General features: G+C 43.2%; 3 protein-coding genes across 6 annotated transcripts in view; 2 read left to right on the top strand and 1 right to left on the bottom strand.

Moving 5' to 3' along the window:
• Positions 1 to 11,926: 11,926 nt before the first annotated feature.
• On the top strand, positions 11,927 to 45,133 carry ppp2r3b (protein phosphatase 2, regulatory subunit B'', beta). 4 transcript variants are annotated; one of them, XM_083638859.1, is made up of 15 exons: positions 11,973 to 12,100; positions 13,252 to 13,640; positions 30,696 to 30,881; positions 31,958 to 32,061; positions 32,701 to 32,803; positions 35,658 to 35,732; positions 35,950 to 36,036; positions 36,436 to 36,592; positions 37,468 to 37,516; positions 37,665 to 37,754; positions 37,871 to 38,046; positions 41,597 to 41,706; positions 42,146 to 42,243; positions 43,333 to 43,371; positions 43,908 to 44,045. In XM_083638859.1, exons 2-14 carry the CDS (start codon positions 13,287 to 13,289, stop codon positions 43,346 to 43,348), a joined length of 1,605 nt encoding a protein of 534 aa, XP_083494985.1. In that variant the 5' UTR covers positions 11,973 to 12,100; positions 13,252 to 13,286; the 3' UTR covers positions 43,349 to 43,371; positions 43,908 to 44,045. The 4 variants fall into 4 exon arrangements, with proteins under 4 accessions (XP_083494984.1, XP_083494985.1, XP_083494983.1 ...); XM_083638858.1 differs by lacking the exon at positions 43,333 to 43,371 and having other exon boundaries at positions 11,927 to 12,008; positions 43,908 to 45,133; XM_083638857.1 differs by lacking the exon at positions 43,333 to 43,371 and having other exon boundaries at positions 43,908 to 45,133.
• A 374-nt stretch (positions 45,134 to 45,507) lies between these two features.
• LOC310778907 (cohesin subunit SA-2) lies at positions 45,508 to 64,847 on the bottom strand. The gene is made up of 32 exons (XM_083639377.1): positions 64,778 to 64,847; positions 63,687 to 63,813; positions 63,478 to 63,565; positions 63,182 to 63,346; positions 61,764 to 61,860; positions 61,560 to 61,636; positions 61,373 to 61,444; positions 59,833 to 60,037; positions 59,581 to 59,732; positions 59,337 to 59,410; positions 58,962 to 59,085; positions 58,678 to 58,776; positions 58,512 to 58,591; positions 58,314 to 58,421; positions 58,110 to 58,227; positions 57,778 to 57,895; positions 56,784 to 56,887; positions 55,288 to 55,380; positions 55,087 to 55,173; positions 54,527 to 54,727; positions 54,013 to 54,089; positions 53,821 to 53,908; positions 52,106 to 52,186; positions 51,466 to 51,558; positions 51,173 to 51,347; positions 49,552 to 49,688; positions 49,355 to 49,456; positions 49,088 to 49,239; positions 48,204 to 48,332; positions 47,493 to 47,689; positions 47,347 to 47,404; positions 45,508 to 46,783 (listed from the first exon to the last, which is right to left on the bottom strand). Exons 2-32 carry the CDS (start codon positions 63,734 to 63,736, stop codon positions 46,642 to 46,644), a joined length of 3,543 nt encoding a protein of 1,180 aa, XP_083495503.1. The 5' UTR covers positions 63,737 to 63,813; positions 64,778 to 64,847; the 3' UTR covers positions 45,508 to 46,641.
• Positions 64,848 to 67,098: 2,251 nt separating this feature from the next.
• LOC310777849 (gasdermin-A-like) overlaps positions 67,099 to 72,089 on the top strand; it is a gene marked incomplete at both ends in the record, with an annotated part of 14,966 nt that continues 9,975 nt past the window's right edge. Inside the window, 6 exons of the mRNA XM_083638200.1 lie at positions 67,099 to 67,297; positions 67,439 to 67,640; positions 69,900 to 70,077; positions 71,096 to 71,204; positions 71,467 to 71,493; positions 71,985 to 72,029. Of these exons, the coding sequence (XP_083494326.1) occupies positions 67,099 to 67,297; positions 67,439 to 67,640; positions 69,900 to 70,077; positions 71,096 to 71,204; positions 71,467 to 71,493; positions 71,985 to 72,029 (760 nt within the window). The remainder of the gene's footprint in view (positions 67,298 to 67,438; positions 67,641 to 69,899; positions 70,078 to 71,095; positions 71,205 to 71,466; positions 71,494 to 71,984; positions 72,030 to 72,089) is intronic.

The raw sequence follows: 72,089 nt of genomic DNA, 5'->3' as shown, positions 1-72,089 counted from the left end.
AAAGTATTATTAACAAAAACATTTTTTGCTCAGGCTTGCATTTCCAGGGCCAATAAGACATCTTGAAGAGGCTGCATTGTTGCCAGTGTGCAGAGCACACACAGGATAGACAGCCATCTAGTGTTGGAAATAGGCAGATGCACCGAACCACTGAAGGGACTGGCACGTCTTTACTGCAGCCTGTACAGTACACTGTTTTCACATTCATTTATTTTTAAGGGACACAAAAGAGGGATGTTTCGAGTCAAGCGGATAACATGATATTAAACTAACAAAGTATTGAATAGCAACAAAGTTATGTGTTGTGTGCCATCATTACACCCACAAGTTGGGGAGAAAAAAACATGTTCTGTGAGACCGGGCATAGGACGAATGCTAATGGTCAGCGTTCAGAACTTGTCCTTTCAGCCCACACGGCACACAGCCCACCCTGGTTTAGCCTAATAGCCAGCCTGCTGTGAGAGCTTAACCTCTCCCAGGGACACTACTGAAATAACAAGACATCGGCTGCTGGAGACTGTGTCCACCTCCTTTGCGCTAAACCTTTCTTCGCTATTCCCTTGTACCCCGTTTAGAGTACAACCCCGCAAAATTGGGCTCCCGTTAATGTATGCAACCCAAATAAACATGGATGATAAACAAATGCGTGCCATTGTGTGCATATTGGGAGCATGAATATGGATTTACAGAGCGTTCAAACAAAGACACAAAGGGAGGCCCAACCTGTTGTCGGCTCAGCCCCCTATTTCCCCTGCTGTGAAAACCCTGCTCCCCTAATAATCACACATCATTATGACAATAGATGTTAGGCAAAACACATAAGCCACATGCAAATCACACAGACACAGAGCACGAGCACACACACACACACACACACACACACACACACACGTACACATGTGCACAAACACACCATGCATATCATCACAGCGTCATAGAGCATTTCGCCTGTTGTATGCAAATGTCCAAATGTCCTGGCGCTCTACCTTTTACTTTTGTCATTTCAGAGTTTAGTAGAAAGACACTAATCTATGAGATGCCAAACTTAAAAACCCCCAAATAATCAGCCCCATACAACCATTTTCATATGGACCCCTAATTTAGTCCACATTCGAGCGACGGACCCCTTATTTGATGAGATGCTGTCTCTCTTTCTTTTTCTTCAATATTTTATTTTTCAGAACACACACACACACACAAACTCAGGAAAAGAAAAGAAAGAAAAAGCATATATTATCGACATTCCAATATCCCAATAATACGAGATATCGTCCAAGATCCCACGCAAGGGGTTCATGAGAAGTCAGCTGGGCGAGTCACTTGTCGCTTTTAACCTCGTCAAAATAGGCCAGAACCGGGTCCCAGATAGTTGAGAATCTTTTAAGTGAGTTGGTCCTTAGGAACCTGAGTCTCTCCATCCGTATAACCGAGACCATGGCCGTCAACCACAGCTGAAAAGGTGGAGAGGGAGACTTCCATTCCTTCAGAATGAGTTTCTTGGCGACAGTCGTTCCCTGTGTCAGAGACTGTTGCACAGCCGTAGGGAAGAACAGACAAGATTCCGAGTAAGATGTCGAGTTCCGCCTCCGGCTGAAGGGTTATTTTGTAGTACCAGTCAAATATTTTGGCCCAGAATCCAGATAGAGGTCAGAACCAAAAAGCATGGAACAGGAGATTTTGTCTCTCTGACCCAAATCTGGGAATATTTTGGTCAGATATGATTTTGTCCAGAATTTCATGACTATCTGTATTGTAGTATGTTGAAATAACAGAGAAGCAGTCATTCTTCTACATTCCCTACTTCTAGTAACTGAATTAATGGTGAAGTTTAACAATTCATCAATTTGCCGGGGACCCCCTGGAACACTCTCAAGTATCCCGGGTGGTCCCCAGACCCCACGCTGAGAACCACTGGTTTACGCCATCATCCTCCATGCAGCACTTGCCTTCCCCTCAGTGCCTTCTCCCCTCAGCCCTGCAGCCATGGCCTGCGCCCACAGCCTTAGAACCTAATTGCTTTTCATTGATCCTGTCCGATCAGGTGGCTAATGTCCATCCTTTTCCAGCGCCGTCTGCCGAGGCCCCCCCGCCCATCCCAGCATAAGAAGTGTGTGTCCTTTTCAGTGCATATAAAACAGACAGTGATTCATCAGACGAACATATAATATATATATATAATATATATATATATATATATATATACATAAATATATATATAATATATATATACATATAAAACAGACAGTGATTCATCAGACGAACATATAAAATATATATATATAATATATATACATAAATATATATATAATATATATACATATAAAACAGTGATTCATCAGACGAACATATAAAATATATGTATATATACAATTGTATATATATATATATATATATATATATATATATATATATATATATATATATATATATATATATATATAACAGACAGTTATTCATCAGACGAATGGGCAGCGGGACAGAGGAGGCTTCCTTTTAACTCCATGCCATGAAAAACTTTATAATGGAAGCATTTGTGTGTGTGTGTGTGTGTGTGTGTGTGTGTGTGTGTGTGTGTGTGTGTGTGTGTGTGTGTGTGTGTGTGTGTGTGTGTGTGTCCATGCAGGCTGGACTGTGAGGCATGTTTAGTGTTTTGTTTGTTCCGTCGTTTTAAAAATGTTTTGTCCATTGTGGACGGGCTGCCAGACAGAGAGGCTTCATTACACACCAACAAAGACAAGAGAGTCTGTCTTCTGTGTCTTGGACAGGAGACAGTACGGTAATGAGTCTTTGTTTGTTTTGGAGGACAGACAGTGAGGCTCATCCTGTAAGGTGAACCAGACCAAGGATTTGGGACATGAATCCAAAGCTCCTCCTAAAGATCAGATGATGTCAGTATCAGAAGTGAAGGCAAGGCCACACGGTGTTGGCAGGCACTGTGCTGGACGACTTCTAAAGGAAAGTCCAGTTTGTGTGTCTCGCACTGCAGAGCGCATACCCAAGCAATACATTTTCTCCTGCTTTTTCAAAATTCCCTGAACCCTACTGGACTACAGCCATGAGCACGTAGTGCAGCGCACATACGCAATACGCACACACACACGCACATCTCTTCCATGGCCGTGGAGCTGTAACGTAGCGTCGGTTTAATATGCACTCCAGTTCTTGGCGGTATCAGATCAATGGAGACACGGCCGTCGAGACAGACAGAAGAGACGATCTCTGGTGCACATTAAGAGGACACTTCCCTGTCTTGTGATGCTCATTAAAAATATGAACTTTAAATGTGGAGAGGGCTTCTCTTTTCTTTTCGCTCTGATTTGTGGGATCAGGTTGCTTTGAAAGTAATGGCCTAATTACAGTAACTTCATGCATTATTATACTCACCCATCTCTGGAAAGAACCAAAATGGTAACCTTGACTACTGCTACTTTGTTTCCAATCCCCGCGCAGATCTTTTACAAAAGCCAAAAATGGGAATCTGCTGTTAATATTTTCCATTCTTTCAAGAGCACTCTCACAATCTGATGTTATGGTACAAATACGGCCAGACACTTATTCATCAATCACTTACCTCACATGTTGTTATCTGCTTGATCTAGGAAATGTTTTGTAGCGGATGTAAGGAGGCCGAGTATGAATGTAGCAACTAACAACTGTTATGACTCGAATGATTCATCTCAGTGCATTACTTCATGTAAAATTAAAACGTGAAAATTGAAAGAGATTACAAAAATCTCAATTCAGCAACTATCCTATGGTGTGGCCAAACGCAGTTCTAGTCCAACTATGCAAACATCCAAGAAGACCTATTCATCCCACTTGATTTATATATTGTAAGGAGGCGATCGACTGCATTGCAGCTGACTCCTTTCAAGCATTCTCATGCTTTTCTCTTGAATTATGCAGTCCATTCCTGAAGTAACAAGCTTCCTCCACACGCAGACATGCCGACCACGAACACGCCTAGCTACGCTAATGTGATGTAGAAGCGAATGATGAAATTCAAGGAGGCCAAATGAAAGAGAATCCGGTGTGTGTGTGTGTGTAGGGGGGGCGTGCGTGCGTGCGTGCATGCGTGCATGTTTGCATGCGTGCCTGCACATGAGCTTGTGCATGGGATGTGTGCCCCTCATGTGTGTGTGCGTGTGTGTGTGTGCGTGTGTGTGTGTGTGTGTGTGTGTGTGTGTACGAGCCAATGCAGATCCTAGTGTAAGCTAGTGTATGTTCAAAGGTGAGGCCTTGGGTGATAGAAGTGACTTCCCTTACCTCCTATAAGTACAGACGAGGATAAAAGCCAACTGTAATGACCTTGGTATAATGAAGGCCTGCTGATTTCCATGATTTTCCTGCTTTCATGCCATGAATCTGCTCTTCCATAAAGGGACTTCATGCCATGAATCTGCTCTTCCATAGGAGGGTCTTCATGCCATGAATCTGCTCTTCCATAGGAGGGTCTTCATGCCATGAATCTGCTCTTCCATAGGAGGGTCTTCATGCAATGAATCTGCTCTTCCATAGGAGGGTCTTCATGCCATGAATCTGCTCTTCCATAGGAGGGTCTTCATGCCATGAATCTGCTCTTCCATAGGAGGGTCTTCATGCAATGAATCTGCTCTTCCATAGGAGGGTCTTCATGCCATGAATCTGCTCTTCCATAAAGGGACTTCATGCCATGAATCTGCTCTTCCATAGGAGGGACTTCATGCCATGAATCTGCTCTTCCATAGGAGGGTCTTCATGCCATGAATCTGCTCTTCCATAGGAGGGTCTTCATGCCATGAATCTGCTCTTCCATAGGAGGGTCTTCATGCCATGAATCTGCTCTTCCATAGGAGGGTCTTCATGCCATGAATCTGCTCTTCCATAGGAGGGTCTTCATGCTATGAATCTGCTCTTCCATAGGAGGGTCTTCATGCCATGAATCTGCTCTTCCATAGGAGGGTCTTCATGCCATGAATCTGCTCTTCCATAGGAGGGTCTTCATGCCATGAATCTGCTCTTCCATAGGAGGGACTTCATGCCATGAATCTGCTCTTCCATAGGAGGGTCTTCATGCTATGAATCTGCTCTTCCATAGGAGGGTCTTCATGCCATGAATCTGCTCTTCCATAGGAGGGTCTTCATGCCATGAATCTGCTCTTCCATAATAGGGGCGAGAAGGAAAAAGAGGGAGCTTTGTCTGGCCAAACATTAGAAGCCGACAACATTAGTCCAAAATCGAACACAAACTCTGGTTCCCATGTTCAAGCCATTATGGAAAAGATGATTATCTCCAGACAAATTAATAGATGAAACACATTTTTCTAAATGGGTTGCTGGCTTTTTTTAGGTGACCAATTTAAGTGCAATTTCCTTAATTCATGAAGTTATTTAGAAAAGTGATGTAATGCTTGTTCCTTTTTATCTTGAAAGCAAAGGCAGCATGTCGTCTGGGGCTTCTCAGTGCAGCTAATATGGCACAACCAAATGAAAGGCTTCAAACAAGCTTTTCCACTTGGAGCCAATGTAGTGCTGTGGCCCACCTCCAAATACGATTAGACTGCCGCAAACACAACAATAGAAAACAATAAACAATTGGTAATTGGTGTGATCATCCTTTCCAACAAGATCGCTCTTGATTTGCTATGAATTATGTGCATCAATGTTTCGGCACGCCATGCCCTTCTGAGGATATCAAAAAGCCCCAGCTCCTTCTTGATGGGCCTGTCTCATTAAAGGAGGAAGCCAGGCCGATGTGGGAAACTGATGTACATTCAGCTGACTATTAAACTGGCATGAACTCAATTCTAATTCATGCTTGCTGTGTGCTTGATGTAAGGTGAACATACTTTAATAGACTTATGTGAGGGTTGTTTGTATGCATGTGTGTGCACATGATCTGTATGTGTGTGTGTGTGTGTGTGTGTGTGTGTGTGTGTGTGTGTGTGTGTGTGTGTGTGTGTGTGTGTGTGTGTGTGTGTGTGTTAGGATATATGGAAGTGTGTGAGAGGGAGAGGGAATGGGAAGAGGTGTAGTCCTGATGCATCCCAGGTGAAGTGTGCCCTCTACAGGCAGCAGTTCTGCATTCCATAGATTTGTATTATATCAATATGAGATTGAGGGAAATCTGTGAAACTAATTATCACAAGTCACAAATAAATAGGGCACAAGTCCCTAATGTATCTGAGAAGATCACTGTGAAGAGAAAAGCAGCTCACGTCCAGGTTTTCCTGCTCAGCTCTCCATCTCCACTTCATGCTATACCTCCTTTCATTAATATGTGATGAGAAGAGAAGATCTCCAAAGAGCTCAATAGGCAGAGGCATTGTTCCTCTTTTAAAGTCATCTCAGATGGAAGGAGCAAACTTCACAGAGCCAGTGATGTGTCTAATGATAGAAGTCTCCTCCGCTGCGGCTCCATTTCGCACGGCGTATTAGGATTCTAAATGTTGACTGAAGACAGTTTGATTCTGGGTCTGTGATTTTCTTAAGGAAAAAACACAGTGTAGCGTGTTTACAGTGCAGCCATGAAAGAGCTATGAGAAGGCTCGTCACAAACCCATGCCCGTTTTGGGAGGCGGAAAAGTGAGGTTCACTGTATGGTTCACCATAACAAGCAGAAAATGTTTATTAAGACCAAGTTCAAAGCAATTCATGGTCAAAGATATCACTACACCGGCTACATTCTTGTAATTGTTGTTACTTTTTGCTAACAGTTATTTCAACATGGCTATTATTGGAAATCAGAGACGGAGAAGAAAATATCATTGGAAATATCCTTCCTCTTAATATGAGCGGTGGCATGCACAGGCTCTGAGAAGGGCAGCGGCATAAAACTCAAACTGAAAAATGTGCTTCTATGCCAGATAAGAAAGCAGTTAATGAGTATTATGTCACTCTCGTCTTATTCAAAATGTCTAGTCTTGGTATTCAGTCAATTTGCACTTTATCCACAAGTTGCCCTGTTTTATCAATAAGAGTCAATGCTCAACTCTTTTCTGCGGGCTCTTAGGAAGGACATGTGAAACTGTAGCAGATTGCTGAAAGTGAAGAGGCATTTTAAGAATCTCTTTAGTGACAGTTTGATGTGTTATTTTAAACATATGGCGGATATTCAGCCCGAAAGTAGTCAAACCATTAAGGGTGTGAAAATGAGACAAGTGAAATGGATGTAGGCCTAGCCCTAGTGGGTTAAAACTGTGTTTGTAGGCGAGCCTTAATAGTTGCAGTGCATTTTGACATCTCGCACAATTTTGGCAGTTTTTTTCACCTGAAGGACTTCTGACGACATTTTATCTGAACACACTGATAAGAGAAGAGAAGGAGGCAAGTGTCTTATGATTTGATGGAGGATGAAACTGCTGAGTAATGGAAGATGGTGAAAAGAGGTAGCCTATGTGCTCCTGTATATGTCAACATTACTTGTCCGTACACACATTCCCAATTTGCTGTGCTGCCCCTTTTAAAGTATAAGGCCGGTATTGTTTTAATGCATTGCCCACCGTCAACAGATCCTATGAAAATAACAAAATCAGCAATGATTTTGTTTCGCCAGCAAATCTTGTCCATAGGCAATGCCCAATGAAGCCATGTGCCAGCAGCCATAGAACTCTATCGTATTAAAAAAAGAATTAAAAACATGTCAGAGAGCCATGCTGTTGTTCTGGGCAGCATATTTCATCGTCACGATGCACCGGGCCAGCCAACGTTCTCCTCAAACAACTTAAGCCGGCTGTAGACACTTTGCGATCTCAGGAAAGTACAGTAGTTCCGTGGCACTGAAAATATAGCCTGGTAAACCAGCCGGTCACGTGAACTCACATTTCATTTCGTTCTACTGTTTTGCCAGCGGCGTTCCTGATTGGATGGTTACGATGTCAGGTACAAGGCGGGTCACTGATTGGTTAGAGCACATTGTAATTTCTGAAAACACCCTCCCAGGGCTGGAGGCCAGACGGTCTGGTAGAACAAAATGACGCGAGAGTTCACGTGACCGGCTGGTTTACCAGGCTACTGAAAATAGTCCCTGGCGTAATGAAGAATTTGTTCGCATTTGAATTTGATTTGGTAATAACTACAACAGTCTGACTTTTCATGGTAACAGTTAGCAAATCTTAAAGTCGAGCTGAACCCAAAAATTACTTTTATTTTCTTTTAGTTCAAATACCTGGGTATGCAGTGCACCTATTTAATAATGTATGCAAAGAAAATCACAACAATCTAATTTCTTTAGTTTTTCACACTTTTTCACATCAAAAGTTCATTTTTCAAGATTTCATTCATAACAGTAATGTACAGTTTGCTGACGTCCCCTAGTACTATCAAATTTCTACCCCATTTCAACCAATCATATCACGACATGCAGCTGTCAATCAAATCTTCATTTCAGGATAATTTTCTCTTCCAAATGAAGTAGAAATGGCGCCTAGTGCCTGTCATCTGGCAGAATTCCTATCCCATAAAATATCTACTAACTTGGCCAATTGTTAGAAACATGAACAAAAAACAAAAACTATAATCTCTAAGAATGCAAAGAAATGTAACTGGCTCGTTAAAACGTGCATTCCAGGGATATCGTATTTACAGCAGCGATAAAGGCACGCACATCCGAGAGCTTGGTTGTCGGGGGTCGCACTTCGGAGATTCCAGGCCGACGTGCTGCACTCTCCGCTCTGCAACACGAAGGCAGCTGGCTGCCTGCGGCTCGCTGAGCTCCACTCAGCCACTAACCTCGCGTCAAAAAGGGGGGGGAGCGCCACAACACACTGAATCCCACTCGATTTGGAGGCGGAAAACGCCAGGATTGGCCAAAGCCCAATCCAGTCCCCAGAATTGTCAAATAAAATCATCGACATGATACTATGACCCGCCTCTCAACCTGTCATCTTAGACAAACTATGTTTTCAGTCTGAAACGGACTCATATGCACGTGACGAACGGGTTCAGTTCGACTTTAAAATCAAAACTATATCTTTGTGAGCTGTATTTCAAGATTTTTAGCTTACAATTGGAGCCAATTCCTTCAGTGTTAGCGGCTAAGTAATGGGATTAGAGCAAATGCATTGTTGAGTTTGAGTTGAGTTTGCATCGTGGAAATGTTGGGTAGAAATAACCTTCAGCTGTTTAGATGCCCTATAGCTCCTCAGGTGAGCACTGTTGGCAATGGATCTTTACAAACCCTATGTCAGCATCCTCCTCTGTATATACCAAAACACTCATCCCTTTTATACTTTTCACTTACAGACTGTATAAGAAACAATATATGTGATGACTATATTTCCTTTCACAATCCTAAAACACTGCTAATCACTAATCTTCCTAACTCACTATCTATTTGGGTTTTCCATACTTTCCATCCTTTCACACACCAATCAATCAAGTTCATACTCACTCGCTGCCCTACTCACTATATATTCACTAGACAGTCAGATAGGAAGCCAAAGTCATGAGAAAAACTAAGTGGGAATATCAAATAACCGTCAAATGGTCATGTTTATTTCCAAGCTCTATTCTGTATATTGAATTCTATGTGCATGACATTATCAGCCAACCTCACCCTTTTTTCTTTTCTTTTTTTGTGAAATTTGGGGAGAAATTTGACTTAACCTATTTTTTATTATTATTCAGAGCAGATAGGGAATACTTTTGTTTGTATTTTTCAAGAACCTAAGAGACGTAACTTACATCGACACTTACAGAACCTGGCACAACCTTAAAATCAACCATATAAGCTATTGCCTATTCTACTGTGCATAGCCTACGATGCAGTCCAAATAACTCTCTCTGCTGCATAGTATCAACACAACACTTTCAACTTTACTCACTCTCCTTATTAGAACAGATTGCTTATGGCCTACTTCACAGAGAGCCCATATAGCAATAGCTGACAGCAGTAAGGGAGAGCTTCACACATGAACTCCTCGCTAACGCTTCCCTACACTAGCCAGCTGTCCCCCTGTGGTTTCAGCCTCGGCCAAACCTTTGAAATGTCCTTCAAGGCGTGAAAAAACAACATGCAAACAGCTTTGGGGAAAATCCTATTTGTACATTGTAATTACACTTTGGAAAGTTGCAAAGTTTAAAGTTTCAAGACCTTCACTCTTTTCTCTTCTCATTTCTGATATTGATTAGGGTCTAAAATACATGTAAGGCTCACTGTTCCAAAGAACAAAGAGGTTTCTGATTGCGTTCTGCGCCTCAGAAAACTTTTAATGTTTCAGATCTTACTTACTGCTGTTATCAAGGGAAGCAATCAAGAGAATCTAGTCAATAATTTCCACAACCGTGCAGCCAGCGTTAATTTGCTCGTAACAAAAAAGCTAGAGGCGCTTTGCCCATGCATGTCAACATCTAAGTTAAATAATCTTTAACAAGAATCAACATTTTCATTCTTTGCTTCAAACTCATCTGTTAAATGTGCATCCCTCATGTTAAGCATCGGTTATTATGCTCAGATCAAATTAAAAACAAACATTAGGAACCAATAATTATACAATAAACTACACATTTAAATTTGTTCATAAAAAGCTCTGCTGTATATAATAGGAGTGCTGGGGAGCTGTCTGGAAAATATGAAAACTTATGTTCTAGGCCCCTAGAGCATGTTCAAAGGTGAGGCCTGGGGTGATAGAAGTGGCTTGCTTTACCTCCTATAAGTACAGAGGATGATAAAGATACAACTTTTTTTCCCTAGAGTCTAGGGGGAAAAAGTGAATTTGTTTATTGCTTGCTCAATGTCAATACGCACAGTTTAGTCTACATCAAATTGTTATGATGGCTGTGTAAACAATGTAATTACCATGCAAAATTGTATTCAGAGACTTGGTTGAATTACTTGAATGAATAAAATAATAAGTGAAACTGTTATTGTACAATTAGATTATGTGATCCAGTTGTTACATCTTAACCACTGCAGTTTTATTAACACAAACAAAATGTCTTCCTTCAGCTTTTAAAATGCATACAATTATAGCATTGATGGTGCAGACTTGGTTTTAATGCACTAGACCTAGTGTGATGTGCAGAGAGCGGAAGTGCCTTCCTGCAGAAAACAAGCTACTGCTTTTTTGCTCCTAGTGTCAAATATGGTGCCGATTATTTGAACTGACCTTTCATGGTGATGCTGTCTATGCTGGGGATGCAGTAAGGGAGCCACGATGTCTGGGCCCACTCCTCCCTACAGTAATCAATAAGACTGTCCAGCTCCATACTCGCTCGCCCAGTCCAGCTGCCTTGACATGGGGGAGAGGAGAGAAAAGAGAAGCTGGAATCAGGCACAGATGTATCATTGTTATTCATGCAAAGAGAAGCAGAGGATCAAGTTTATAAGGGGCTAAATTGAAGACACAGGGCTAGTTTCCTCGAAATGAGTACTTCACTGAAGAGCAACTCAAATATGGATTGTGCGTGGGCAGCGTGGCATAAAATGTGAGTCAGGCAGGCACAGTGAGTGTAGTAAAACAGGTGTGTGTGTGTGTGTGTGTGTGTGTGTGTGTGCGTGCGTGCGTGCGTGCGTGCGTGCGTGTGTGTGTGTGTGTGTGTGTGTGTGTGTGTGTGTGTGTGTGTGTTGCAAAAATTAACTGCCATGCTTTGCTGAGCCTTCTGGACGGCGGTTCTCTGTCAAACAAAATGTAAACAAAATGTAGCAGACAGGGGACTTGACCTGCTTATAGTTAGCCTACTGACAGGTAGATCTGGAGTGGAGACAGATATGGAGAAAACTAAAGTTACAACACATCTCACCTGTCTGCATGGATCTGTTATGATAGAGTGGAGGAATATTTTCTGGACGACAAGACTGAAGCGCCATTAAATCGAGAGGAGAAGAAGAAGATGATGAGAGTGATGATCACTCAGGAGGACCATGTGCACGCACACCCTGTTCCCCAGGAGGAAAGGAGCTATCCTACACGTCTCGCGATAGTAACTGTGACGCTTCCTGGTTGCGCCTCTCTGCTTCCTTGCGTACTCGCTTCGGTTTTTTCCCGGTGAAATGGACACAGGCGATACATAACAGCCTTATTTGACAGGTGACTGAGCAGCATGCTTGCATCTGTCCTTGATTGCGGGAATGTATTCAGCGTCACCGTGCATTCATTCACCCATGAGTTGGTACCGCTTGGTACGTTATTTAGCCTGCTAATATTAGCTTTAGCAAGCTAGCGAGCAGTGCATGCTGTGTTGTTGTTGTTCCTTCTGTTTTTTGTATGCCGACGATACAATTAAGCTCTTTCGACCATTGGGCAACTGTTGGTTACATTTTCGCCAAATTTAAGTTAACTGCCTCTTAATTAGCGTAACTAACTTGGGGTAGTTAACCAACAGTTAGCGCGAAAATTCAATAACTTGTTGTGACTACCCAGTGAGCAATAGACGCGATTTCAACGGGGCGTCTATGATTTAGCTTTCATATAGCCAGCAATGTATGTAGTACCTATTTTAGACCAAGCAGTAAATACATTATTAAAATGAATAATTAGCAGTAAATACAAAAAATATACACTAGAGAAGTCCTCCACGCTAGTATAAAAGGTAATTGAGCACAAGACGATTTTAATGTTGTCTATGATTAGCTCTCATTTAGCCCAGGATAATGTTGTCTATGCATAGACATGTTTTAGACTACACACAAAATGCATATTTTTTTTAATGAATAACCATCTACAGAGACACGCATAGGCTACAAAATAAAAATACAACCCCTGACTGTGTTTACATTACATTAGCCCAGGATAATTTTGTCTATGCATATATAGGCCAGTGGTTCTCAATGTTTTTCCCATGAGGGACCCCTTAACTGACAAAGATTAGACCACGGACCCCCATTTGATAGGATTTTGTCCCATGGTCCCACATATGATAATAAGATTGATGCTTTTACATGTTTTATTACAGAAAGTGTATAAAACCCATGACCAAAATAGTCATTGTGTTACTTATGAATGGAATTATAGCGGAAATAAATTACACCGCTTTTGGCTGGGGACCCCCTGGAACCCCCTCAAGGACCCCTGGGGGTCCCCGGATCCTCATTTGAGAACCACTGCTGTAGGCTACAAAATAATGCTTCAGTTCATAATGCCAAAATCTGTCTTGAATACACCCAGCAAGCACGGATGGACCCGTGCCTGGACCAATCAAGAGAGCCCGATAGAGATCAAGTCATCATCTGGCCCAGAATATCACCCTATTTCAAGATATATACAGATATATCATATAGAATTCCAGTGAAATGGTCTTAACATCACACTGTATTCTTCTTTGTCTACACAGGTGCATTGGTAGAGTAGCCAGTGATATTCTTCAAAATGCCGTCACCACAAGTCCTCGAGCCAGTTCTTAAAATGAAGGTGGATGAGCTTTTCTTCAACTGGTTGAGTGACCCCGCCACCCAGTCTGCCCTCAATGTTTACCTCAACCTGGGCAAGAGTGGACAAAACATTGATTTTGGGGGTGTGGATGGCAAAGACAAGAGGCCATTGACCTTGAATGAGAACAACAATGTGGCATCCCAGAGGAACCTGGCAGAGAGGAAGCCTGCTCCCCTCGGTACCCCCGCCAATCCCCTGTCCACCCACACGCTGCCCTCTGGGAGTAACAGTAATGCCAGGCTGACTGGACCCAGTGGCCGAGTTCAAAGGAGGTCTGTCAGCACCAAGAAGGTAAAAGTACCTAAATCATCTGTTGAAGAAGTGCCGTTGAATTATGTAACATTTAAACTGTAGTCATCAGAGTCCTGCAGGCAAACATTATTCCTCCTGAGCTTGTTATCTTATCCAAATGTTATGAAACAGCTTCACAATCACATGTTTAAACAAGATTCCAGAGAGATTATGCCACAGGGCTTTCACCTAAGCTTACGGTCAATAGCAACAGCAACAGGGTGTGTCTATCTGTTAGTTTATGTATGTTGGGAGTCACCTGCGTGTGTAGCAAAAGTTTCAGCATGCTCTGTCTCTGCCTGGCGGAAACTATATCAGCACAATCTGTGCTACAGTTGTGCACCTTTAGCACAGAGATAGAATCAACACATTGTCACCTTGAGATGGGCTATCTGGCATTTGTTTACCATTGTTGCTGAAATGGAATTGGATTTGAAAAAGTAAATTCCAAATCTGACAACTTGGATGCCATACTTGGGTATTATGAGCCGTTCCATTAAAACTGGGAAACGGGAATGTGACGGTTCAAAGGTCATGAGTTCCGACGGTGACGTCACCAGTGCTCGGATTTTCTCTGCCAAACTCAGAGGAGCCTCAGCAGCCCCGGCCTCTAAAATCCAAGATGGCTGCTCCGCGCATCAACAGTAGTTAAAATTGTAGTAAATACTGTTTATTAGCACTTCTGTCTTTTTTGTGTCTCATTAAATCAGCTGTACACACAGCACTGTCTAACTTCTATCTGTGTGGACATGTTGCTGCAGTGTATGTAGGCACAAAATACCGCAAAATGTGTTGTTATCAACTGTTATTGCTAACAATGGCTAGCCTGGCTAGAGCTAACCCTGGCTGGTTTCCCGACTGTTTAAATGGAACGTCAACAACTCGGGTGTGATGCGATTCAACCGTCACATTCTCCTGTTTCCTAGTTTTAATGGAACGGGCCATTAGGGCCTGCCCACCCACTCCTATATCCAATCAGGCATTCCAAGCAAAGTGGTGTAAGTTACTGATTTGTTTTAATAGATTGTGGTTTCTAGATAAACACACTTGGACCTAATTCCAGCCCAGCTATAGATGTGTCATCTTGGATCTTTATTTTCCCAGTCTTGCCACAAGAGGTTGCTGAGTAGCCTACAGCAGCAAAGGCAGTGAAGGGATGTCCACTCCTCTGCACCATAATGGCCTAGATGTAGCCCCCATATCTGTAAGCATTACGTAGTGACACTGACTATTAGGCAATACTTTCCAAATGTTCAGGCCTCACCCATGAATTAGTGTGGTATGAGAGGTGGGAGCATCTCAATCCAGACTCTCCCTGGTACTCTAATCACTCCCCCTAGTCTGTGTTGTCGTGTGTGTCTGACTCTGGCCTTGCAGGGCCAAGCATGCTCTGATTTGGCTCTCCAGAGCTCAATAGGATTTTGCTAGGAACTGCTTCATTTATAGACTAGCCTAAATCAGGTAATAGAAAACAATTAACATGCTCAATATATTTTGTGTGTGTGCATGTTTGATGACTCCCACTTGCTCCAAGGTGAGAAGTGCATGGACAAGTCTGTCCTGGTGGTAGACTGTGGACATTAGTGTATATGTGATGACAGTGAGACAGCCAGACAGCTGGTGGCATGTGCTCTCAGACACTCCACCTTCTACATGTTGTTGACATGTTGAGATCAGGCCAGAGTAGGGCTGTCAAAGAATATTCTATATTCAAATATAAAAATTAAAAGAACATTCAAATATGAAGATGTATATTTGAATGTTTTATTATTATTATTATTATTATTATTATTATTATTATTATTATTATTATTATTATTATTATTATTATTATTATTATTATTATTATTATTTACATTTAACCAGGTAAAAAACCTGGCCAAGAGGACAACTTAAAAACATACATTGTTTGCCTGGTTATTTAAAAACATTACAAAAGTGTAGGCTACTACTGTATTTGTACTGACTGAATAAATATGGAAAAAAAAAACAATGTTATGTTGGGGGGAGAATTATGTTCAAATAAATATACCAAGTAGTTATATAAGCTCTCTGACAATTGGTTTGCTTTGCCACGCACGCTAAACATTATTTATTTATTTTTTGTATTAGAATATATTCGAATGAATATGTTTTGTTTAGAGGGAATATTCGAATATGATTTTGGGCTAATTTTGACAGCCCTAGGTCACCCATCATCACTGATGAGTCCTCCGTTTTCTCTCAGATCAAAACACCGGGGCTGGAGTACTGAAGTCAGACTTTGTCCAATATATTTGTCTGTTTAGATGTGCCTGTCTCCAACTGTACTGCACTACCAGGGGCGTAGTAGAGGGTAAACGCAATTAAACACCCAAACCCCATCCGGCTATGGGCGGAAGACACCCACGACATCCACCGGGAACCAAAGTGCAGCTGTGCTCCCGCTCAAAACTTGCATTCTGTTCAGAAAACTTGGGCGACGCGAGTATCTAGCTACCCAAAGAGCTAAAAAACAAACAACTAAAACCAAATAATGGCATCGCCACCTAACACACCGGTCAAAACGGTAAAATGGGGGAATGAAAACACTGTGGCACACAAAGCGGAAGACGGGGAAATAATGCGGTCCCGGAGTTGCGGACCAGGCTCTCTCTCCTTTGAGAGAGCCTGGTGACGCGAGGTTACACACACGCATACATAGCCTAGTAGCCAGTATCTTTTGTGACATTCACATTTCAAATAAATAGTCCCCATTATTAGGTTGTCAAAGTGAGAATGCAATGAAAAATGCAAACCCACTTCTATGGAATGGTTCAAAGCTAATGTACTGTAGGCTGACTACAGGGGTGAAGGAACAGAATAGAAGACCAGCATGGCAACAGCAGCATTCAGGCTCCATTGAGGAGAGAAATATGTTGGCAATGCTCCTCTGCCATAAGCTCTGTCCCTGTCCCTTTGTGTCTATCTGTTTAATATGGGACCTCATAGTAAAATAGCAAGAGATTTGACAGATGTGCGCAAACGTTTTGATTTTCACATCCATGTCTCTTTACTCTAAAGCTTCCCACTGACCTTCGGCCCCAATTACAGCCCCCCTCCACACAGCCCCACCTATGGAGCAACTGCTGCGGCACAGTTTGTGTATTGTGCTGTGACGTCTGATGGCATGTGCCTGATCTGGTATAAAGAAATAGTTCTATTTAAAGACAGCCGAATCCCTGCACACAAATACATTCTTCAAAGGCTTAGTTAAAAATTCAATTAACGTCATGCTGATGCTATCCGGAACAGCTGGTCCAACTTTGACATCAGACACTGATATAGATAGCCTTGGTTCCCTTGTGTTGGCCTTAGATACCCAGAACTGAGCCAGTGAGATGAGGTGTGGCCAGCACATTCATCCTCTCTGTAATTCACTGTAGAACTACTCCTATCAGATGCTGGTCATTGTCAGAATAGGCGATGGTTGATCATTCACTCACGCCATGTCTGGCTTTTAGTTGTGCTATGTAGATCAACATGCTGCTGTTATTATGAGTGGTATAGGTCACACATACAGACACAGTAGTTTTAGGGGTACAGGTCACTGAGGCCAGTAGTGAATAGTTTTGTAAGAAGGTTGACTTTTCCTTGTCCTTTTATCCTCTGTGGATTTGGAATTCCAGGCTATTTCTCGAGCTGTCTTTTTATAACGTGCTTGGTTGAGCTCAGCAACCTTCAATCTATTTGAGGCAGGGGCCAAGGGTCATATTATCTGTTGCCTGACCGATCAGAGAGACCAAAGTGCTAAACTGTTTGCCGTAACTGCCTTTTATTAGCATTAGCAAGCCGTGGTCACTTGGGAGTGTAAAGTGAACAATTGGAAAGCCCTGGCTTTGAGCGAGGGCCCAACCCTTTGTCTTACCCAATTATTGGGATCAGCATACATGTTTCTTTTAGCATCAAATCTCAATGGCTTCATTGCATTGTACACTTACATAATAACATCTACAGTGTATTTTCCAGCCTGCCCAGGATATGGATTTATATTCTTTCTTATAGCTACATTATCCTGTATCTGTAGCTCATTTGCTTAGTGCTCTGACCCGTTTCTCCGCTTATGGTGTCATGTAGGGCCATATGAAATCTGTTTTATTTATGCCTCCGCCGGCGATAGCCAGGCCGGAGGCCATCGATTTGGACTCAAGGATGAACTGATTAGATTTTGGTGATCAAAGGTCACTGTGACCTCTCGAACACCATTTTCCAGCTCGTTAACGCGATATCTCAGCAACGCCTTTGATGGAATTTCTTCGAATTTGCCTAAAACGTCCACTTGGACTCAAAGATGAACTGATTAGATTTTGGTGGCCAAAGGTCAAAGTTCAAGGTCACTGTGACCTCATGACCACTCGTTAACGCGATATCTCAGGAACACCTTGACAGAATTTAATCAAATTTGCCTCAAACGACGTCCACTTGTCTTGGACTCAAGGATGAACTGATTAGATTTTGGTGGTCAAAGTTCAAGGTTACTTTGACATCACGACCGCCATTTTCAAGCTCGGTAACACCATGGCTCAAATGTCAAAGTCTGGACAGACATGGATGTCGACTGCTCACTTGTTGGCGGAGACATATATCCATGGTGCGGTCGTTCTAGTTTATTAATTTTTTCAAATTAAGTTTTTCCCCTCCCCAATTATTTTATTTTTTCCATTTTAATTTGAATGTAGGCGTTAGGATTGATATTCTTTTGTTTTGTTGATGACTTGTCTCTCTCAGACAGCCTCTTTGACATGTTTCTCAAAGTGAAAACCAAGTTGTGAGGTGATGTAAGGGTCCCATGCAAGACCAGCCCCCCTCTCAAAACACCCCAATCCAAAACAGAATTATTTCTCTAGGCCTATTTTACAATTATGAAATCCTTTAGGTTACTACAATAATTAGATCTAACTTTGATTTTGATAATTAGGCCTACGTTTATCAATTTCAGTCAAATTGCGGAATGCATTGTGGAAATCATATGTCCCTACAGTAGGGGTGTCAAAATTAATTGTTTAATTGATGCATTGCGACGCGGACGTGTTGCGATGCATCGAATCATTGACAGATAATCGCTGAATCGTTTGTTTAAATTTATGTTGACATTCAGATTTTAAAGCACTTTCTAAGTAAAAAAAGAAGTTGATATTTATCTGACTGCTTGTATTAATTGATGAAAAAGTAGCGATGTTGTGCAGGAATAATATAGAAAATTGAGGATGTGTGATACTTAGAGCTGTAATGCTGTATCGAGATGCATTGTGATGCATCCTGGAATCGAATCGTTGACAGATGAGTCATAATCGAATTGTGAGGCCAGTGAAGATTCACAGGCCTAACATACAGTATAGGCTGTATAGATTTTTCTACAAACCTCCATAAGAACTGTGTCTGCTATTATCATTCTTATGCACCCAGCTGATCTGTTCACATCATGTTCTGCTTGCTGGCCCATCCCTAAGCCCGCCGTGTTGCCAGTGAAGTGGGCCCTATTTTTGGCTCTGCTTCACATGTATCGCAAATCCCTGTCTCAGACAGCAGATTTGGGAGGATGGAGCTGGTGCTTTCTGGATCTCACTGTTGCTGCACCAGTGCAATGCCCATTCCTGTTAGCATAGCATATCTCATCTCACTGGCTCCATCATGTTAGTAATGCTGATACTGTGTAGCCACTAGCCAGCAGAGCTCAATAGTGGAAGGAATGCCACGTATGATTGTATTGACAGGTTGGGGAAAGCCCTGAGGCTACACTTTTGATTAGGTTTGCCCACCCCTGTGTCATATATTTCTTTCTACTGTAGCTGCCCTGCATGTTCTCTCTCTAATATCCCCCCTTTTTTGGAGCAGCAACATTGACTTCAGAGTTGGTAGCAGCTGGAGGGAAATACTACCTCAGTTCCTTGTGCTCTGTGACCCTTTGCTTTCAGTGAATAATAGGCAATTGACTGCTGGAAATTATGACATAGACCCATCGCCGGTCACTAAAACCAGACAGTCCATTTCATAATCTCATCTGTCATGTAATGAACTGAACATAATTGCTGGGCACATGTCTACTCTGGGCGTGGGCACAAATCAGATTTTGACGTTTTCATATATATATTGTTGGGTCATACTCGAATATGTTGCATTCTGTCTGTTACATGGTGTGGTCAGTCTGTCTTAACAGCCCGTCTATGGGCTCTGATTGATAGTTGTCTGTTACATCTATGGTGTGGTCAGTCTGTTTTAACAGCCCATCTATGGGTTCTGATTGATAGTTGCCTCTGAGGGGTCTGTTGTTTGGACAGCCTGCCAACACAATGCCCCTAGGCTGAATTGGTGATGAATTGGCTGATGCTTGCTGGAGCTTGTCCATTCCACATGCTTCATCATACCATCCTGTAGTAAGCTTCCATTCAGAACGTGTGTGTGTGACTGTGTGTGCGTGCGGCGCACAAGTCGCTGTTGGCTACCCTCTTGGAGACTAAGCTCTGATTCTCTTTCCATTTCGCAGTTCATACCATGTGTGTGCCTGTATGTGGTCACATATGTAAACCAACAGATCATTATCCTCCTTACTGTGTTATAATACTGTCTTTATGGAACAAACTTCAGATTTAGTTGCTGTAACGACAGTCATGTGATCTAGCAGGTTTTTGGCCTTGCTGCTGTCCTCTTCATATTTGTTTTGAATTAATTGACGAGCATCAACAAAAGGCAGCCGGTGTGAAAAAAGGCCATCATACAAATGTCTTATCAAGCATGTGCACTGTGTCCTGTGTGGGGGATAGCAGGAAGTAGCCTAACAGGAAGTGGCTTTGAGCTGGAACCAGTGGAACAGTGTGGACTCTGTCAACCTGTCATCTAAAAATACTGATCATTTGAGTCCGGGCGGGTGTGCTTTCAACTTATCCGTACAACACCGCACTCATACACACCAATATAGGTTTATTTACATATAGCCTGTGTTGTGTACCCTTTTTTTTTATACATAACACTAAAGCACACATCTCTATAGCTTTTCTTCTTAATTAGATGTGTTTGTAGAACAACAATAGGTATTCAGGCACAGGGCTCTCCCAATGCGTCAGCCTGGCCCGCCTCCCAGCGAAGGCAACCCCAGTGCCGTTAGATCAGTGCATTTATGGAGAATTGATGTAATTGCTGTCAGTCCAGGACAGGAGCGATGGGAATCGGATGTTTGTGTGAGGACTAAAGATACACCCTTGTTTCTCCAGATCTGGTTTCGTGGGTTGCCCAAACAGCACTTGCTGGTGCTTTTAATAGGCGCAGACTGGTTCGGCCATCATTCTTTGAATTTGACACTCCCCCCCCACCCCACCCCCATTATGGCAACTTGGGCCCATCGACTATAATAAGATGTGGGATGGCTGGCAGGCAGCTGAAGCCTGCGAAGGGAAGGGAAAACAAAGAAAGACGCACCACCAGAATGGAGAAGAGTTGATGTATACCTTTTTACTTTGTGTGTACTGTTAGTGTGCTGTGCACTCATCCTGTGGTGATTTGGCCTACACCCTTGTCAGCTCCTTTTCAGGAAAACTAAGTAGTCTACACAGGTTCATTTCTTTAATTGCCAATGCCTTGGCGTATACTGTACATTTGATTTGGTATTTTCGTCCAAATCATTTATACTCTGTCAGGCAGATTCAGTCAAGTTAATTAGTTCAGTCCATCTCCATCAATTATATTTGCTGAAATTACATAGGAAGGATGAGTTTGAATTTTCCCCACTAACAGCTGGATGTACTGGCAAGTGAAGGGGGATCCAGCTTGCAGGGCTCAGGGCAGAAACAAAGTTTTCTCTGAAGCATTGTATGTGGTCTGTGGGAACTGTTCAGGGGGGATGACAGTCAACATGAGCAACGCGTCATCTTGGCATTGAGCTGCATCCCCTACAGGCTACAGTGGGATCTGCAAGCCACAACAACAGGTCTGTCTCTTTACATAACCTTCTATGAGCACTGAGGAATGCAAACTGGAAAAGCCAGATCCACCCCACACACACACACACACACACACACACACACACACACACACCCCTCCCATCCCATGTGTACACTCACTGACTCCCGCACACATACACACAGTCTCACACACACACACACACACACACACACACACACACACACACACACACACACACACACACACACACACACACACACACACACACATACACACACACACACACACACACACAAACACTGGCACTCCTTATCTCTCCAGTAGCTTTGAGGCTAGGGCTCCCTGACCCCACGCAGTGTGTGTGCATGTTGTGTAGAGACTGGGACACGGCAGCAGTGTGTGTACATGTTGTGTAGAGACTGGGACGCGGCAGCAGTGTGTGTGCATGTTGTGTAGAGACTGGGACGCGGCAGCAGTGTGTGTACATGTTGTGTAGAGACTGGGACGCGGCAGCAGTGTGTGTACATGTTGTGTAGAGACTGGGACGCGGCAGCAGTGTGTGTACATGTTGTGTAGAGACTGGGACGCGGCAGCAGTGTGTGTACATGTTGTGTAGAGACTGGGATGCGGCAGCAGTGTGTGTGCATGTTGTGTAGAGACTGGGACACAGCAGCAGTGTGTGTACATGTTGTGTAGAGACTGGGACACAGCAGCAGTGTGTACATGTTGTGTAGAGACTGGGACACAGCAGCAGTGTGTGTGCATGTTGTGTAGAGACTGGGACACAGCAGCAGTGTGTGTGCATGTTGTGTAGAGACTGGGACACAGCAGCAGTGTGTGTGCATGTTGTGTAGAGACTGGGACACAGCAGCAGTGTGTGTGCATGTTGTGTAGAGACTGGGACACAGCAGCAGTGTGTGTGCATGTTGTGTAGAGACTGGGACACAGCAGCAGTGTGTGTGCATGTTGTGTAGAGACTGGGACACAGCAGCAGTGTGTGTACATGTTGTGTAGAGACTGGGACACAGCAGCAGTGTGTGTGCATGTTGTGTAGAGACTGGGACACAGCAGCAGTGTGTGTGCATGTTGTGTAGAGACTGGGACACAGCAGCAGTGTGTGTGCATGTTGTGTAGAGACTGGGACACAGCAGCAGTGTGTGTGCATGTTGTGGAGAGACTGGGACACAGCAGCAGACAGAGCTGGATCTGGAATGAGAGAGGGTCAGCGTAGCAGCTGCTCCCCTGCATTAAGAGGCTCTCTGACACAGGACGACCCCCGGACACAGAGGACTCGTGCTGCCGCCACTGCCTTCTGCCTACAGACCTGACACAAACTACATCTGTGTCATTTGTCCAGCCCAGAGGAGAATATTGGATTGAGTTTTGTGCGTTTGCGTGCCGTGCGTGTTGCCCCATCCTGTCTGGCGCGAGGATGAGGATGAAGGAGCTGTCTCTGCGTCAGGACCCTGACCTGAGGAAGGAGTTGGCTCTGCTGGCACGCGGCTGTGACTTTGTCCTGCCCTCCCGATTCAAGAAGAGGCTCAAAGCCTTCCAACAAGGACAGGCAGGTGTTTGTGTCTGAGTCAGTCTACCAGCACACAGGTGTTTCTGCTCTGTCTACCACCACACAGGTGTTTCTGCTCTGTCTGCCAATGGGCAAGACACAATATTTGTGGGTTTCTTTTCTAATCCTTAATCACTCTTGGTTAACAAGTCTTCCATTCAAGGTAGGGTGGTGGTCATGAATGTAGCTTGGTGCATTGCAGTACAGATCTGTTACAGACCACAGACCAAACTAGTACGGTTGTAGTTATTCCTTTCTGTTGCCGATGACTGGTTATGAAGTGGAACTGTAGTAGCCGAAGCTAGCTGTAGTCATACCTGCACCACACAGAACAGTAGCTAGTTGTATCACTTTTTCTTCTGTTGCCAACATTGAAAAGTTTCATCACTGAGCTACCACATAGTCTACTGTATACAATGGTTGTAAAAAGCATGTGTCACTCACCACCATCAACTCCTGTTGGAGGATTATGGCTGTGGCGGTGTTTTTTGTTTGTTTGTATGTTTTGGGTACCGTTCATTTTATTCAGACAACCGATGAAGTGAGCTGCAGTTCTGGGATGAAGTTTGTCCTTGGGAAGGGAACTATGTTGTTGCTCAACTGCTTTACTGTCCCTGGGCGCACTGCACTGTTGTGAATGTGCAGAATATCATGGGGATTAGCAGTTGTGCTTAGGAGCTCTGTTAGCGGTTAGCATGAAGGGAGAGAGAGGGAGACTGTGCATGCAAGGCAGCAGGAGATGTTTATGTCCTTTTATAGCCATGGCTGACACCCGCACACATAGGACAGAGGAGAGCAGAGGATCAGCACCATTGATCTCTCAGCATGTTACACTGAGCAGAATCAAACTGACAGGATATGACAAAACATTTCCAAACAGTCACCGCTAAACACACACTATACAAGGGCCCCTGCAGATGGAAGAGATGGACATGGGTAGATGATTTAGGATGATATTGTTCTGAAAGAAGGAGTAAGATGCTGTTGCAGACTTGATGATGTGTATATATTTATCAGATCTAAACCTTAGGCACTAGTAGTTGTGGAAGAAGGCCTTAACAAACGCATTGTATTTTGATCTCTCAGCAGTGGGACGGTGTGGGTTTGTTGATGTGCTTTTTAAAGGCCATGGAGAATGATCCAGTGGGCAAATTCTTGAGTCATGTAAATAGTCTTTGGGAATGAGGTAATGATTAAGAGCAATGCCTCCAGTGCTACCAAAGCTGTTTTTAGTAACTGGCTTATATGTGCAGCATCACAACGAACACACATTTGGATTGGCTGTGTGTCTGTCTATTAGTGTTTATGTCCTTTGAATACTTGTATTCATGTGGACACAAATAAATGTGTGTGTGTGTGCATGCGCAAACACTTTTTCACTGATGCAAAACTAGCAGCTTTGCATGTCGGTGTAGTCATGGTCCTTCTTTCTTGGCTGACAGTGTGGAGATTGGCCCATTGAATATGATATTCTAACTATCAGTATGTTGGCTATGCTCAGTGGGTCTTTGTAAATCATACTAGTATGGAATCAAATTGATCCTGACAGGTAGGCCTGGGCCTAATGTTATTGCATGATGTCATTGTTGTTAGACTTTAAAGGAGAGATTGTTTCCACTGTCATGGTTATAGAACTTAATAGCTCATGGTGCAAATACCCAGAGCGCTCAGAGACAGAGCTGTCATTTGAGGTCCAAGGTGGAAGCAGTTTTACGGACACACACACACACACACACACACACACACACACACACACACACACACACACACACACACACACACACACACACACACACACACACACACACACTCACAGCTGTGTACAAGCTCTGACACACTGTTGGGGGTTTAAGTTACTGAGGACTGCGGCACTTTGGAACAACATTCATATAGGAGTTAGTTGGAATTGAGCCGGACAGTCAGATGCAGGGAGCAGAGAGAAATTGAGCTCGGGCTTGTCTCCATTAATGGTTCATAGACAACAGACCTCTAAGCCCTACTGTACCTCCTGTCTCTCCAGTACAAACTGAACCCACACAGAGAGAGCACACGCCTGCCTCGCTTCTATCTCCAGAGCTGTGATTAGCAACTGCTGTTTGCCTGCAATCAGGCCTGCTGTTGAAATCCAGCCACGGTGGCTCCACTCGTTTGATCTGTCTCTGTCGCTCGCTCACTGTCCTCTGAGGCATACGTGTTCTCTCTTGTCATACGGAGATACAATGTGGTTAGTTATGTCCTCATTCATGTTTCATCTTCCAGGGCTCCAGAATGCGCCCATTTTCACACCCTAAAATCTGCCAGTGCACCTAAATATTTTCACTGGCCGCACCGGTGCACCTGACCACCGCCCTGCTCTGTCTCTGATTCATTCAGATCCTCATCCTAATATTTTCATTGGTCGCATTTTAGTAGGTCTGTCTCTGTGTGTGTGTGTGTGTGTGTGTGTGTGTGTGTGTGTGTGTGTGTGTGTGTGTGTGTGTGTGTGTGTGTGTGTGTGTGTGTGTCTCTGTGTGAGTGTGCCACAGTGCGCTTTGTCAAAATCTCCCCCCTCATCATGCACACACAGAAAGACAGGGAAATACCAAAAGAAAATGTGTTCAATGGCTTCTGTGTGTCTGTCCAAATGTCATTCTGGCCAATACTCCACTTCTGTATTATAACATTTCAGTCTGGAATATGGAATAGGCTATCTTTCAATAATCTTTATGACTAAAAGGCTCAAAGTAATCTCATTCTCATGTGTAAGAAATTACTGTTCTACAGCCATTTCTTGCGGCCCTGGGGCCTGGGGCAAAATGCGGCCCCAGGGCCGGACTCAAAGAAAAACAAAACGACCCCCAGAAACTCAATAAAAGGCAGAATTATGTTAATAAATCACATCTGCTACAGCCATTGGAGTTGTATCACTATTATATAAGGAGATTAACAAGAAATTACCAATCACAAATGGGAGAGAGGGTTAAAAATAGGGAAACTCCCACATTGGCAGGTATAATCTCCAATGTGTGGTGGCCCTTCGCTTACTTGATGTAAGTCAGTATGGCCCTCAGGTCTAATGTTAGCAACGCTAACGTTAGCTAGCTAACTAACACTATCAAGCAGATTCTGGGAACAACGTTACCCAACATGGAATTCAATATCGCTCAAATGTGTTGTTGACAATCTGGCTATGCTGTCTGTTAGCTAATGTTATACCATCTAAGAGCAGCTATCTGACTGCTACGGTTTGACTATGGTTTCAACTTGAACAAATATCAGAGCAACGTCAAATAGTCAAACACCTAGTGTCTGCTCAGTGATATTCACTGTCTGCCCAGTAGGGCTGCACGATATGAGGAAAAGCTGCGATGTGCGATAACACTGTTCAATATTGCGATGACGATATGACCTGCGATAAATGAAAAAATGCTATAAACAAAAATATAAAAGGGTACATATTAGCTACAGTAGCGTGTTATTTTACCACGCTAGCCGGGCGCTTCTCGCTCATACAGTATGAGCCCGACTAGCGGGGTAATGTGTCATTCTGCTTTAATAGACAGCTAACATAGACCCCAAACATTGAATAGCCTATGTCTATTAAATAAAGAAGTAGTATTCAGCTTGACTCACTTCTGTCTCCACAGCCTCCCTGCAGGTCTTGTACATTTTGGGGAACCCGTCTTTGTCCACTGCAAATAGGCATCATGTCCTTCGTCAAACAACGAGTTATGGAGTCTGTTATTTCTTTGTGGCGTTTGGATGTTGTCTCGTAAGGAGTCACGCTCGCTAAACTCCAAGAAATTGACGGTTGCTGCAATCGCTTCTTGCTGCTACTCAACTGGCTTTGCGGCTTGGCTTTCTTGTAATTGTTTGTGCAGTTCTTTGTGGTTATATTGCAGGTGGTGATGAAGGTTTGTTGTGTTTCCCCACAACTGCGCCGCATGTTTTACACAGTACCTGTGTTTGCAGCGTGTCATCTCGTTTAAATCCGAAATTATTCCAAATCAGGATCAGGATCAGGATATACTTTATTGTCCCCGAGAGGAAATTTGTCTTGGACAACAGTGCTACATACAGCTGCATCATAAAAAAGAAGACAACACAAAATGACAAAATAACATAACAGGAACAACAAAGGTCTACACATTTTTTTCGTGAAGAAATGCTCCTTACATATGAAGTGCATGGAATTATATTGCAAACTGACCCGTCAAAGGAAAAAGACCCATATAATAAAGAATTGCACTGAGGATAAAAAGATGACATGTGCAAAGAAATGGGCGGGAGACTAGATAAAGTGATCTATGCTACTGTGCAAAAGTGGCTTACAAATTAAAACAAATGGTGATAGAAGCAATTTGATAATAAAACCAATAAAATAGTAAGACCACAGCATGATCACGTTTAAAGAAAAATGGTAAAGTGCATTATTGAAATAAAAAATTTAAAATAATAATAGAATAAAATAATAAAATAATAAAAGGATTCAATAGAAAATTATAAAACAGGTCCCATGAGTTTTTAGATTAAGCAGGTCGTTTGTTTAGGAGTGAGATTGATATTGGGAGGAAGGAGAGCTTGTAGCGGTTAGACTTGTACCTACATGCTCTGTATCGCCTTCCGGAAGGTCAGAGAAGTGCTGTGCCTTTTCGCCACAGTGCCGCTGATAAGGTAATGTGAGCTAGTGTAGCTAGAGACGAGTGAGAGCAGATAGATAGACCCAACTCCATGCTACCGCATGCTTGCTACGCAAAATGGTACTCTTCCGGGTCTCCTGGTCATCAGCTTGTGATTGGCTGTTTGTCAATGATGCGGCAAAAACACAGATACAGGGAGTCACTCGAAGTTGAAGTGTCTTGCTTTATAGTGTCTTTGGTGAGAGCAGCTTTTGGCTGCATGTGAAAGACATTGAAAGAGCATTTGCTCCCGTCACGTAACTGTTTTTTTTATTGCGATAACACGTGACTTTTGCGATGTGTTCATCGCGCATTTTCATATCGCGATGACGATGAAAATACGATACATCGTGCAGCCCTACTGCCCAGTGAGGTTATCTGCTTTTAAAGCATTCGTGACATACCCCACAGTGTGCTGTGAAACCATAATATGATTTCACAGCACACTGTGAGATATGTCACTAATCACAGTAACGTGAAAGTTCACAATCACGACCTGTCATTGCAGGGACATTTTCCACCACATCAGCATTACATAATGTTAGGCAAACAACAGATGACTAAATAAACGGTTATTGATAATTTACTGACAACAATAGCCAATGAGCTGCTGCATTGAGTCATTCTGGTAAGAAATTAATGGTGCATCACAGTACTTTAATTGAATAAACTAAATTGTAATGTATCAGAGATTAATTGAATCGTATCGAATACGTGCTATATCGTTCTGTACTATGTAATTTTCATTGTGCACCTAAAATTCTTTGTGCTCCTAACTTTTTCACCTTAGGAGTATAATATCTTAAAGTGATAATCACACCACAGACACCCAGTTCATAAATGCTGCAATACTTAAAATGCAAAGGCTTCCATCAATGGGCTATAGGCTCAATCAGCATTGTGTTAACTCGGTCATAGATAGTGATTTAACAGACATTTATTTACATGAAAGTCTTTGAGAGTATCACAAGAAATTACCAATATCTATATATACAATTGAGTATGTGGACTTTGTCTGTTTGTTTGTTTCAAGTTCTGTGTTCGGCCACAGCTATGCCGTTTTACGTGCGATCGGGCTGAAACCTTCAGGGTGTGTAAAGGGCACCCGTGCGGGTGACATGACGGAGCTGGATTTTTTTATTAGGCTAATGATGTGATGTCATCAGTGATGATGTCAAAAGTTATGTCATAAGGGCACACGCGCACACACATACACACAAGGATGCATTGTGACAAGACTGATCAGTGATGTCATAGGGGGGACACACACGCACACACACACACACTGATGATGTCATCATCAGTTATACACAAACACAAGGAGGTATTGTGACATCACTGATGCAATAACATTTAGTGAACAACATACACAAGGAGGCATTGTGACATCACTGATGCAATAACATGTAGTGAGCAGCACACACACACACACCCATGTGCCAATAGGGCAGGTGGGCTACGGGTAGTCTCGACGCCAGACCCATGAGAGTTCTTACGCTGATACACTACGTTACTGCATGCTGCAGAGCTCTCTCTGGGCCTGGGACACTTTCCCTCAGAGGGCTGGTTATGGGAGGGAACCGTTCACTTGGCCAGTCATATGCCAGTGATGGCTTCAGTCCTCTCCAATCAGTAACGACTTTGCGATCAGACAACACGGAGCCCATTTGCTCTCTCATCGGTGCTACGACCTGTCACTCATTCAATTTCAACCCGCCTTCAAAACCTGCAGTGGCTGTTAACTGGCACAGACTTACTTATGTAGTATGCGGAGTGCAGCGATTCAACGTAATATTTGAGTCTGGGGAGAGACTAGGCTACGGGTGACTAGGCATCGAGTTAGGCGCACCGGTGCACCCAATGTAAAAAGTTAGTCTGGAGCCCTGTCTTCTTTCACTGGGTTACACACACGCATGGCACTTTCCTCTTTTTTTGCTTCTGAGCCCTAAGCCATAAGCATAATTATTATTATCTGTCCTGTCCACAAGTTTCACCACATCTATTTATTTGATCAGGGACACCTGACATTATTGCCTAAGAAAAGTAGGCTGAGCGACTCTTTTGACCTTTTCATGTTGGTGGAGTCATGCTGAAGTTAAGAAAAGTAATGTTGCTTAACTTGCTTAGCCTAAAGCTGGGCTCAGACTACAGGATTCTGACAATCCTAGCCGATTTTGAAATCTGGCTGTGACACGCACTACAGGAGAATCTTCCCAGATTATCTTCCCTAGAATCTCAAACATGCACACACTACAAGATTTGTAAATGTGGCGCACCCAGATTTCTCCTCCGATTCTCGGGAGGGGTGAATCGGGCATAAATCGGCCCAAAAATCCTGTAGTGTGAGCCAGCCTTAAGTCTCAACCAACCTGAGCTCAGCCCTGCTTACTTTATACTCAGGAATGCTGTTGTGTGTGCCTGTAGTCTGTGTATTATTCACACGCGGTTAGTTATCTTGTATAAAATAAACAGATCAATACTAGTTTTGTCAGTAGATGTTATGTCCTCAGTCCTATCCAGTGATATATTATCTTGTATTACTATTTCCCTTGAATCCCTGACTCTCTTAAACATCATTTGATGAATAATGCCATTCATTAGTTACAAACGGTATCATGGTTTTCAGCACTCAGCCAAAGTGATTGTCAATGGTCCATTTTGTGCCAATGTCAGTTGACACATCTTAATTGAAATCTATTGCAGATAAATGGATAAGGGTCAAGGATGGTTTGCTGCTGAGTAATCCTAGCTCTTCCCTAACGGTCCAGTGGGGGGAGCTGAGAGGTGCGCTTGCATGAGTGTTTACTAGAGTTCGCCATGGCCAGCCTTACTTAGCACATGCTGGAGTGTTTGGGTGTGAAGTGATGGCATATGCTGGCATTGGTGGCTAACAATTTCTTCCTGTCCTGTCTGTCTCAGGCCCAGGTGAAGAGGGAGGAGCCCGTCACCACAGCGCTAAGTGAAAGCATTCCAAAGTTCTACTTCCCGCGGGGCCGGCCCAAAGCCAACCTCAACATCGACAGCCTCATTTCCAAGATTGAGAAAATATTTTCCCAATTCCCCAATGAAAGGGCCACCATTGAGGACATGGGGCAGGTTGCCAAGGTGAGAATGTGATTTGTAGCGTGGAGGCACCGCTGCCACCCAGCTAATTATTTTCATTAGCGCTATTTAGCCCCCCAACTTTACGAATGTTTGCTGCTTCTAAACCCCCATGGAAAATATTATCTCTCTTTCCCTGAGGAATGGGAGCAATGGCCTGAGGGGAACCTGAGTGTAGAGACAAATGACAGCTAGGTTTCCTCAGGGAAGTCTTTGAGTGAAGCAACGTTGCAATTTTCAACACAGCGCTATGTGTCATTGTGCTTGCTCTCTGCTTTATTGAAAGAGGGTGGGTATGACATGTTTATCTAGGAACTTTGATATTTTTTATTTAAAGGTCCCATTCCGTGCAAAAGCTGTTTTTACTTGTAAATGCATATATACTGCTGTCATCCCTCCCTGTAATGAGTGCTCACAACCTCAGAACTGCCAGAGTTGGATTTGTCCCTATCCAGCTTCCCCCTGCAGTCTCCTTCAAGCCACGCCCCTTACACTCTGTTCCCCCAGACGGGTTAATGTTACGTCACGCGGGTCCTTAAGCATACTGCGCGCAGTCTCTCTCACACAAGCTACCTGCACCATTTTGTCTATAGCCACAAAATTAACACTTCTAGCCGGAGCGACGCCAACTGTACGTGATCCAGCAACTGCGGAGGTGCATTCGGTAAGTCTAGGCATTTTGAGATGTCCTCTTTAGCGTAGCAACCGTTAAGTTAGCGATAGCTCGTTGCTAACGTTAGTTGTGGACACAACCTAGCGTGCTGGTCCACGGACGCTAATCTGATTGGCCGCTGGGAGCCTGGGGCGGGCTCTCCCTCAGCGGCCAATGGGAACTGTTAGTTCTGAATATATTATAGAAACAGACCATTCTTGGGAAGCGACGAGATGAGGAAGTGAGAACTCCGTCAGAAACGTCAGAAAAGAATAAATTAATCCAGAATCATGTTTTATGGACCAGAGACACACGTTTTTAAGAGGTTACAGCTGCACGAATTGGGACCTTTAAAAGTGATTTTACTCTCCCTCTTCTTTACGCCCATACACACCCCTCCCTCTCTCCTCCTCCCTCGTCTCCATAGGCCTGTGAGTGTCCTTTCTACTGGAAAGCTCCATTGTTCTGCTCGGCTGGAGGCGACAGGACGGGCTCCGTGTCCGTGCACAAGTTCGTGGCCATGTGGAGAAAGTAAGACAATGGCTCCTCTCATCGTCAGTGGACCACGGGGGGACACTCACTCACACCCGTCTGGTCCATACAATCTCCTCTAAACAATGATGACCACTCGCTGGGGATCTTTACACAGTGCAGGCAGCTATCTTCTATTATGGCTGTTCCCTTTTCAGTTAGAACAGAAAACACTGATCACAAAAGCATCACTAACGACCACAAGGGAATAGTCCGTGTGCATATACATGAATGCAAAAGTCTATTATTCTCTGTCTTTCTGTCTGAATTTGAAAAGAATACCATATAGCTCTTGTAATGGGTGCTGTGTGCTGAATGCTGTCATATGCTATAGGCATGCTGTGGTATTAATGTGTGAGCCTCCAGAGAGCCACACTGGACTGCCCTTTGACTTAAGCTCATGACTGAGCCCTTCTTAGACGAGAGGCCACAGCAGACTCTTGCATTATTTCACCATCACTGCCATAACACTTTGGGCTTATAATCACCCGCGCAGCAAGTCAGAATCCTAATTTCAGAATGCATTAAGCCAGCGCTAGCACCTTTGAGGGGAACACTTTGAGACTTTCAGGATAGAAGAAAGTAAGAGAGAAAGAGGGAGTAACCTTGCGACCATCTGTTCTCTCTTTTCCCCTCCAGAACTCTGCAGACCTGTCACGACGACGCTTCTAAATTTGTGCACCTCTTGGCCAAGCCTGGCTGTAATTACCTGGAACAAGAGGACTTTATTCCATTCCTGCAGGTACAGGCTACAGGCTACAGCACACCCAGGGAGAGGGCTGGGCTTGGCAGCATGGGATGCTAAAACTGCATTGGCTTGGCTGGTGGGAGCTGGAGTTGCCCTGCTGAGCTAGTGGACTTTTCATGTGGTGGAGGACTAATTCAGGAACATCACTGTAAGGAAGGGGGGATACTACAGTATTTCTAGACTCCACTGGTGCAGGACTCCAGCTCAGCAGAACTTAACTAGGAGATGGAATTGGGCGTTATATGCAATATACATATTAGAGCAACAAAATTGTAATTCATTCCAGAAAACAAGGATACAAATTCATCCTCTTGTTTTCATAGGCAAATTGACTATTTGGTCAGTCTTATCATGTAGATTTGCTGCGCTGGCTGTTTGTATTCTCGTTCTGCCTGGCGAGCTGTTGGCGCGCCACATTGGCCCCGCCCCTCCACCCTATTCATTTTCATGCTGGCAGGAGCAGCCGGGCTGAGCCGGACAGCCGTTAGCATACCGCCGGTGATGCCTTCTGGCACACGGCGTTTAATTTGTATTGTGCCGCTCGCCCAATCGCCTTTGACTGTTGTGATGAATGAAAGGCGGATTGCAGTGGAGTCGATTTGACTGTCCCCGCCTGTTTCCTCTGCTCTCTGATTTATGTGTTTTTCTATGATTTAATTTCTCACAGGAAGAGTCAAAGAGGCACAACGGCCGCCCCCAAAATAAGGCCTTTTAATTTCATTGCCGCCTTCGCATTTATGTCAACAATTCATTCCCCCACAGCCGAACAGGAAGGAAGGAGGGTAGAATCAAGAAAAGGAAGGAGGGTAGAATCAAGAAAAGGAAGGGGGGTAGAATCAAGAAAAGGAAGGAGGGTAGAATCAAGAAAAGGAAGGAGGGTAGAATCAAGAAAAGGAAGGAGGGTAGAATCAAGAAAAGGAAGGAGGGTAGAATCAAGAAAAGGAAGGGGGGTAGAATCAAGAAAAGGAAGGGGGGTAGAATCAAGAAAAGGAAGGAGGGTAGAATCAAGAAAAGGAAGGAGGGTTGAATCAAGAAAAGTAAGGAGGGTAGAATCAAGAAAAGGAAGGAGGGTAGAATCAAGAAAAGGAAGGGGGGTAGAATCAAGAAAAGGAAGGGGGGTAGAATCAAGAAAAGGAAGGAGGGTAGAATCAAGAAAAGGAAGGGGGGTAGAATCAAGAAAAGGAAGGAGGGTAGAATCAAGAAAAGGAAGGAGGGTAGAATCAAGAAAAGGAAGGAGGGTAGAATCAAGAAAAGGAAGGAGGGTAGAATCAAGAAAAGGAAGGGGGGTAGAATCAAGAAAAGGAAGGAGGGTAGAATCAAGAAAAGGAAGGAGGGTAGAATCAAGAAAAGGAAGGGGGGTAGAATCAAGAAAAGGAAGGAGGGTAGAATCAAGAAAAGGAAGGAGGGTAGAATCAAGAAAAGGAAGGAGGGTAGAATCAAGAAAAGGAAGGAGGGTAGAATCAAGAAAAGGAAGGGGGGTAGAATCAAGAAAAGGAAGGGGGGTAGAATCAAGAAAAGGAAGGAGGGTAGAATCAAGAAAAGGAAGGGGGGTAGAATCAAGAAAAGGAAGGAGGGTAGAATCAAGAAAAGGAAGGAGGGTAGAATCAAGAAAAGGAAGTGGGGTAGAATCAAGAAAAGGAAGGAGGGTAGAATCAAGAAAAGGAAGGAGGGTAGAATCAAGAAAAGGAAGGAGGGTAGAATCAAGAAAAGGAAGGAGGGTAGAATCAAGAAAAGGAAGGAGGGTAGAATCAAGAAAAGGAAGGCGGGTAGAATCAAGAAAAGGAAGGGGGGTAGAATCAAGAAAAGGAAGGGGGGTAGAATCAAGAAAAGGAAGGAGGGTAGAATCAAGAAAAGGAAGGAGGGTAGAATCAAGAAAAGGAAGGGGGGTAGAATCAAGAAAAGGAAGGGGGGTAGAATCAAGAAAAGGAAGGAGGGTAGAATCAAGAAAAGGAAGGAGGGTAGAATCAAGAAAAGGAAGGGGGGTAGAATCAAGAAAAGGAAGGGGGGTAGAATCAAGAAAAGGAAGGGGGGTAGAATCAAGAAAAGGAAGGAGGGTAGAATCAAGAAAAGGAAGGAGGGTAGAGTCAAGAAAAGGAAGGAGGGTAGAATCAAGAAAAGGAAGGAGGGTAGAATCAAGAAAAGGAAGGAGGGTAGAATCAAGAAAAGGAAGGGGGGTAGAATCAAGAAAAGGAAGGAGGGTAGAATCAAGAAAAGGAAGGAGGGTAGAATCAAGAAAAGGAAGGAGGGTAGAATCAAGAAAAGGCATGAAGCCATTTCAATGCAAGGATATAGCTACAGTTCATTTGAGATGCAGCACACCCCATGAAAGACCTCATGACTTTATGGCATGGGAAAGGAGAGGCGGCTAGGAGCAGTGTAGCCTTTTCTTTAGCCCCACCCCCACCCCCCTGCTGACTCAGAAAGGGTTAAAGTCATCTCCAAACCGTTTGACCCAGTGTTTTCAGACTTCAAACGTGACATTTATTTGATGGCCTCTCACAACAAGGCCTGCAGCTTTCCTTTTTCTCTCACATAGCTGAATTTATAAAGCATATGGCGATGGCATGACAGATTGATGTAGATAGACACTGACAACTTCTGATGTTTGAATAAGTATGCGTTCCCTGCCTACTCAAAATTTAATGTGCACTGTCTAGCAAAAAAGACAGACAGATGTGGTTTGTCTGTTCACTCTTCTCTGAAAGTAACTGAACATATGTATTATCGTAGTGGGCACAGCATGTCATTGTCCCCTTTTTCCCCCTGTGTGTGTTTTTTGGGTTGTGATGGAAATGAGGCCGACGTTTAATGGAGACAAAGTGGGCTGACTTGACTTTGTGTTCTTTAGGATGTGGTGAACTCTCACGCAGGCCTGGCCTTCCTAAAGGAGGCATCAGACTTTCACTCCCGCTACATTACCACGGTGAGAGAGCAGCAATGCATACACAGACAGAAGGACACTATCATATCACAAATTAATCCCATGCACTATTACAGTTGGTACACAATTTTCTGCCAAGTATTTCATCTAAAGACAATCGTTCCATGAATGCTGCACTGCAGCAGACAACATTTCGCTAATGCATTATTTGGTTGTGCCTTGCAACCCTATGAACTAACTGCTTGTGTCTGGTTGTCAGGTGATTCAGAGGATATTCTACACTGTGAACCGGTCGTGGACTGGCAGGATCACATGCTCAGAACTCAGGAAAAGCAACTTTCTTCAGGTTGGCCCTCCACTCTTGCAGACCACTTTTTCTTACAGTTGTTTTTTCAGTCCGGGTCCGGTTTACCACTTCTGTTTGTGCTGTGTCTTCAGTTAGCCGATTCAATTTAGGGTTTTAAAGTAGAGTAAAGTCTCTACATCTTCACATTTCTCTCATTTTCTTTTTCCTCTTTTATTGAAATCCATTTCTTGTGTATTTTACTTGTGCATTTGCCTGGCTGTCTTAAAAAGATGACTGTTCTCAGTTTGTGTTTTACTTGTGCATAATGCTCTCTTAAAAGGTAAAAAGGTTATTGTTCTCAGTTTCTGTATAATAAATAAAACTGCCAGTCACACATAAGAAAAACTTTGGTTGAATTGCTGAATAATTGTATCATGACTCTCCGTCCTGCTGTCCCAGAACGTGGCCTTGCTGGAGCAAGAGGAAGATGTGAATCAGCTGACGGAGTTCTTCTCCTATGAACATTTCTACGTTATCTACTGCAAGTTCTGGGAGCTGGACACTGACCATGACCTCTACATAGACCAGAGGGACCTGACACGGCACAATGACCAAGGTACGTATTCTCAAATATTTCCTGGGTTCAATTCCCGGTAGCGGTACCTCCGGCTTTGTCAGACGTTCCTACAGACACAATTGGCCGTGTCTGCAGGTGGGAAGCCGGTGGTGGGGTATGACTCCTGGTCCACTGCACTAGTGCCGCCTCTGTTCAGTCAGGGCGCCTGTTGAGGGAGGGGAACTGGGGGGAACAGCATGATCCTCCCATGCGTTACATCCTGCCGGTGAAACTCCTCTCTGTCAGGTGAAAAGAAGCGGCTGGCGACTGCACATGTATCGGAGGAAGCATGTGCTAGTCTACAACTCCCCAGTCAGTCACAGAGATGCACACTAAATTAACTTCCCTATAACCTCCTTGGCTCTTGTTGTATTGTCCTGCAGGGAAAAGCACAATCAGTAGGCTGAAGCTAATGCTAGAAAGTATTTAAAATTGCTATTTGGCCATGGTCTCGCGTTCACACACAAACACATATTCAAGAAACAAGAGTTGCCTTCGATGCTTCCTCCCCACACACTCCACACCACATGTTCTTGGTTGATGGTCTATGAGTGAGGCAGGGGAAATGAGACACAAGATCAATAAGAGAGCAGCATATATACTCTGGTCGAATGACGCCATGTCTGGAACAATTACTTACCACTGCATGGTCAAAATGATGACCAGAGGATTTATGGTATTGTCAAGATAAAAAAGAACCACACTTTCCAATGATCTGGATTTACGGTCTGTGAGAATGAATTAAATGTGTTGTGAAAGAGCTGTCCATTAACGGAAAAGGCTGTTGTCTGATTGAAAAAAATGGCATTCAACAGCTTCTATTATAAATAATCTCTATGTTTTATTCCCCCCCCCCCCCCCCCCCCCCCCCCCAGCCATCTCCCATAAGATGATCGAAAGAATAGTCTCAGGAACAGTAACAAGGTAAGTGACGTATGGCTTGGTTTAAAGGATGCACAAGTCCTTTTGATGCTCATGGGAATAAGTAGCAAACAAGACAGAGGAGATTTATAGCAGCGAGCCACTGCGTGTTGCCAGCTTTAATAGTGATTGTGCGGTTTACTCCCATCAGGGACAAACGGGTGTACAAGGCGGGGCAGCTGAGCTACGCTGAGTTTGTGTGGTTCCTCATCTCTGAGGAGGACAAGAAGAGTGACACAAGGTATCGAGGCACACAGCTACACCAACCTTCTTCATCTCGCCTTTACCCCTCTTTACACTAATCAACACTCACATGCACCCCTCCAGCGCTAACTCTTTCCTTCCCTCCGTGTCCAGCATAGAGTACTGGTTCCGCTGTATGGACCTGGACGGGGACGGCGTGCTCAGTATGTATGAGCTGGACTACTTCTACCTGGATCAGTGCCAGAAGCTGGAGACCATGGGCATCGAGCCACTGCCCTTCGAGGACTGCCTCTGCCAAATGCTCGACCTGGTCAGGCCAGAGGTGGAAGGTCAGACCCTCTTTACATGTACACCCGCCCTCAGACATGCACACCACACCAGTCTGACATATTCCGCATTTTCCATAGCGCCATGTTCAAGCCAGGCCATTGATCTTTGACTGAAGGAACAGTCATAGATGAGAGAGTGATTGATCTATTCTAGACTGCCTGCTTCCAGCTGTTGGTGTCATCTATCCTGTCAACAACCTTCCTACAGCACTTAGGCTTAACACTATGCTGTTTAGAAGACACTCATCCGCAGGGCGTGTATGGTTGTTAAGTATGGGTAGCCAGTAGCCACAGCAAGACTTTGACCCATAGTGGAATTAGTGGCATGCTATATACAAGCGTAGTTATAGCTTGTAATGTGAGATGTAACCACTTCTTCACTCAGTATTTTAGGCTGACGTTTTCCTCTTAACATTTAGACCACCTACAGATTCAAGAGCTTTTAAAATCTTAACAGACTGAAGACGGAAAGCACTTCTCTTTAAACGACAGGTATCAGCAGATTGTAGTCTGCTGTACAGGTGCATGAATTTGAAGACGAGCTGGAGATATGGATTTTACGTTTGACTACAAAGAGCATCACATAATACACAAATCTGACACGCCTCTGATGGAGTTCACCGACAGAGCCCCTCAACACTCAGATTGGTGGAGTGCTCAGTGCTCACATTAGCTTAGAGGCTCGAACCGCCTAGCCAAGGAATGCAGAATTCAGAAGTAGTAGTATATATTTGCCCCTTTGACACCTTTTGATCTGATTAATAATGATGTGAATCTGATTTGAAGCCTGTTGCCACTTGCCAGTAACTTAAGAGACCAGTTTAAAAAGTGGCGCAGTTTTGACTCCTTTGTCTGAAAACAATTTCCAAAATTAAGCTGTTTTTATCAGTCATCTGAAGTATTTTCAGATGCCTCATGCTTTTATCTCCTTATGTTCAGACTACTCTAACTCTTTATTCTGAATCAGTCAAAGTATCTTTCACATCTCGTTGGCTCGAGATGCAGTAGCTAAGATTTTAACTGGTACAGACAAAATCCTTCACTCCAATTCTGGCATTGCCTTAGAGGTTACCTGTTTGGTTTAGAATTGGATAATTCTGGTTATTTTCCGCCAGTTCCTTACTTCCCTATTTTTTACCATTATTAATTGTGTTGATAATTAATCGGTGTAGAGCAGGCATGTCCAAAGTCCGGCCAGGGGGCCAATTCCGGCCCATGAACCAATTTTAAGTGGCCTTCAGCTTGTCTCTCAAAATATACTATTATGTGGCCCTGCACACAGCATTCCTTAATCAAGCAAGTTCACTTTGAGATTTTTCAGTTCACCTAACGATGACAGCACTATCTTGTCTACAGTTTGTAGACGAGCACCAAGTAGGAACTACGCAGGCAGAACTAATGTTTTCAGATGTTAAAATAAATCCTTTGAGTACAATTGTATTGTATGTAGTAGGGGTGTCACAATATATCGTCCCACGAAATTTCGCGATAGTAAAACGTCACGATATGTATCGTTGAGATGAAATCTCATATCGTGAAAAAAAAAAAAAAAAAAAAAAACATTTTTTTTTTTTTTTTTTTTTTCAAAAGTAGACAAAGAAACATCTTTGTTTGTTGAAGTTCAATGTGTGGAAAGTAGTTCAGTTGAACAAGTCTCTGAAGAGACACATGAGAAGTTATACAGGAGAGAAACCATTCAATTGAGTTTCTGGCAAAACTGTTTACTTGACAGGAAAAACTGAAGATGCATAAAAAATAGACTAAGAAAAGTCTTGTTGTTTGAGTTTGAAGAAAAACTGAAGATGCATAATGAGAATTTATACTGCTGAGAAACCTTTTAGTTCAAAGTAAATCTAAGTGACGGTGTAACTCATTCTATTTCAAGATAAGCCTTATCTCCAATCTCATGTTTTTTCTAGTTGTTATTGTAATAACAATTTCCCACAACAGCATGTTTTGTATTTGTGCATTTCAAATAAAATACTACTTTTCCAGTCATATATTGTCATTATTCAAGTTTAAAAAAATATTGTTAAAATCGTATCGTATCGTATCGTTATCGTGAACCCAGTATCGTGATACGTATCGTATCATGAACTGAGTGTATCGTGACACCCCTAGTATGTAGGGATGTTCAATATTGGCTTTTTTACCGATATCCGATATCCGATAATGTCCAACTCTTAATTTCCGATACCGATATCAACCGATATCAACCGATACCGATATAAGCGGGCTTTTTTTCGACCAAAATTTCACGTAACAAGTTACATAATGTAGCTTAATGTAGCTGAAGAGTTTAATATATAATATGCATGTTGTGATAAAGTTGTAAGTGTTAGAGAAGCGAGCTTGTGACCAGAAGGTCGTCGGTTCAATCCCCGGGACCGGCAGGATAAATCTGGGTGGGGAAAGTGAAAAGGCAGCGCTTGCCCCTCCCTCATTACCACCACTGAGGTGCCCTTGAGCAAGGCCCTTAACCCCAACCACTCAAGTGGAGCTGCTCAGTGGCCAACAGATCAGACTGTGGTTGTACTGGTCAGCTTCCAGGTATGAATGTGTGTGTGAATGTGAACAGGGCACTCCTGAAAAAGAGAGCATTGCTCTCAGTGAGACTCCCCCTGTATTAAAAAAAAATATATATATATATATATATCGGCATGAAAACCGATACCGATATTTTCCGATATCGATTTTTTTATGCTAATATCGGCCGATAATATCGGTAGGCCGATAATATCGGACATCCCTAATTGTATGTGATATTTTTCTTATAACCGATATGATGCGAGAAGCAGCTGGCCCCCCGGTATTTTCACATTATCTAATCTAGCCACCAAAAAAGTTTGGACAGCCCTGGTGTAGAGTGTTCATGGTTCCAGGTCAGCGGGAGCGCTGCAGTTCCAACACACATGCACAGGGCCAAAGCATTAGTCTCCTACAGTTCAATCTAAAGGCGATTAAAACACATCAAACTTATTTTTACATACTTGTGCTTTTATGTGGTGTCTTTTATCCTGTTGTTTTTATTCCATTATTTTTACCCTCTGTTTTGACCCTTTTATCTTGTGGTGCCTTCTTGTTTTACTTGCTTTAATTTATTTAATAGGTTTGGTGTTTGTTTTTATTTGATTGTTAAAGCACTTTGTAAACTCAGTAAAAAGAAGAAGAAAAAAAGGTACAGCAAATGTGAACAGGCAGAAATTCACTCTTGTGTTTTTGTCATTTTTATTTATTTGTTTTTACCCGCCTTTGTCTGAAGCTCAGCACTATTTGTTTTGTTGTGCATTTCACACGACAGTTCAACAGGTTATGAATCCTGACCTGGACATTAAGTTTGAAATACTGTGGTCTCCACCAGTCTGATCAGTAGGCAAGAGATCCTGAACCCCTGTCAGCTGCCGTGAAAGCTAGGCAAAATCAGGCTATTTTGGGCTAAAAATTATGCTGAGAGATCCCACTATTAGTTAAATAAACCTGTTACATGAACCAGCTGTGACTAGTTATGGTTGAGAAACAATCTCAAAGTGTGCTTTTTTGTCCCCTCCAGGTAAGATCACTCTGCGGGATCTTAAGCGGTGCAAGCAGTCAGACATATTCTTCAACACGTTCTTCAACATCGAGAAGTACCTGAACCAGGAGCAGAAAGACCCCTTCTCTGTAAGGGCAATCTTGAATGAATAATGTATTGCATTTATATAGTGCCTTTCTAGATACTCAAAAGTGCTTCACATATCTGGGGGGTTAGGGGGGAGAACTCAACTCATCCACCACTGATGTGTAACACCCACCTAGGTGATGCATGGCAGTCAGTTTACGCTCACCACACTTCAGATAACATGGTGGAGAGTTGAGGACTGAATATGCCAATTAAGTAAGAGGGATGATTAGGTGGCCATGATTGAAGCAAGGCCGGTGTTGGAATTTAGCCAGGGCACCAGGGTTACACCCCTACTCTTGCGAAGTGTGCTGATGGGATGTTTATTCATGAGACCAGAGGGCAGAGCACCTCCTACTGGTCCTCCAGCACCATGGTCTCCCATCATACTTGGGACACTTTCATGACCACTGCATCCTGTTTCTCTGTCGTGTTTTGAAGGAGGTGGAGACAGAGGGCCAGGAGTTTTCTGACTGGGAGAAGTACGCTGGGGAGGAGTATGAGATCCTGGTGGCCGAGGAGGCGGATGAAGTGCAAGTGTAAGGCTGATTTTGCTCAACGATTATGGCCACAAATGATCATCCTGATGATTTTGCTACATAGTGTGATCACAACTATTAATCATGATTATTAGTCTATGATTTGAGGAATACAACTATTTGAACTTTTGTCGTCTTCTATTAGCAGCATCTTGAGTATCTCTAACTACATTCTACATTCTAAATTCAATTAGACGTTTAATTATTGCTGATGGGCGATTATTGTATGATTATTAACTGTGGAAACTTAAATTGCAATATACAATTACACAAGATTAATTGTGCAGCCCCAATTTGAGACCCCATTTACTTATCAATAACCCAATAGAATACCTTCAGTTAATTTTAAAAGGAAATACACTAATGGTTTATTACTCAATTAAAGTACACATTGATGACACTTAAAAAAACACAACGTAAACTGTTTTGAAGTAGGTCTAAGGTCAGCCAAGTAATACTATTTAGCAACAAGAAGAGAAGAGAGTACTCTCTTTCCTATCACGTCCTGATGAAGACCATGCGTGGTCGAAACCGGTCCGCGTTTTTGGCACTTTTAAAGACTTTGGTATTCCCTAAATAATTAAAAGCATTTTAACTTCATCCCTGGCTTTGTGTGAGAGTGCCTGAAGCAAGCCAAGAGGCTTTCTGTTTGGTTTAATTTACTTTAACTGGACAATTACTATAAATGTACAGGGTTTTTTCTGCATAGAGGGATTTTTGGCGTCTCCCAAAGAGGTTTTAGCCACACACAAAAAGGTTAAAGTCTCACATTCGTACGTTTAAAGTTAATGACTGTGTAAAACTTGGGGTGCTCTGACAACATATTGCTCCGAAATGGCTGAAAATGACTGATATATCTGTGTTCAGGATAACCCTGACTATATACTAACTGCATGATCGGTTGTGCGTAGTCAAGTCACCCCCCAAAGGCCCATCGTGAGCCAGGAAAAACCCTGAATGTACATAAGAAACGGTTCACAATTTGACGTGTCATTGCTAAGGCTTGGGTTTATGTGCAGCAGGAGAGAAGCTCTCAGGGCTTCAGTGATAGATGAGGCTGTTGACAGATATGTTGTGTGGCGCTTTTAGGAACACCACCTTCTAAAGACACACTGCTAACCAGGGCCGGTAAGAGACTCAGGGCACTCAGGGAAGCATTCTCCTCTCTCTCTCTCTCTCTCTCTCCAGGCTTGTCTAGTCCTAAACTCACTTCTAGCTTCCACCTGCACCCCATCGATCCAAACATATTGTTAGCAGCAGCAGTACGTTTGTAGGCCGGCATGGTATCAGGTGTAGACGGCCATGTTTAGGATCTGGGAGTCTGTTTTTGAACCGGTCTGCTGAGGTCTTATCCCTCCTCTTCTCAAAAGCGCTACTCTTCTTGCACCATCTCTCTGGCCCTTCACATAGTGCTCCTGTGTTGTTGTTGGTCACACTCGTTTAATTCTATGATGAGAAATCTCCTTTGTCTTAACATAGTGATCCTTCTGCATTACCTACTTTTGGTGAATGTGTTTGAATGATCCTCATGACATACACTTGTATTTCCTCTCAGCCACTTTGTCTCAGAATCAATGTGTTGTTGTTTTTTCAACAGATATTGAACCCAAGCTGTCATATCCATGTGATGCCATATTGGTCCTTTTCTCTGTGTGTCTGTGTAGGTCCGAAAACCCTTTGACCCGGCAGCACTTCTCCAGTGAGCTGGGACTGAGTACAAAGAGACACTTCTTTGAGATCCCCAGTCCATACTGCAACATGGATCTGGACGAATTTGAATATGAGGATGTGTTGGAATGATGCCCGAGCACTCAAGAGCACTGGAGGGACACATGAACACTCGGAGCACTGGAGGGACACATGAACACTAGGGCTGTATGGGGGAGGGGGGCACTGCGGCTTGTTTGATTTCTTTATTGTAATTTCTCAGTACTCTCATATATACAATTTGTCCTCTCAGAGTCTGCATTTAATCCTACTGGGCAGCCGCTTTTGGTTTTGGTTTTGAGAATATCCGAATATTCTGCTACAGCCCTAATGGACACACAATCACACAGGAAATGCCAAGCACCGGACAAGAAGTACAGAGTAAACAGTTTGGGGCGGTAATGTTCTCACCTTTGGCAATAAGAGGGACACCACAGCTGAACTCATAACCTCTTCCTCACATCTTCGCTCTTCAAAATGAAAAGTTATGTAAGCCCATGTTTTGCACCAGTTATGTTTGGGGCGGGTGTTGTCATATGAACACTATCGAGCAATGAAGGGAGGCTCCTAGTTCCCACTGAGCTCAAGCACATTCACCACACTGAACCGGAGCTCCCCGAGGCACACATGAATTATTGGACAGAAGCCATTTTAATCTGATGCAAGTTTTGAACTAATTAACGTTTGAGGATATTGGCCAATCTTACATTCCAGACATGATAATTGAAGGTTCACTGTAAGACTGTAAATTCTGTCAGTTGGTTGGAAGAGAGAGCTGGAGGTTACTGTAAATGCCAAACAAGCCACAGTACGGCCTGCTCTACAGTATACTGTACACAAGCACACAGTCAACATGGCCACACAGAGCGCATGTTGTACAAGAATCTGTTCACTTATACAGCTTAATCTTCAGTAAGATGTCCACTTCTGTGTGAGAGTGGGTTATATAAATTATTAGATATATTTATAAATGGGTGTAAATATTTTGTGCATGGTGTGTTGTAAATGATTTGGCCAAATGTTTTAGGCAATTTTTTTTTTTTTCTATCTTAAAAAGTAGTTGATTTGAATGTACTTTGATACGGGGCAAAAGGAACCCATTTCTAAATGTCTTGTTTTTATTTCAATAAATGATCATCACATTAGTAAATGGTAGAGACTCAATAAAATAGATCTACCAGTTTCTCTTGTTTGATGGATAAATTCTTTGCACCTACTAATGGTTGATGGTTTCACTCTTTAGATGTAAGGCAACTTCAGAGGTCAGTAAGGGAACTGCAGAGGTCAGTTGGTTGATAATATTACTCCTGCAGCAGGAATATGCTGCTGAAAGCCAGAGTAGAGGCTCAACAATAACTGTACACAAACATAACAGACCGTTCAATAGACAATGAAATACTTTCAACACCATTTTAAAATGTATGTATGGCTATTAACTGTCATTTATATAAATGAACGTGTTACAGTATACAGCTGCGTGGGAAGACAAGTTTGTATAAATGAACATTTATTTACATTACATGTATTAGTTTGCCTAAACTAAATACAACCGTTTTCATTAAGGAATAATGATCAAGTGGTAGGCACATGAAACATTAAAGTGATTTTTAAAAAGATATTAAATTTCCTTTCAAATACTTTTAATATAAATTATCCTTTAATACTTTTAAATACAATGCATTGTAATATACTGAATAAAAGAAAGCAGCTTTAGTACAGTATTTGGTGAACGCCATAAAACTAAAGCATTAAGAGGAACTACCTCTGTAAATACTATAAATACCATATAAATAACCATCCTTGGTGGGAATGTTTGCCTAGTGTTTCCCAAACTTTTTTTTCCTGGGGACCCACTTTAAAAAAATGACAAACCCTCACGACCCAATTCACAATAGGCCTTATCTATAAATCGTGAGAAGAGTGAATTTGTGCATAAATGAATTTTCCGGCCCATTTTTACTGCAAGTTCCGCATCACCTTATATTATCTTCAATAGGAAAACCAGCCATTTTGAAGAGATATAGGTTTGATAAATCACAACTTAGTTTTATACTTTATAAATTAGACCAAATAAATGCATTTAGGCTGCATTAACAGGCTCTCGTTTTCCCTCTCATCAGTAAAGACTGATATGGAAAAGATTCTGCAAATAAAATTTCCTGCGACCCGACCCAGTCTTTAGGAAACACTGCTCTACAGAGTAGTTCTGCTCATCTAAATGTCGCCCATGGGAACTTTTCCCAAGATTGGCCAAAATGAGAGTGAATACAATCCAGCAGCACCAATTAATTAACTTAAATTGTGAACTGTAAGTGCAGTAAAGAAATATCAGATATATTTACATGAAAAAATAATGTTCATCCACGTTTGTTAACACTTGGTTCTGTAATTACACTGGCTGATAAATGATTTATTGCGACGTAAACAACTGCTTTACTGCCCAATGCAACCCGACAAATTCTTTCAGATTGCACCCTCTTAAAAAAAATATTTTTACAATAACTGCATGTCCTACACTGCTCGTGCTGCAGGAGAATACAAAAGTGGATACTGGGATGTGTGCACATCGGAATAGATCTGACGCTAGTTACAGTGCAAAAAAAGGAAAGTGTGTCTCTCGGATGCACTCGAGAGGCTGTCATGCCTATAGAGGTCTTGTCCAGACAGAAGCACTGATGCTCCTGGACCTCCTTAGACCTCTAGGTCAACCTCCACAGTGTCGTCGTCCACTTCTTCACCAGCACTGTGGGCCGCTCCCTCTGGCCTCACTGTTCGCACAGAAAACTCCATGGGGACAGAAAATGTGTCTCCTTCAGTTGTCTTCTCATAAAAGCTGAGGACAGATGGGGACAAAGACAATCAGCACAGCCACCAATTCAAGATGCCACCCCAAATAAAGTGAAGTATCTTTTCTGGGGGTTAGATTGAAATAAAAAGTGTGGAGTGATGTGGTTTATGACTGTTCCCTGATGTAAAAGAGAGTGCAGGCCTCCGCCAAGGCCAATACTAGTCTGCTGCGATATGCAAATTGTGTGAGTCAGAGTCGGATCAGAACCCTAACCCCAACCCACCCACATCCCCCCAGCCACTCCCCTTTCCCACCCCTCGATCCCCGAGTCTATGACCTTCCTATCCCTAACTAGGGCCTCTTTTCCCTAGCCACGCCCCCTCCCTTGACCCAAATCTAATCGGATCAGCGCCAACATTTAATGGGTTCTTCATTGGCCCATGCAATATCTTTCCGTGAAGTTTCATGGAAATAGGTCCAGTAGTTTTTCCGTAATTCTGCCCACAAACAAAACCGAAAACATACCCTCCTTGACGGAGGCATTAAGAACACTATAGACAGACAGTACTGTAAGTATTTGAATTTGAGAAAGCACACTTTAACCTCACCTTGGACTAAAGCAGAGTTTATTACTCTTGCTACTGAACGGACCAGGGGACTTGTTTCCTGAAAACAGAAGACATACAGCAATGGTAAACAGCTGGTATTTGGTGATAATAAAGACATAATTATGTTTGATTTTGAAATACGGTACCATCTATCATGGAGCTTTGTTTGTAGATGGGGGAGCGATTGGGTGGGTAGGGCCTCCTGTCAGAGCTGACGTAGGATAGGGCATCCTCGCCCTCGGCTACAGCCAATAGGGAAGCGCGGTAGTAGATGAGCGGCTGCCAGCACTCCTCCCTGAGGTTAATGATGTGCTCTGCAGTAATCCTCTGCAGGTAGCAATACCTGTGTACAATCTAGGTCTGAGCATCTTACATACACACACAGTATACATCCTGCTGTATCAGGTGTCACACACACAGTATACACCCTGCTGTATCAGGTGTCAAGAGATTTCGCAAAGCCATATTTATGACATTTTAACGCTACCAGGATTTGAAATAAAGACACAAAGCGGGCGAAATCAGCCTGTCTCTGAATGAGCATCACTAATGAAAGTTGTGAAAATACAAATGGCGATATTAGAAAAAGGGCCCAAGGAAATTGTCAGGGGTTTTGTTTACAACAACAAAACAACCCCTGTTTTGTTTAGTAAATAAGATGCAGTGAAAAAAAGAAAACATGTTTTGCATTTTGTACTAAACCTGTAATGTAAAAGTGGATGTGCAGCACAAATAAACCTCAAGAGGACCTCTACTAACTGTATTAAAGACATTAGTACTTTTTCTTTTAAGGCCTTAGATTTATTTTGAGACTTTTCAATGGGCTGTGGTGGATGTACTGTATGTGCAACACTTACACTGTCTTCTTGTCCGGTTTGAGCAGTTTGCTGGAGAACTCACTGAGGATGGTCAGGTAGGAGAGGTACGGGGGTGAAGAAGTGTCTGGGGTCTGGACAAACCCTTGGAACACAAACTCTATCCCGTTCCTGCACAATGAAACACACCGGGGCGACAGCTGAGCGACAGCCCAACCCGGCAAAAATGACTTCCTTAAAGAGAGCTTACATAGATACTAGGGGCGGGGGGGGAAATCGATACACCATAGTATCGCGATATTTTGCCTGACGATATTGTATCGATATTGCATTTATTTATTTATTTAAAAAAAAATGTCAGGCCATGCCAGGCCACCGGGCTACTATAAACTTTAGTTCCAAGGCCAGCAGTAAACAAACGGTAGCATATTTTCATTTTGTTTTAACAGTAACAGTTTTGTCATAACAGTAATTTACAAATTCCCCAGTTACTGAATGGGCTGCACAAGATGTTTTGTGTAAGTTAAGTTGCATTGTTCAAAAACTACCTAAGTACAGTAGTCCACACACACATCCAGTTAAGGTGGACTGTAAGTAGACTGTAACAAACAGTTCAGTTTGTCAGGTGCATGCAACTATGACATCACTTTATGAAAGTTGTTGGTCTGTCTACTTGACAATGTTGCTGCAATAAAATGGTTGAAGTCAGATGTACAGACTGAAAAATTGTTCTTATATAAACCAGATGTTGACAAAGTATTCCTTTGGTGACATCATTTGCGTAATATATCGAAATATCGCAATATTCAATATATCGCAATATCGGCGATATCGCAATATCGCAATACTATCGTATCGTGACTCAAGTATCGTTTTAGTATCGTATCGTGGGCATCTGGTGATTCCCACCCCTAATAGATACTGACCTGTGGATCATGGCGACGGACTCGCGGAACTTGACCAGGTCCCCGAAGGTGAGGGAGAAGCGCCTGGCCAGCTCCTTGATGCTGGTGAAGGTCTGCACTCCCGGGTCGGCCCTCCCTCCGCTCCCCTGCTCCCGCTTCAGACGCGCAAACAACTGGGGGAAACGGGGGAGAAAAGCACGTCAGCACCTCTGGGGGTGGCAAAGTGAAGTGCGTCCGGTCGAAGTCTGTTTCTGTAGCGGATCGATAGGAGCAACGCTAGTACGCTACCTGCTGCAGACAGAGCACCAGCGTCCGAGCACTTTCTATCTTATCCGTCTGTCTGCTCCTGTACAGAGTCTCCTTGATGATGTCACCAAAGTCATTGTAATACTGGGGACATAGAGGGGGAGGGAGAGAGAGTGTCACAGGTAGACATTCAATCCAACCACAAAATGTGTAGTTTATATAGTACATCCTAATATTACCTTCACGTAATACATGAAGACCCCAGCTGCCATGCTCATCTCCAGCACCCTGTGGACTATCAGTTTACAGTAAGCTGCAAGGAGGTTCCTTCGTTTGTGAAGGTCCTCCAACTTCTCCACTGAAGAGCCTTCACTGACTGAGGGAGCCAGATGGTGTGAAAGTATGGGTGGATATGGAGTGGAGGAGAGAGAAAGACAGAAAAAGAATGATGAATCATGAGAAAGGGAAGGGAACAAAGCAGAGTGTTTTAGTTGGTTTTAGGACAATGGCTTTAGCAGGTGGAAATCAAAGATAACATAAGAGCAGAGTTATGGTTGTGACACCATGTGGCTTCAATCTTTCACAAGGCTAATAAAATAGGCTCGGAGGTGAGCCAGAGTTAATGGGATTTTCTCACGGAAAGAGATTGCCCTTATTTCATGACTTAACTCAATGCATTTGCCCTCAGAGTGATCTCCGATCCAGCGGCTAATAGAAAACACTGTGTCTATATAACATAACCGTTACCGAGCAAATCCAATAAAACAATAGCTTTTTATTACATGTTCAAAAACCAATAATACCCTATTGTATTTGTTTGAACATTTAAGAGATTCCCATCAGGGCAGTTATTGACTTCTCTGGACGATCCCATATTTTGGATGCAATATGGCTATTGTGAAGATAATAAAATGTTTTAAGTTATAGTCAACTGTCAGTGAATTCATAAATTTACCTGAAGCGCTGTACAAAAAGAACGCCCCTATTTATTTCTTCTATTCCAGCAAATCAATCTCACTCAGTCTTTTTCTTCTCATTTTAGAATAGAAAGGAACATCCTCATCAATTTACATGCTGCACCACTTTGCATAACAAAGCATAACATATTTTCGTACTAATTATTTAGTAGGTCAGTCTACTCAGTCTTAGGATTTTACAGGGCTTCCTTTGTAATTGAAGGTCAATTGTCAGGTCAGGTTGAAATCAGACCCCATTTATAGTCAGTCGGCAGCTCTGCGGAGAGTTATTGACCACATGTGTGGCCATGCATTTAATATCTGCATGTTTGACCACGGCCAACTGCTACAGTGAGTCAAATCAATGCTTTCCTCATTGCTCTGAAGGCCTGACAAACAGTGCTACTTTGATAGAGTGAGACTGCCATCTGCTGGGCATTAGTGCAATGTGTTTTCCCGGTGTAATTTTGTGAAGTACATTGCTAGGAGGCAGCTCTTGGCACTGACAATACAACTTACACTGTTTTGAATCATGCAGATCAGAACACATCTATCTAAAGAGAGTAACATTTTCCTGCCAGTGGAGCTTGTTCAAAGCACCAGACTACAGTCAATGAAAATGAAATAGAATATAATCCTCAACTCTAGAGACTCAGTTTCACCTGAATGTATAAAGTTCAAATGAACAACACTGAATAATGAAGATGCAGAGTAAGACTGGAAGCACCAAGCACATCAAGATGTTTTTTTTGTTATTTTGTACAGTTCCATTACGACCATAAATATTTTGCAAAACAATCTGTCGATTATAAAGTTTTCCACATTTGAGTGGCAACTAAATATAGTGATCTGCAGGTGAAACAGGTGAGAAAAGATAAGACATTTAAAGGAGTTGAGGTCTCACCCCTGCTGTGGCCGTCACTATCTGAGACAGTGAAGACGTGCACAAATATGAAGCCCAACAGCGCCTTCTGCAGTTTGGGATTGGGAGTGAAGAGCAGTGGGCCGTAGGATGTGGGATCCCACACATGCAGCTGGTAGGAATGAGCAGTGAGAACATCACAGATACCCAGGAAAGCCTAACATGGAAAGAGAGAGAGAGAGAGAGAGAGATTTTGGGGCTCTCTTTCTTAAGAGAAAGAGAGCAACTGGTGGCATGATTTCCTTATAAACCATAGTCTCTGCTTGCCGTCCTACCTGCTCCCTCACACTGAGGTTGGAGTGGGACAGACAGCGATGACTCCTCTCACAGAACATACTGAGCTGAGCCCTTTGGGCCACAGCTTTCTCCTGAAGACACACACACACACACACACACACACACACACACACACACACACACACACACACACACACACACACACACACACACACAGGTCTTCAGAGGAGGCCAAAGTGATGAGTGCCAAACAACGTAACAATTCACCAACAATTATGTAAATTTCAATGCAAGAGGTCTCTGCAGGGGAACAAAAAGGGTCTGACTTTACACAGGAATTGAGCAGAAATGCATTCCCATTAGCACTGTGAACACGAGTGAAGAGGTTCAGTCACACACTTTGCACATCAAACGCCACACTCACATTATCCTCAATCATGTACGTTTGCCATGTGTGGTGTGCAGGAGCTTACTGTTGGAACATTTCTCTGTGAGAAACATGTACTGAACCTCCTCTGCTACATGATCATTGTAGGTATACAGGAATACTTTGTTCGTCTAATGACATTTTGGTACCTTCCTTATTGGTTGTTTCTAACATTTGGAATATAGGAATTTGAGATTATGCTACTGTGAAGTTCAGCGAAATGCCTATCAAGTAATAGAAGTGTAACTCACCCTGGAGGTTAAGATTTCTCCACTGGTGTTGAGGGACCAGAGTATGGAGTAACACAGACACTGCAGCACCTCCAGTAGTACCTAAGGGCAAAGGGACAGAAAGAGATATTTTCAGAATGAAAGCAGATAAATAAGTCCATCCCCGATCGAATGAAAACACTTTTACAAACTGGATCCTCTACAGATCGAATGAAAACACTTTTACAAACTGGATCCTCTACAGATCGAATGAAAACACTTTTACAAACTGGATCCTCTACAGATCGAATGAAAACACTTTTACAAAGTGGATCCTCTACAGATCGAATGAAAACACTTTTACAAACTGGATCCTCTACAGATCGAATGAAAACACTTTTACAAAGTGGATCCTCTACAGATCGAATGAAAACACTTTTACAAACTGGATCCTCTACAGATCGAATGAAAACACTTTTACAAAGTGGATCCTCTACAGATCGAATGAAAACACTTTTACAAAGTGGATCCTCTACAGATCAGGTGCAAGAGAACTTCAGGAGGAGGCGCGGCGGCATGAGAGAAAACAATCAGAGAAGAAAAGGGAGGAAAAAAAGTGGAATGTCACTGGAACGTTATTGAGTACCTAGAGTGAGAGAGGAGACCGCGTCTGGTGCGAGCAGAAAACGGAGGAAGTATGACCCTGATTATTTATCGTTTGGATTTACATCGTTTGGTCCCGAGGACGCTCCCCTGCCACAGTGTGTGCTCTGCAAAGAGGTGCTAGCTAACGACAGTTAGTAAACTCCGGCATCATATTGAGACGAAGCACACAAGTTTGATGGCCAAGCCACAAAGTTTTTCCAGAGGAAGCTCAACATACTTGTGTCGTGTGACTGCAGGTTTTCCACAGTGAACATGATTAAAAGCAAGTACGGGTCAAGACTGCAGCCTGCAGGTAGAGAATGATCTGCGTTTATTCATTTCTACAGTGTCCCTGCATCACCCGTCTATGCACATCAAAGACACAGACTCACTATTAAAGTAGAGGTGAATGAGGAAAATAAAGAGGCAAAATTGATCCAATTATTGTCAAGAGCACAAGGATTGATGCAGTGTTGAGACATTGATATGAAAAGCAATGCTATGGTGCGCACTGTGCAGTGATATTGCCGAGAGTGCACATAAGGATTTATGCACAATGGGTGAGCCAGTGATATGAAAAGCAGTGCATGGTGCGCAGTGATGATTTCGTTTGGTGAGAAAGTCTGACTGACTTGATGTGTTCAAATATTTGACAAAGCAAAATTGCACAGATAGGCCTTACAATGAATGTTTTTGTTGAACTGGGGTTATTTGAAGGCTTTGCCGCATCCCCTCTCTCTCCCCACCTTTCCTGTCTATCTATTGTCCTATCAAAATAAAATGTTTAAAACAGATGTTTGAAACAAGAAGGATAAAGATGTTTTAAAATCAAATCTTAAAAAATAAAGATGAAGATGTTTACCAAAAAAAATACTAATTTTTATGCCTGAGTGGAACGACAATAATAGTAATAATAGCAATAATAACAAATAATAACAATTGGGGGGGGGGGTGCAGTTGTCTACATGTTCTCTGAGGAGAGGCTCACCCTCCCACACTTTGAAAACCCCTGCTCTAGATTTTGGGTACTTATTATTTCCCAACATAGATCTGTGGCATTTGGGGAAAATTAACTCTGTTAAGTGAGGTGAGTGGGAGGTGTGTGATGGTACCTGAGGCGGCACTGCTCCCTGGGTGTTCTCCACTGACAGGAGAGGAGACAGCAGCTGGAACAGATTCCACTGGGACAGGTCCTGAGCGCTGCCACCACACACAGAGGAAGACACATGTATGGCAGATAAACACACATCGCTGGACACAATCCTTGGGCTCACATTTCATTGAGAACAGCAATCACATCTTACTTGTGGAAAGCCCTGAGTTTCTTCAGTGTGGCTAAAATGTTTCCGGTTTTCTCCTCGTCAGCAGAGAAGCTGTCGCCCTATAACAGAGAAGTAAACATGGGTGCACATGTGGCATGTCTGTATACTGGCGGGTTCATTCATTAATATACAGTATGTGAAAGTACAGTGTTTGACAGTTGTTACATTTTCCAGGCACATATTTGTCAATTGTGTGTAAGATTAAAATAATAATAATAATTATTATTATTGTTATTGTTATTATTAATAATAATAATAATAATAAACTCACAATTTCATGTTCAATTTATAAGGAGAGAGAATTTTGCATGGGTGCAATACAACACGGCAATTGACTTATTTAGCTACAAAACTGATATACAAATTGTTTGTTTTCACATTTTCCCTATTTGGGCAAGTAAGTTCATCTGTAGAACGAGTGAAAATGAATGGAAAAAAGTTAACCTCAGAGCCCTCAAGTATCAGCATGCACTGCAGTGTATGGATAACTGCCCACCTTCAGTACGTCCCCCAGCAGTGCTGAGAGTCGGTCTATCCAGCACTGGAGCAGCGAGTCTCGGGCAGCCCGGGCCGTGAGGTGCCAGGCCATCTCCTCCCCACACAGGCTGAGGTACGTGCGGGCAGCGGCCTCCAGGACGGCAGGACCCGAGTGGAGATCCACCACTGCTCCCATCTCTGCCATCAGGTCCGACACCACCTGGGGAACAGGAGGAGGGCGACACTGACTCACTCTCACCAGCAGAGTGCGAAAGAAATGCAATTAGTCTGTACTACACCAAAACAATAGCTAACACACAAATAACAACTGGTGTCTAAATTGCTGCCCATTGTGTGGTTTAAGCTGATAAGACAGCATCTTTAGGCTGGGTACCTATAATAATAGCCTGGGAATACAGAATTTCCTAAATTAAACGTCACATTTAGGATTTATTTCATGGTGGCAATTCTTTGTTCTAACATTATAAAGTTGTTAGTGACAAAGAAATCATTAACATTTATGACACTGTGTCCCCAAACCAGTTTCCTTTGTGTTAGCTGAGAGACATGTATGCAGACCTGTGTGCTTTCAGCAGCAGGACAGTCACGGAGGAAGTACTGAGGAATCTTCATCAGCGAGGCAACCATGTCCCAGCTGCTTGAAAACTGCCCAACCAACATCCTCATCATCATTACAGGCATTATAATGCACAGATCTGGATATTTTTCATACAGAATTATGCAGATAGATAATGTAAATCTTGTGCGTGGAATAAGTACCTTGGACAGCAGCTTGGGAAGCACCGTGAAGAAATGTTCAGTGAGTTTAGTACAGTCATCAACCTGAGTCTTCTTCTCTCTGGCACTCATTACCTGGAATATTAACACAGACACACACACACACACTCATAACTAAAATATAACTGATATATTGGTCGGATATTATTGGTCGGATATTTCTATCACATCAAATTCAAGGTAATTTCATTTTTTATCCTTTATTTATACAGGGGAGTCTTTTACAGGAGCGCCCTGTTCACATTCACACACACATTCATACTTGGAAGCTGACCAGTACAACCACAGTCTGATCTGTGGTAGAGAGCTGCGCGGGCCTGAAATCTCGGCCTGAGCCCTCCCCGGCCCGTGACATGCAGGCCCGTGCCCGACCCGGCCCGGATGAGTCATGAAATTAATTGGCCCGAGCCCGTTGCGAGGCCCGACATCAATATCACGATATGACGACACATCTCTCTCTCCCTCTCTGTGCATGCTGCCGCGCCGCTAAACTCGCTGGTCCAAAACGTTGCTAGACTGTGTTGCCTATGAAGACAAACACTGCAGCTTTCTCTCTGTCTCTCTCTCCCCCTCTCACACATGCTACCGTGGCCTATCAAAATCCACACATATTGTCTCGAGAAAGAGAACGTTAGATCGTTTAATTGCCAACAGCAACAATGCCCACAAACTGAAACATTATGTCACTCAAGCATATCGAAATTAAAACAGCAGACTTACCGTTTATAGCTGCATTGAATAACGTCACATTAGTGTCCTCACAATGTATGGTAGATGGGTTCATTTTGAACAGGTTGAAATGAGCTTTCCCTACTGCAGTGGGGACTGTTTAACTCTCCCCTCGCAAACTTTGTTTTATGTCCATCGATCTTATTTCTCTCTCACGACACGGACACGGACACACGCGGCTTGTTTTGTTGTTGTTTTTTACGCTGACGGAGTGGCAGACTAACGTCACGGTGAGGGTGTGTGTGTCTGTGTGTGTGTGGCTGTGGCTAGGCGAGTGTCTGTGCAGTGTGCGCTCCTCCTCTTTGTCTGACTGCTCTGCTGTGTAAAATCAAGCGAGTAATACAACGTTATTTTATTTAATTATTGAAAAACGGCCCGACCCCGGCCCGGCCCGGACCTATTAATTAAAAAAAAAGAAAAAACGAGCCCGGCCTTGGCCCGTATTGGCAGGCCCGAGGGGCCCGCGAGGGTACCCTCGGGTTTGCAGCACTCTAATCTGTGGCCACTGAGCAGCTGTACTGGGGCGGGAGGAGTTAAGGGCCTTGCTCAAGGGCAGCTCGGTGGTGGAAATGAGGGAGGGGCAAGCGCTGAAATGCTGATGACTTGATCCTCGAGCCTGTTACATAGAAGCTGCATGCTTCATGCATGCTGCATGCTGTTACATAGAAGCTGCATGCAGACAATAATGAGCCTGTTACATAGAAGCTGCATGCAGACAATAATGGAATGAAAGTTGATTTGCCACTGACTTTTTTCCCTCCGCTCCTCCCGGGCAGTGCAGGTCCCTCTGAGGCCTGACGCACCGACGCTACCAGGATCTCCACAACCACAACTTGCTCTGCCAGAGTTAGCCCTGCACAGACAGACAGACAGACAGACAGACAGACAGACAGACAGACAGACAGACAGACAGACAGACACACACACACACACACACACACACACACACACACACACACACACACACACACACACACACACACACACACACACACACACACACACACACACACACACACACAATGATTAGTGTATCCAGCAATGGTATGTTGTTGTGGTGGAAATGCATTGAAGAACTAAAGGCTGTTGAAGCTGGACACAGATATAACCAAAATGCATTTGATAAACAACCAATTTTTTTTAAATTAGTCATGACAGAAGTGAAAAAAATCTAGAAAAAATCTAGATTAGCAGTCTCACTCCTTAGAAAAATAATCAAAAAGCTGGAGTGCCCAAGTCACGCCCTCTTCCGGGTTCCGTATGGGACCTAAGGGAGTGAATTCCCCATTCATTTCTCCATTGACATTTCATAACATCCTTATAAAAAAGAGTTTGACCTGGACAAACCAAGTGATTCAGGTACGAGATGAATCGTGAGTTACCATAGAACATTGGACCAAAACAACAAAACAGTTTGTTTGTTTGTTTTGTGACTTAGGCACTCTATTTGGGTACTCATGTTACTATTTTGGTTACTGTACACTAGTAAAAATGCCCTGATGAAGGTTCTTTGAGAGACAGCGGGTTGACACACGGTGTGTTGTTAACCTTGCAATAGACAATAGACAGACATTTACTTAATATGCTTTTAATGTGTGACAGACCCACTCCTGCCTAGTGTGCACACACACACACACACACACACACACACACACACACACACACACACACACACACACACGCACACGCACACACACACGCACACACACTCTCTCTCTCTCACACTCCCTCTCTCTCTCCAACCTGTGGTTTGTAGGGAAGGGTCCTGCAGCAGTACAGAGGTGAGTGTAGGCCAGTCCTTCAGCAGAGCTCCACCACAGTCCCACAGACTGTCCACTAGATAAACCACATGCTTGTGCAGCTAGAGACACACACACAGAAACATGTTATCACCCTGTCTGCTTGGCTTGGTATCCGAATTGTGATTGAGAATGAAGTAAAAGAGAAGCACACATGGCACCATGACCTAAAGTTTAGGAAAAGACCTACCCAGTGTTTAGGTCCTAAACACTGGGTAGGTCTTTTCTGGTGGGTAGGTCTTTTGTGATCAGCAGTAGTTCCAGTCTGCGACTCACCTCAGACTCCTGGTAGAACTGCAGCAGTGTTTTCAGTCTGGCAACTGTCTGTTGTTTATGTGCATCCTCCTCATTCCCTCCGCCTGGAGCATCAGATGCAGGTGAGATGTTGAGAAGCCTGGAAGAGAGCGACAATAGCCAGGTGATCCTAGCATTACTCACGTTTATTTTATTTTGTAAGTGATGTAGGTCGATCTACAGTACCTTGAGTAGAGCAGTTCTCCAGAAAGGGCTGCTAGAGGGCGCTGTGAGGAGTAAACAAACTGGAAGAGCTGCTTGTAGTCATCCGGACTGAGCACGTCATCATATGTCCTGGAGGGGAGGGGAAAGGGTAGACCATAAATATCATAGGAAAAGCAAAAGGATAAGAGGAATAGAAAGACAAACAGGTTGGTGACTCACTTGGAGATGAGTATCAGTAGTTTCATGGACTGCAGCGCCACCTCATGGTCCTTATCCAGGGTCATAGTGACCATCCGCTCCTAGAACACAAACAGTTAACACTATATGCGTGCGCACGCACACACACACACATGCACACACACTTCAGTTTAAGGAGGGTTGTTACCTTGAAGCGGCTGGTGAACAGGTCTAGTTTAGGCAGGAGCAGATGATCTCCATACAAGCCCTGCAGGCCTAACACACACTTCAGACGCACGTCTGGGATCTGATAGATGACATTCATCAGTCAATGTACAGATATGTGCTTATTATAGCTTTTTGCCATTATTAAGATAGAGCCAGCAGTTGAATTACTCCCAGGTATGATCACTAGTTTGATAGCAGTGTATGACAGTGTCACTTGTCACAAATCAAATGTTTCACTGTATGATTGACTCTGCTGTTGTTTACCTTGTCATACATCATCCAGCCCATGTATTTGAGATAACTATCATTGAGAAATGCAGAACTGTAGAGTTTCATCCACACAGCCAACTCCTCCATACACATAGAACGGATTTCTGGAAGCACGTCACTACACACACACACACACACACACACACACACACACACACACACACACACACACACACACACACACACACACACACACACACACACACACACACACACACACACACACACACACACACACACACACACACAGCCACACACACATACACACACATACACACATGACATAAACTCAAAACAGAACGAGATAATGCCTTAATGCACATCAAAGCTGCCACTCAAAGTGTCAGAGAAATAGTCGTGTAACTTCACCGGTATCTCTTTAGAAACACTCCTTTGAAGATGGTATCCATCATGTTCTCTATCTCCGCCCTCTTCTCCTGCAGCTGGAAGGGCATCAGCAAAGACAGCTAAGTGAGCGAGCTGTAGCCAAAGCCAAATTCCCTTGTTCATCACCTTCCCTCACACCATGATTGATTCGTTCACATAAAATAAGACAAAATCCACCAATTCCTGCCCCAACCGCCCAGGTGCCAGGGGACATGGGTCTTAGTACCTCTCTGATCTGCTTCTGTATCCTCTCCAGTCTGGAAGTGCCTTGCCGTCCCGAGGCCTTCGTCTTCTCCACCTCCAGCAGTTTCTGGCTGTTTTCCACACCAACGCTCAGGCTCAGAGCCACACCCACCAGAGAGCTCTGCAGCTTCACCGCTGGCGACGGACGATGAGATCAAAGCACAGAGGTCGGGTACATAGAACGCATGTATGTATGTACCAGTATGTATCTGCGTGTGTGTTTTATGTCCCTCACCTGCTAGTGTGCAGGTGTGCCTGAAGGCTCGTACGTAGGAGTCGGAGAGCTCGGTGAGCAGGGAGATGACGGTGTTCATCAGGTAAGTGTCAAAGATGACGCTGTGCTGACACTGAGCCACCAGCACCGACAAAAAGTCACAAAACTCGGAGTGGAACCAGCGGCCGTACGGCCCGGACTGTATCAGAGGATACTCCACACTGTCCTGCAGCAGAGAGAAAGAGGCAGAGACACACTGTAGGCAGCACAAAGGTAGTGGGACCCCAAATTTAACAGACTGGGTTAATTATTCTACACAAGTAACAGCTCCTGAAGAAGCCCTAATAGCTAGAGCAGCGGTTCCCAACCTTTTCCAAGTCATGACACACTTCAAAATCTCAAAAATGTTCGCGGCCCACATCCGACCATAAACAGTACGGAGGCCAAATAATGTGTTCTCAGAGCATTTTTATTTGAATGATAAAAGGAGCTGTCCATCAGCACCACACAGAAATCAGAAACTAAAAGTGAAGGGGTGTCTGCAATAGGCAGGAAGTGACATTCACTTTGGCTCCCAATAACACAGAGGTTTTTCAAAGTGGGAGGCGGGCCTCCCCAGGGGGGCTCCAAACAGTTTCAGGGGAGGCTCAGTGAATGGAAGTGAAAAAATATGACATTGGTTATCAAAAGGAGATCACATAGTGTGTGTGATTTGGTTAAAGAGATAATTCTGAGATACAGTAGTTTTGGGGAATTGTATTGTTTTTCCCACATTACCAGAGTCACAAATGCCTTCAGATATCACTTTTTTAATTTGGTGTAGTCTGAACACTGAAGTATGTCAAACAGCAATATCAGGCCATCTCAGCTCACTTGTTGAGTGTCTATGGGATCAAATAACATAATCATCATCCCATAGGCATGCAGATACTGAGCAAAACTAGGCAAGTAAACTAAGGGGGGGGGGGGGGGGGGGGGGGGGGCTTTTCTAAGCTTTGTCTGAGGGGAGGCCCACAGTGTCTGACTTTGAAAACCGATGCTATAACTGGAAGGTGACAGGCTGAGTTCCCACAACATTTATAAGTCACTTTGTATAATAACAACAATAACAACAACAACAAATGGAACTTACAGTATATAGCGCTTTTCAATACTCAGAAGCTTTACACAAATATACTAAACACTGAGGGGGTGGGGGGCGACGTTAGTGCACGGATAGCGGACAAAGATGACACTATACACTAAACATTAGGGGGGGCGACGTTAGTGAGACAGACAGCGGACAAACAGAACAGAGACACACAAGGATGGCTGGGGGAGGGTGGACTAAGAGAAGGCGATGGAGAAGAGGTGGGTGTTGAGGCAGGACTGTAGTTTCTACTGCAGATGGCAAATAAACTGACTCTGACTCCGGACTAAAAAACTGTAAGGGATCCTGAATTTCTGATTTCTTGGGGGAGGCAGTTCCAGAGCCTGGGAGCTGCCCGAGAGATGATAACAACATCGACTAAATACCTTGAAACGAATGTATGTAAAATATGGCAAGCAGTGAGGTACTGACTATGTCCATGGGCCACGTGACTGTGAGGATCCACGGAAAGGCCAGAAACTTCTTATACTGTACGCCAGCACCCTAGAATGTACACAGAATGTCAGTCATGAGTGTCTAAATCGGTGTTGTACTGTATGACTGAAAGAGGACAAAAGTACCAATGAGTGACATCAAATACAAATTAAAGACATCTTACCTCATCCAGCTCTTCGACCATCTTACTTATGACATCGCTGTCCTCTTTGCTCTGACACATCTCTGCTGTGACCACGCCTGGGAAGGAAAGGATGAAAATATAGACCCGATCCCGTGTGTGTGCTTGTGTGTTTGTGTGCGGGTGTTCACACATGACTGTGTGTGTGTGTGTGTGTGTGTGTGTGTGTGTGTGTTGACCGCTTGCCTTTGCACCCAGAGCACTGGATGAAGAAGCTGATGATATCGAGGAGGGCGGAGTCTCTGTCCATCACGTAGGCCTCAATCCAGTCATCGACCACCGCCTGCTCGCACAAATGACATGAGAGACACTGACAGGTGACGCACTACTCTCTCATCAACCAATCACATCAGAGACACTGACAGGCGAAGCACTACTCTCTCATCAACCAACCTCATGTGTAAGTGAACTCATGTCTTCCGTGCATTTATTTTATTTTATTAAACACACACACGCAAAAGTATTTCCTCTCAATCATCATTTGTGACCCACATAATTGTGTGCTTATGTGCAGAGATGTTTCCCACTGTCTATATTTCCGTGTTTTGCTATGTTTGGGACGTTTGTGGGCAGAAACATTTTCAGAGCCCCACGTGGGAGTAGGGATGCAGTGGTATGAGTTTTTGACGGTATGATACCTTGGACAAAAATACCACGGTTTCACGGTATTGCGGACCATTTGTGTTTTTACAATAGCCGAAATATTGCCATACAGCCGACGTCGTCTTTTTAGATGGGGGAAAGTTCAGGGGGGTCCTTGCGGCTCCTCTCTACTGTGCTCTAGTCTAGGTAGGCATGCGGCCAGGGGTAGGGGCCACGTAAGCTGCACTCTGAAAGCGACCTGGGCACTTTGTTTTGGGGAAACAGCTGATACCATGGGGAAGGTATGACGGCAAATCTTAGGTGGTTTTGATACCGTGACTTTTTCAAACCGTGGTATACCTTCCAACGGTATACCGCTGCATCCCTACGTGGGAGTGTGTAGCGCCAGCCAATATTCGCGTACAGCAGAGCAGCTCAGCAGAGTGGAGTCAGTGGACTGCATTCTGCAAATGAAACCAGGAAATACGGTACCTTCCCAGAGCCTTTTGTGAGGAGTTTGGAGCTTATACCTTCATAGTGTGGAGGTGCTTGTGCTTTTATAACATAAACACTGTGAAACTATCAGGAAGAAGAATGTAAGATGTAAAAGGTTTAATCCCTGTGTTTCACCGGTTTTGCGCCACTCACTCTCCCCATTTACTGTCAACCTTGCTCGACCACACAAAATGTTTCCGCCCACAAATGCGGCGAACATAGCAACACATTGTGAAAACACGAAAATACAGACAGGGGGCAGCGTCTCTGCACATAAACACACCACCACACAATTCTATGGGTCATGTCATAAGTGATGATTGAGAGGGAAAACTTACTTGTATGAGTGCATATAGTTTTTTTATGAAATAGAAGAGATTTGCTGACCTAGGAACAGCTTTGGCTTTCAAATGAGAACAAATGAGAAAGTGTAGGAGAACAGGATCATGGATCAGAGATCAGCAATCCCATTATCAGACAAATGATCCAAACACGTGTCCATTGAAAAGGATAGGTAGGTATCTTACCTGCATGGCACTTCTGCCCATGGTGATCACCTCAAACAGGGTGACAGCCTCAACATGCCTTTGTTTACCATGGCCTCGGCGTGCTCCGCTGATGCCCCCTCGGCTGGCTGTGGCGTGGCCGCGCTTGGCATTCTCCGAGCCATCATGTGCTTTTCTCTTTCCTCTCTATGGGTGCACAAATTAAAATATTTCTCAAATGACTTGGGTGCTTCCAGGGCTTAAAACGTTCCTGGGCAAACCCTAGTTGAGTAACAGAGTCTTTTCTAGTCAGTATATCATCACTGGATAGCACCTACCGCACTCTTCCGCCTATTCTCATTCCCAGACTTGTCCCCTGAGTGATTGACAGCCCCAGAGGAGTTTCCCTCAACACCAGAGTTCTCACTAGGAAACCAAACGCATGCGATTAGATTACATGAGAAACGTGGAACCACCACTTAAGGACACACTGTCACTTATAGAAATACAGTATATTCTGACAAGAAGCACAATTAAAGAGCCTTACTTCTGCTCCGAGGGCCTGGAGGGAGCTGTAGCTGTCGGGTCTGCTATCATCTCTCTCTTCAGATCATTATACAGAGCTCAGATTTGGGGCTCCAGATGTGAAGTATGTTCAATGTTTGGCCTGGGACCTATGGAAATGTCAGAGAAAGTAGAGGAGAGAAATAATTATAAGGAGATATAATTACAAACTAATTTGATACAAATGATGCATCAGCAATATGTTTATCATTATTATTATTATTATTATTATTCGTATTCTTATTATTATTGTTGTTGTTGTTGTTGTTGTTGTTGTTGTTATTATTATATTTACAATTAGGGATTCACTGTCTTTATTTGAGCAGGGTGGATGGCTGTTTGGTTTAATGGAAATTAAACCAGGGCTCACTACCACTTTATTACCCTGCAACTCTTAGCTGAGAGATATTTTGCAAACACTACTGCAATATTATCAGTAGAATATTGCAGCAGCCAGTTTAAGGTTGGATGTAAACAAACTGCCTTTAGAGATCAATAGGCAGACAGACAGGCAGGCAGGCAGGCAGGCAGGCAGGCAGGCAGACAGACAGACAGATAGATAGATAGATTACATTTTGTATCCAGATGGTTGTTAGCTAACTTCACTATGAAATTGCCGGATAGACTAACAACCCATTCTGATTGGTTAACCTTTTCTTCTAACTGAAACCGCCTAATGTGATTGGACTTTCTCAGCGTCAATCTGACATTTGTCCCGCCTCTGACGGCTGGATGTACACGGCCTGTTGTGTTTAGGAATTTATCCGCACCCTACTGCAAACAGACTGAGCCTTCTGACATGCTTCTGACACAATGAAACCGGAGATTAACACCCAGACGCATATTCTGTGAGGGAATTATCACACCTCGGAGTCGGAGAACATACAAAGATCACAAGCTATCACGTTATGAATTTTAGTTGGTCGACATTCAAGACTAGCCAGACAGCAGCAACATGCAACAACAACATGCGTCGCAGCTTATCGTTATTGCGTTTCTGAAGTTTAAAACAATACATGACAGTGGTTAACGTTAATTTAGTGTAATAAAAAGGCAGTAAAGTTACGTTATTACCGTATGTATTTTACCAGAACTCGGATCCGCCGGTGTCAGAGACAACTAACTTGCTTGCAAGATGGATAACCTCGCGAGATCAAAAGAGATTCTCTTGACTGGTTTAGTGAAACGTAATGTGGAGCTAAACCGTCCATCTGGGGCAGCGTCAGGTTATGAGACAACACCATCTTGCGAGATTTGGAGAGAGAAAAAATGTATGGGGAAGTGCGGCGTGATTTCGAATCGCACATAGGTTACGCAAAAACCACGCCCTGTGCCCGCCTACCGCCATGAGCAAGTCTTTTGTCTTCTTCTTTTGACAGCTGGAATCTCCCACACCACAACCACTGCAGGGCACGGCGCGCAGCCCAGCGATTTCATCAACCAACTGAATTTATTATGTGCGATTCGAAATCAGGCTTCAATGTCATTGCAAAGTGTCCATTGGAGGGGTGTGGGTGTGGGTGTAGGCTACATGTAAAGGGGGAGGGCAGCTGAGCTCACACAAGGAAGTGTGCATACCATACCCTCTCAGATTAACATTGGTTTGACGTACAGCACACGGTCGTTATACGTGAAAATGTTTGCTGGGAAGCTGTGAAATCAACTTTTTCCCAGCTGTTTACACCAATAGGAGAACCTTTTTGAGGTCAATAAGAATTGCATACAACATTAAAAACGAATAAAATGAAGGACTCATTCTATAATGTATTCTCATTACATATCCCCCCTCTCTGTTTTCCAGTTCATGAACTAGCTTGAAAATGGTTGAACGACGCCATCTAGAGGTGTCATTCCACTTTTTAAGGCGTCGTCTCAGAGATTACTACTAGTCTGGAAAAGTCTTCGACTGCTAGCTGGCTCTTCACTTTTAAGACTCAATTTTGGTTTGACTTCAACATTCAACAAGGTGAGGCATGATATCCCTTATGACTCTGCTACTTTAGATAATCTATTTATCATCAGAGGTGGAAAGAGTACAGACAAATCCTGCTCAAGTAGGCTACAAGTACCAGCCACGCCCGTGGACGGCACAGTGGTCAGTGGTTAGCAATGTTGCCTCACAGCAAGCAGGTCCCGGGTTCGAACACCGGGCCGTCCCAGGTCCTTTCTGTGTGGAGTTTGCATGTTCTCCCCGTGTTTGTGTCAGTTTTCTCCGGGTGCCACTGGCAAAACAACTGGAGTTGGTCCCCGGGCGCTGCACTGCGGCGGCTGCCCACTGCTTCTAGTTCTAGGAAGGTTCCTAGTAGAGGATGGGTCAAATGCAGAGGATGAATTTCCCCATGGGGATAAATAAATGATAAGTTAAAGCTGTACTAGGCATTATTATTGCTTTATAATTTTGGTTGAAATAGCACATTTTGACTATTGCATGTCACTAACAATATTTAATTGAAGGGTTACATCAACAAACTTGTGTCTGTGAGGCCTATCCCTTTACATAACAGCGTCACCAGCAGCAGTTAGAAACGTTGCCAGTGTTATGCCGAGTTTTGCCCCCAACAATTGGTCTCAAAGCTCATTATACTCTGCTGCTACTATTGGACACCTTTCCACTGTACATATTGTGTTACTGTTATCTCATTACTGCTGCTATACCATGCACCTTATCACTGTACATATTGTATTACTTATTACCAGTGTTGGGCAAGTTACTTTCAAAATGTAATATACTACATATTACTAGTTACTTTCATTTGAAAGTAATAAGTTACTTTACAATATTACTGTCTGTGTAGAGTAACTTGTTACTTATTACACTACTTTGCATTACTTTCACCAAAATAACAGCAGCAGCAGAATGACATCGCTGCCCCGGGCCATCCTGAAAAATAATTTCAACCGCCTTGAAGTCAGTGTAAACAATCCAAAATTCTAAATGTTATTCTTTTCCAATTGAAAAAAAGAGGAGCTGGCGTGCTCTGTCGTATATGTGTCTGTTTGTTTGTTTGTTTGTATCCGAGGTGCTCTTGGTAAGGGAACAAATGAATAACATAGTGCTAGAACAAACTTGGTCTAAAGCGCGTCCAAGGCGACACTCGTTGAGTAAGATAAAAGGAAGGAAAGGTAGAAAAGTAGGAAAGAAGTTTGGTTGCCTACGCGTTTCGGCACTTTTACCCTGACGAAGGCCATAGTGCTGTGAACTTCCAATTGTGTTTACACTTCCTGTTAGTCTCAAGCCAGACTGTCTCTTTTACATAAGGTCAATAGCCATGATGTAGAGTAGGCTACACATGTAAACATGTATCTGTAAACATTGGGAAATCATGGTAAACTGGCTGCGCATGTGGCAGGAGGGGAACGTTTTTCACTCTCTTCGATTTTGTCCCCATCTGAAGATGTCGTTTCGTGACGCAACCAGGGAGTTGATGAATCGAGTGGAACCAAAGGGAGATTTCATCCGTGTTGAAGGTATACGTGACAGCCAGAAACTGAGAGAGCAGCCCCTGAGACTGGTCAAACAAGGTCTTTTCTCAAAATACAAGGTCCTGGACTCCACCTATTATGATATCCTAGAACCCAAAATCCCCATTGAAGGTACACACACACACACACACACACACACACACACACACACACACACACACACACACACACACACACACACACACACACACACACAATGCAAACTTTGTACAGAAATACAACCTCCATCATTCTCCCCTTCTCTCTGCCCAGATGTCAAACCAAAGGATTACATAAAGGATCATAGCGACGCAAGGCAGGATGAAGTGGATGCTGCTATTACAGGAACCATTAAGGAGGCAGCAGCAGAGCTCAAGGCCACAGCAGAATGGCAAGAGACAAGACAACAATCATTTGGCAACCTGAAGATAGAAAGTGCAGACATCAGCTACCTGAACCAATGCTGCATAGACGGGTATGCTTCTATCTATCTATCTATCTATCTATCTATCTATCTATCTATCTATCTATCTATCTATCTATCTATCTATCTATCTATCGTGGTGGAAAGAATAGAAGTATTGTTACTTCACTGATTTTCTACTGAACTATTATAACTAAAATATCTTAAGACAATAATGCATTAATCTCTCAATTGCGTATTCGCCATGAGAGATTAGAGAGGTTGGAATCTAGCGGTCAAAATGACAGCTTACGGCCGTTCTAGTAGTTATGAAATTCTGGCACTTCTTTAAACTGGTTAAATGCACTTTTTTGCAATAAATAACAATAAATGCATTAATCTCTCAATTGCGTATTTATCACAAGAGATTGTAGAGTTTGGAATATGGTCAAAATCACCACTTACGGCCATTCTAGTAGTTATGGAATTCTGGCCCTTAGTGTAAACTAGTTCCTGTCATGGTGAGTGGTGTAGAGCAGAGGTTCTCAAATGTTTTTCAGCCAAGGACTCAGAACAAAAAGGGAAGCACGCACATCTCCGTAAAAATTTGCAGGTGCTGGACTCAAAAATACACACCATAGAAAGAAGAGGAAGTCCGCACACTGTTGACGCTCCAGCGACCACAATTTTATTTAAGGCTCAGTGTGAGCCTTAAATAAAATTGTGGTCGCTGGAGCGTCAACAGTGTGCGGACTTCCTCTTCTTTCTTTCAGCCAAGGACCCCTTACAACAGAGGTTCTCAAATGTTTTTCAGCCAAGGACCCCTTACAAGATAGAAAACATACCGGGGACCCCCTCATTCTGATTTGTGATTTTGGGCTAAGCTTGATTGTTTCCACGGTAACGTGCTTGACTTTTAATTTGATAGGTTTGTTATTAGAATGTAATCCATGAACCATTTTAGATTTAAAGCATAAACTATTTTCGTTGAACTATGAAGATTTTGCAAAAAAAAAAATTTTTTTTTTTTTATTACATTACATTTACATTGCATCATTTAGCAGAAACTTTTGTTTTGTCCAAAGCGACTTACAATATCACAATTTGTCAACAGTACAGAAAACCACTATGCAACACAATCAATGACAGCCAAGATATTTTGATAGACTAGCACCATGTAGGAAGTATTTTGAGAAGGAATAAGTAACATGTAGCATTTTATTTTTTAATAATTTTTTTTTTTTTTTTTTACTTGCAAACTTTTCGCGGACCCCCTGGCAAAGTGCCACGGACCCCTGGGGGTCCGCGGACCCCCATTTGAGAACCACTGCCTTACAAGATAGAAAATAAAAATATACCGGGGACCCCCTCATTCTGATTTGTGATTTTGGGCTAAGCTTACCAGTAATTGTTTCCAACGGTAACGTGCTTGACTTTTAATTTGATAGGTTTGTTATTAGAATGTAATTCATGAACCATTTTAGATTTAAAGCATAAACAATTTTTGTTGAACTATGAAGATTTTGCAAAAAAAAAATATATTTCTTTTTTATTACATTACATTTACATTACGTCATTTAGCAGACACTTTTGTTTTGTCCAAAGCGACTTACAATATCACAATTTGTCAACAGTACAGAAAAGCACTATGCAACACAATCAATGACAGCCAAGATATTTTGATAGACTAGCACCATGTAGGAAGTAGTTTGAGAAGGAATAAGTAACATGTAGCATTTTTTTTTTAATAAAAAAAAAAGAAAATAGTTGAAAACTTTTCACGGACCCCCTGGCAAAGTGCCACGGATCCTCATTTGAGAACCACTGGTGTAGAGGACCCAATTGCAGAACAGCAGGAGCCGAGGCGGATGATGAATAAACCGAACACCGGGTATATTTAATGAAACGGGTAACATAATGACAGGTAACATGAACACAACACACATGAACTTGCTGATGACCAGACAAAGACTGAGAGGTGAACAGGAACCTAAATACACAGAGGGAAGTGACTACACATGGGAAACAGCTGGGTGATTATTACTAACAAGACACAGACTGGAGGAACATGAGGAACCTGAGGGGACAAGACATAGGGAAAGTCTGACAAAGTCACAATCGTTCTGAATATTTGTTTTGATCTGAAGTGAGTAATCCTTTCATAATTTGAGGAAGTTAGGGCCATACTTAATCTTACTGTAATCAAGAGTTAACACAGTAGGGACTTGATCTCTATTATACTAAATACCACACATTATTGTGTGCTTACAATAATCACAGATGTCATTACCTCAATCCTTTACCTCCCGCATGTCTACTTTCTGTTCCCAGGAAGGCAAGAGTAAACATAACAAAAGGGAGAAAGGATTTACTGACTGCCCTGAGGGAGAAAAAGGTGCATGCTGCCACAGAAATCATCTACACTTCCAGCGATTGCAAGATTGAATTGTGCACAAAAAAGGAAGGCTTCTTCAGTGCAGGAGTGAACAGAGTTTTTGGATGTCATCTGGTGAGTGTTTGTATGTAATAGAGACACTGCGGAGCACGTCATCATTCAGAAACCACTCCCAAAACTGGGGGAAACAAAAACTGCCCTCCTGGCGTTCTCCTATGACTTGTCATGTGTTGCACACAAAGATCATATATATGGAAGATGAACGGCTAGATCCACATTTTTCTTCTCGCCAATTCTCAATGGCTTCCTTGTTTTGCTCGGGAGTACAAAAAAACTTGAATTGGCAATCTTTTACATTTGTTGTCGGCGCAGCCCACCACACAACAGCTTTTAGCTATGTTTAATTCAAGGAAAATGACGCTGGTGTATGGAAGTGAATGGAGAGCTGATGGGCGTGGTCTATTTCATGAGAGAGGGAGAGGGAGCACTACATCAATACAGAATAGAGAACATGGGGGGCTTGCGGGGGGTTTGTGCGAGTGCTGGCATGTTATTGGGATAATGCCTTCACAGATGTTTCTTTGAATTAGGTGATCAACACCTGCAGCAGGCTCAACTTTAAGATGTGGCGTCACAAAGCTGTTCCCCTCCTGATTCTCACTGATCAGCCCTGCCGCCTTTACACGAAATAAACTGCAACTACAACACCGCCATGACACATCTTAAAAGTGCTGCAAAAATCCCCATACTAAAATCCCAGTCTTTTCCTATTATGAACTAACATGGCGGCGATTTCTGGGTAAGGCTACAAAATTACGTCATCCCTGCGGTACTATGCCTCAACAATATGAGTAAAAATGATTTAACTGCCAGTATCTGCAGGAAGGAGGTTTTCTGAGGAGGAAGTTCTGAATGCTTCAGCTGGATGCTGGATCCCATACCTATGCTAAATTTAGTCCAAGAAAGTAACACATTGCCTCAATGCCTGATAATATCACATTATGTTTTAGCTGTTAGTATCCTCAGAGAAAGAGAGTAACAGGGAAACACAAAAGAGAGAAGGGTTAGAATAGTTGATAGTTTGCTACTGTGTGTCTGGTTATGCTGTTTATTTCCATTACATTTGTTTCAGGGTGGCAAAACTAATGGCAAGACTTCCTATACAATCCCAGAAAAAAGTGTTGTTGGTTACAGCCTCAGGCGTGTAAGAATTGAGGAGAAATTACCACTTGAAAAGAAAGGTAAGAGAGAGAGAGAGAGAGTGTGTGTGTGTGTGTGTGTGTGTGTGGGGGGGGGTGAGAGAGAGAGCAACCACATTTCTTTGTCATGATAACAAGGAAATATGTATGCAGTTTTGTATATGTCATTGTAGATGAGCAAGTGCAATGGTCAGCCTTAATTACAGAGGATACTGAGTCATAGACTATCTTTCTTGTCGTCAACAAATCCTGTCTTTACACTTTCTTTTCTCTCTCTCTCTGTGCGTGTATGTGTGTGTAACAGATCATGGAAGCTTTACGTCATCTGAATGTAAGTGCAGAGAAACACAACAGAACACACACAAACTATTCAACATCTATAAGTCAGTTATGATGTAAATCTTACTACTATAAATGCGAGAGCATTCCACAGCGGCGCGGCATCCCACATTTGCTCAACTGAGCATGATCAGCCCGGGTGATGTCATAAATCAGCAATTGTGAGCAGTGATGTCACTCGCGCAATTATGATGTGATGAGTGATGGCACACAATTGGTCAACTGAGCATGCACCCCCCCCCCCCCCCCCCCCCCCCCCCCCCCACACACACACACACACACACACACACACACAGACACACACACACACACACATTTGAAAATACATAAACTAGAAGTTGAGTGCGCGGAACATTGAGAAATCCTGTACAATTTTGTGTGTGGGGTTATGTGTGTGTTTGCATGCGTGTGTGTGTGTGTGTGTGTGTGTGTGTGTGTGTGTGTGTGTGTGTGTGTGTGTGTGTGTCTGATGTGTCATTGTAGTGTATCTCCTGGAGGCAGACTGCAGTCCTGTGGACTCTGATAAAAGTATGAACTGTATGTATTCACTCATTGTTTTTTTTATGCATGTAGCAAACTTTTGTCATC

The sequence above is a fragment of the Poromitra crassiceps genome (genome assembly GCF_964638095.1).
Source record: "Poromitra crassiceps genome assembly, chromosome: 6".
Classification (NCBI taxonomy): domain Eukaryota; kingdom Metazoa; phylum Chordata; class Actinopteri; order Beryciformes; family Melamphaidae; genus Poromitra; species Poromitra crassiceps.
This window is presented reverse-complemented; position numbering and strand designations above follow the sequence as displayed.

Coding starts and splice junctions, on each gene's coding strand:
- ppp2r3b (XM_083638858.1), top strand. CDS start 13,287: ATGCCGTCACCACAAGTCCTCGAGCCAGTTCTTAAAATGAAGGTGGAT. Junction 13,641..30,695: donor GGTCTGTCAGCACCAAGAAG/GTAAAAGTACCT, acceptor TGTCTGTCTCAG/GCCCAGGTGAAGAGGGAGGA. Junction 30,882..31,957: donor ACATGGGGCAGGTTGCCAAG/GTGAGAATGTGA, acceptor TCGTCTCCATAG/GCCTGTGAGTGTCCTTTCTA.
- LOC310778907 (XM_083639377.1), bottom strand. CDS start 63,736: ATGATAGCAGACCCGACAGCTACAGCTCCCTCCAGGCCCTCGGAGCAG. Junction 63,566..63,686: donor TCCAGGCCCTCGGAGCAGAA/GTAAGGCTCTTT, acceptor TTGGTTTCCTAG/TGAGAACTCTGGTGTTGAGG. Junction 46,784..47,346: donor AAACTCTGCTTTAGTCCAAG/GTGAGGTTAAAG, acceptor ATCTGTCCTCAG/CTTTTATGAGAAGACAACTG.